Genomic DNA, 72089 nt, shown 5'->3' on the forward strand with positions numbered 1-72089 from the left:
AAAATTATAAATTATTGACTATTCAATGACCAAAACCAATGATGATTGTAGTGCCAAAACCCCATGGGTTGTTATCCCACTAACTAGGGTTACTAACTTCAAACATGAATATCTCTTAAACAATGAAGAATTAAGTGGCGTGCCATATATCAACAGAAACATCTCAACGAGTAGAATTCATCTAGAATATCCTTGACTCAGAATAGAGTAATTTTTCAGGTCAAAGTTCCCATGAAAGATCGGGGTAGCCCCTGGTATTGCTTGGGTTGACATCAATGACAACCACTAATCAACACCCCTGCCATGGGAGCGCAGTGGCGAGTGAGAGAGGGGAAAAATTGATGTCTACCATGAGAAGCAACCAGCCCTAAATTTGTAATCCCTAATAATCGACTAGATTAAGGCCACCAGTACATGAAAGATCATGCCATGATTTGCAAATTTCTGAGCATCTAGCCAAGGAGCAAGACATCTTAATGTGGATCCAGCATAAATGGGCACTGTGAGGGTAGTTTGAGCTTCAACTCTGAGCTAAAGTGTTATTTATAGTCATCTTTGCAGACCTGGAAGTTAGGCAACACATCTTCGAAAATTGGTCATATTTTATGGGAAGTGCAAGGTTTTTCATCAGATACTAGGAGGAATGCTACAAGCCTAACAAGGTAGAATTTATAGCAGCTCTAATTTGGGTGTGCCTCTAATCCCTCCCAGATGACTTATGGGAGTAGGAAATCCTTGAAGGCATTGGTAACTCCATTCAACAATCTGTCAATATCTTTGAAGTTACCAAAAGGCATCGCCATGCAACTTTTCCCGGATCTTTGTGCATATGTACATATCGCAATGTCTACCCGAGTCAATCGAATTAATCTATCATTATACCACTTAGATCTAGCCTTCCGATTATGAACATGTCCATTTCAAGTGCAGAAGATTCCTTGAGTATGGTTATTTATTTAGAGAATTCCCCCTGACTAAGGCGAAGGAAGCCAAATTTTCCGCTCAACATTGAGATGCAGAAGGGTTCCAACAAGTCGTAGGATGTCGTCCTCAGTCAAACCATCCTCCCAAAGGCCTTTTATAGCCTCAAACTGTGTCCTATGAAATGCAACAGTATCAGATGAATTTGGCCACCATGGTCCCAAAACCCCTATTGGTTCCCAGTCCCAACAACCCTTTTTCCGCCCTAGCAAACCTAGATCATAATCAGGAGCAGACGGGGGAGGAGATCCCCTCATCCTCTAAGGAGATCTCCCAGTCCATGGAAGTTGACAAGCAACCCCTCTCCCTAGGGGAAAAGATTGCAGCCAAGTGTAAGATGCCAAAACATTCGGAGGATGCTCGAAGGGTTAAAGATGTCCTTACCTGCACAAGAAATATCTTGGAAGTAGAAGAGAAGAATAAAAGGTTAGGAGTTGAAGAGCAGAAAATGTTGGAGATATTCAAATCTTGGATCAAAGCAGATGCTAAAGACATACCAGGAAGCCAGATGTTGCACTTTGGCCATCTCTACTCCCAATGGGTAGCTAGATCAAGGAAAATGGATCCAGATCTACGGGGTACAAGGAAAGAAAATAACCCTCTAGCCCTCTCCATTGTTGAGCCAGGAGGTTCGGAGAAAGGAAAGAAAGGAAGGAAATCAACCAAAGACCTGATCCGTGAAGCTGGGGAATTGTTGTTGAATTCAAGGAAGATGGGACAATTGATGGATTACTTTCCCAGATCTGCCCCACCTTTCTCATGAATATCATCTCTTGGAACATCAGGGGCCTCAACAGCCCAGGTAAGATTAGATGCAAGAAATAAAAGATAGATAAGCATAAGTCCATTATAGTTTTGATACAAGAAATAAAAGATAGTTAAGCATAAGACCATTATAGTTTTGATACAAGACATAAAAATGAATGATAAGAAACTCACAAAGAACAACCAGAGATGTTGGAGAATAATCAAGTAATGTTAATAGGCGTGATCGGGACTGCGGGTGTTCTGGTTATTCTCTGGGATCCTGAAAAAGTCATGCTCACTAATTGGGTTGGAACCCGATTCTCCATATCAGCAGCCTTCAAAATGGTAGGAACGGATAATTGGATGAGTCTTACAACAGTTTATGGACCTTCCAACCCTCGAGAGAAAGGCCTATTTCTATCTCAGTTGTGAGGATTAGCAAGCTCTTGAGCAAAGGATGATTGGATCATAGTAGGGGATTTCAACGTGATCTGCAATCTCGATGACAAAAGGGGAGGTATGCGGAGGTTGGACCCATCTTCCTTAGAATTTAATGATGCTATTGAAGAGCTACATCTAGTGGAAATTTTGCCAAAGCATAGAGTCCACACATGGAACAATCAGAGAGGAGGGAAGGATAAGGTGTCTAGTCATCTAGATCGCGTCCTCCTATCTATGCACTTCATCCTTCAGGATCCAAATGTAGAAAAAAATATTCTTCCATCCCTCAGCTCGGATCACTGACCGGTCAGTCTGGATATCACTTCCATGATTACTCCTCGACGGAAGACATTCCGCTCTGAAATATCTTAGCTAAGACATCCCAACTTCCTGGAGAAACTAGAAACCCAGTGGACCTATATGGTTAATCCACCAGGAAACAATATGAAATCCTTCCAAAAGAAACTTCAGGCATTGAAGCTCAAAATAAAAACCTGGAACCGGGAAGAGTTTGGGAATAATTTTGTAGAGAAGAACCAACTGGAAGATCTCCTAGGAGACGTAGAGAGGATAATCATTTGGGATATTCGCTCTCTTGAATTGGCTGAAGAAGAGGGGCTTCTAATTTGAGAGCTAGAGGAAAGAAAATCCCAAGAAGAGATCCTATGGTGCCAGAAATAATGGGTCCAGTGGCTCTATGAGGGAGAGCGCAACACCAAGTTCTTTCACAAGTCTATGGTCAATCACCGCCAACGAAATCACATCATGTATTTTCAAGGGTCAATGGGCAGATGCTACGAACGATAGGAAGAAATCGAAAGAGAATTCAGAGCCTATTTTTTAACTCTATTATAAGATGAAGGTTATGGCAGGTTCGAACCAATTCAGATGATCAGCAGCCATATCCCATCCCTGGTCACCCCTGCCCAAAATGAAGGCTTGCTTAGCCCCATCACATTCACTGAGGTGGAAGAAGTAGTTAAAGCCTTGTCAATCAATAAATCCCTAGGGCCAGACGGATTCACTACTGAATTTTTCAAAGTGGGCTAGCCCTTTCTAGGGCAAGAGGTATCGGACCTAGTGGAGGAATCTCGTAACCTTCGTGGTATCTGGTTAGGCTTGAACGCCACCTTCTTCACCCTCATCCCCAAAGACAAAGATACCCTTGCCCCTAATGACTTTAGAACCATTTCCCTCTGCAATGTCATTTATAAAATCCTCTCTACGATCTTGGTTAGACGTATGAAGCCCATCCTCCACCACATAATCAATCAGGAACAATTGGGTTTTGTGGAAAGTTTTCAAATCCTTGATGTCATTATCTTGACACATGAGACCATCCAATCTATGCAATCATATAGAAAAAAAGGCATGCTTCTCGAACTAGATCTGTCAAAAGCTTATGAACGACTGAATTGGGACTATCTAGTAGCAACTCTTAAGGCATTTTGATTTGCACATGATTAGGTTCACTGGATCAGATCCCTGATTTCCACTCCTTTCTTATCCATTTTGATTAACAGCTATCCCTCAACAACCTTTAGACTGTCCTGTGGTATTCATCAAGGTGACCTTATATCCCCCTTCCTCTTCATCATAGCAGCAGAAGGTATGGGAAGGATGATCAAGGCAGAAAAAAAAAAAGAAACTTATTAAGCGACATCCACATTCATGGCACCAATGTCTATATGACTCACCAGCAGTTCGTGGATGATAACCTCCTATTTGGGAAAGTGACTATCTAGGAAGTGGCCTGACTGAACAATATTCTGGTGGACTTCCAAGATGCTTCAGGTATTCTCTTGAATAAGGATAAATCGAGTATTTATTTATTTTGCACTCCTCGGTCAGTCCAAGCTTGTCTCACCTGCGCCCTTGGTTATTCAATTGGTTCTCTCACTTCAAAATATCTGGGGGTCCCCCTCATCTTTAACCCCCTCTACATTTCCCCTGGAAAGACCTCTACACGAAACTCTTCAAGAAGCTATCGACGTGGACCTTTCATGTGCTCAAACTTGTAGGAAGGGCCACCCTTGTGAAATATGTTTTGCAAGCTATGTCGTTATGTCAACTATTCACCCTCCTGGATCCTAAAAGAATCTATGCTGAGTTATCAGCCACATTCAAGAAATTCCTCTGGAGTGGTGAAGCCATGGACTGGAAATGGAGGTTAGCAGCCTAGCGTAAACGTTTTCTCCCAAACACCATGGGAGGGCTCGGTTTGTGAGATTTGGTTGTCTTAAGTGACACACTTGGCGCAAAGCTCTGGTGGAGGTGGCTTCAAGGGGGGGATGAACTCTAGAAGACAATTTGGTCTCATAAATATGGACAAGGAAAATCGCAGGAAGCCCTCCTTCATGAACCTCTTCCAAGCACTGGATCTGCAATATGGAACCAAGCTAATAATAATAGCGATCTGATTCGAGACTACTTCTTTTGGGAAGTAAGAAATGGGAAATCTTCCCTCTTCTGGTAGGACTCTTGGAAGAAACTCCCCCAACTTAACCAAAGATCAATCACTCTCTGACCTGATGCCCCTCTTCCACTCAATCTCGGCCCTTTGTGTGGTGGATTACTGGCTGGAAGGTGTTGATGACCATGGATGGCAGAGATGGAAATTCGGTGTAGAATGGATAGAAGCGATCTTACAGGAGGTCAGCTCATGTCTCGGGGCTCATCTTTCACATTGTTGGGTACATATATCCCAGGAGATATACAAAGTCAGATGGGGCCATTCTACATCGGGAATATTTTCAGTGAAGGAAGTCTATCTCCTCCGGGCTAATGGTTGGGCACAACCGGACCACCCCTTCTAGCGACATATCCGACAGAGAAATATGTGGCCCAAAGTTGCTCACTTCCTTTGGATAGTGGGTCACAAGTGGATACTAACCTAGGATAGACTCTAGAAATGGGGATTTTTTGGCCCATCAATGTGCCCCCTATGCAAGCGCGTGGAAAAATCCCTTTTCCATCTCTTTGGAGGCTGCCCCATAACATGTGAAGTTTGGAATCAAGCTTTCTACCTCTTTGGTCCAATAGCTAGCCAACCAGATGACATCCACGAACTCCTTAAGAACTCGAAAATTAGTTGATTCTCCAATCCAGTGGTGAACCATGCATGGTGGCTCACTTTGGGTCAACTTTTGTGTTACACCTAGAAATAGAGAAATCATGCCCTATTCAATGGAAAAACACCTTCTAGTTTGCACATATGGGGCCAGACGAGGTCAAACATCTGGGAATCTATCCTTTCTGAAAAATGGTCACCTGATGACTAGGACCCTGACCCATTTGAAGCTTGGATTCTAGCCCATATGAACCTCTAATTTTCCTTGATTTACCCTACCATTCCTACCCCGTGACCTACCCCATCCCATTCCCCCTCCTCATTTCTCCCTCCCCCTAATAACGACCTTCAGATTAACTTCAATGGGGCTTCCAAGGGTAATCCCAAACTGGTAGGTTTCGGTGGCATCATTCATGACTCAGTTGGCTCCCCAAGGGTAGCTTACTCAGGCTTCTGTGGTATATCAACAAACAATGTGGTTGAACTGACAGGTTTGGAAATAGGCATGAGCCTAGCCTCCCACCTTCGATATAGAAGAATCAAAATAGTGGGGGACTAGTTCCTCATCATAGACATGGTCCAAAGGATCATCAATGGCTCTCCTCCCCAGAAAGTGGTTAGGAGTTGGAGACTGGAATCTCAACTCTCTCACATCCAGCATGCCCTGACAAACTTTGAACACATTAGCACTAGCCATGTTCTTTAAGAAGGTAACAAAGCCACAGACTGGTTGTCCAACTGTGGGGCGAATCTGCTGCATAAAAATTTTAGGGCACTTGTTTAGAACTTCGCACCAAAGTGGACCTAGATCTTGGGGAAATGCATGATCTCGAAAAATGGATACACAAATATTTAGAAGTCCTTGATGGGGGTATCCAATCATTGCGATAGGTGGCTGCACATTGGAGTGTGGAGCAAGATCGGCCTCCACATGTAGCATGAATGTCATAAAGGTCATTCGTACCTGAGCTCCTCCCACGATCGTTATTTAATGTGCAACAAAGGTAGGAGGGTGGCCATTTGTAGCTGTTGGGCGATGAGGAGGGAGTGTTGGGTGTAGGAGAGCAGTGAGGTATTGGTTTCTTAGCTCAGGCGAAGGATCGAAGTGATAGTACAGGACGCATTCGATGTGGGCAGGTATGTGGGGGACTGGAAACTATAATAACTCTAGCCATGGGATCTGAGAGAGAATTGGAATAGTTGTCGCGACAAGAATTATAGTCCTAGGGTTGGAATGTGTGGGCGGCACGCTCTCGCTTCCCCTACCTCACTCTAGGTCTACTTCAAGAACAAGATTGCTCCTTTGGAGAGGTAGTGTGGTGAAGAATTTGGGTCGTGGTTGTTCGCCTAGAGCAGCTTGTCCACTTTAGATACTGGTAGCGTGCCCCCCAACTCGCCAGCTAACAATGGGGTACAGGAATTAAACCAGGTATACAGTCAACAGTGACATTGGGGAGGTAAGCAATTTATTTTTGTGTTTAGTCCATATTAGGCTTCTATGGTGGGTTGAACAAGGCAACCAGGTTCGTCCCCGTGGTGGTGCAACTGGCGGAAGAGGAGTCAGTTGTATGTCAAAACAGAGAGGTCGCACTTGTAGAGAGGGAGCTGGTCACGGTATGGAAAAAAATCTGTCACGGGATGTGCCCATTTCAGGCTCAAAGTCGACCAAGAGCCACCACTCTGATGCTGAGGTAGCCATGTCCCCGGGTCACTCCCCGAGCTGCATAGAGGGCCCAACCACCCGTGACTCCATTGCGTCACAATTAACAATATCCATCTCAGCATGGAGACTCTGAGGGAACAAGGTTACGATAACAGAATGAAGTGGTGGTCTACATCAACGACCTCCAACACACGTAGAATGAACTCGTGGACTCCATAGATGGCCTTCGGTGATTGCTCCGATGAACAAGTGACCACCTATGTCCATTGGAGACGCGGGTGGAGCATATTGATTACCGCATGCATGAGCGGGCAACGTTCTTTTCAGTGCCGCCACCATTTCCCCCCAACCCACCCCCATAATGTGTAATTCTGGAAAATTATCTTCTTGTGCTACTTTTGGTTCGGAAATAACCAATGACACAGGTTGTATTAGCTTCTTCATAGGTTCAATCTTGTCCAGAGAAGAACTCTTGTTAGCTCTCAAGCTTGTTATTTTTCCTAATGTGGCAGCAATGATGTACTCAGATAATCTGTTGATGTATTTTGTTTTTGAAATTATGATAATATAATGCAAAAAATTTTACCGACAAAAACAAATATATGAAGGAAACAGAGTGAATAAGGTCTACTCTAAATGAAATTCTACCTCAAAGCTACTAGTGTATATACATGCCTAGGCTGAGATTTATGTTCATGGAAATAAGAGATGGATAGTAAATTCAAAAATTAAAGACTAATCGAAAAAATATGATTGAAAGCATGATTGTAAATAAAATATCTACAAGATTTCCAAGAACATCTAAAAGGGATTAATCTAATTATGTGTACATGAAAAGAAAAGAAACCATTTGCAAGATATAAATCGAATAAAGTGTTTCTTTGAGTTTACCCGCAAGTTAATAAAATATGACTAAACAATATGAAATGAGCTTAAAACGACTTGCAACATCCATACACATATCATTAACAACATGTAAGTATGAAGAAGAAAAATGAACAAAATAACTAATAGATTCAAATCGATTAGTATCTCATCCATCAATTTGTGCAAGAAATATGATACACAAAATTATAAGAGCACCTACACAAATAGAAATCAACTTGTCAATTAATAAAAAAATTTAAATAATTAACACTTAATGGAAACTGAGAAGCCTTATATAAACTTCACATTCTTCTTCTAAAAAGCTAACAAGATGTAAAATCCTCCCACCCTTTTTTTTTTTAATTTTATAAAAGAGTGCATTTAATTCATATGGAACACCATGTCAATCAAAATGTATTATAATATACATATTGATATATATTGTATATAATATATATTATATACAATATATATTGTTATATAAAAATAATATATATATATATATATATATATTATAACTTTTATTATTAAAAAAATCGAAAAACATGACATTTGCATACATATTATTATGATATTCATATGAAGGAGGAATACAAATGAATAAAACGTAGAGTTAGCTCCAACATTAGCTCATTATGACAAAATTGTTAAGTGTGAAGCCAAATTCATACAGGATTATAGATCCTTCTACACCGCCACTAGTTTCTAGATCTCCATCTGAATCACATACAGGATTCTAGATCCTTCTTCTGCCTCTATAAATTTGTAATTTCTCTGGCCAAGGTAAGCAAGCCAAGGTCCAGGCTTGTTACGTAATGCAAAGTGATTTATGTTCTCCAGTAATTATTTTATCTATTCCACTGTTTCTGATTGAGTAATCTTGTTGTTTCTCCATTTGTTTGTCTCTGAAATTATTCTTTGCTATTGTCGTCTAAGTCTCTGAGTATAAATATGTTGTGTGTTATGTATGCTCTGATCTAACAACTGGTATCAGAGCTAGGGTTGAATATCCACTGTGCAAGCTGCTTAGTGCCATTGCCTTACTCTGGCAGCGTTCGTTAAAACGTTGGTTGTTCCCTCTGGAGTTGTTGAAGGATCTATTCAGGAAATAGCTGAGGAACGCTGGAACTAAAAGAAAATCGCTGCAAGAAAAACAAGGTCATGTACCTATGTTGAAACGTGTTGTTGGAGTTTGAAACGTGGAGATCTGTGGAGATTGGAGTTGAAACGTGGTATTCGTAAGTTTTTTTTTACATCAATATTGCAAGTATACGTCAAGTTTTTCTCAAACCAACATATGTATGTGTGAAATGTAAAAAGGTTAAAACATTATATATGTTTTTTTATATTTATTATGAAACATATATAATTATATGTTGGAATTTTGAAAAGTATATTTTAAAAGGAGCGGGAATTTTGAAAAGGGTATTTTAAAAGGAGGAAGGTCATTGTTACTAAATTTTAAAGAGTAATAATTAAAGTTTTATTTTTAAGTGGATTTTTTTGTGTTTTGGGGCGTGAATTTGATTGAAAATGAAGACAACAGTTATAGATATGGAGAAGTTGAGCGGGGCTAATTTTTCCCTATGGAAATCACAGATGGAGGATATACTAATTTTAAAGGACCAATATTTTCCAATTGAGGGAACAACAAATAAACCCTCATCGATGACAAATGAAGAGTGGAATAAGCTAGATAGAAAGGAGATTGCAACAATCCACCAATATTTAGCAAAGAATGTTTATTTCAATGTGTCTGGAGAAAAGATGGTAGAAGGATTATGGAGAAGTTCCATGATCTATATGAGAAGAACACAACATCAACAAAGTGTTCTTGATGAAGAAGCTTTATAATCTCAAAATGAAGGAGGGTGCTTAAGTTTCTGAGCACTTGAATGAATTTAATATTATTACTGATCAGCTTGCCTTTGTTAAAATCATTTTAGATGATGAAATTAGAGCTATTTTGCTAATGTGTTCTATGCCAGACAACTAGGAAAATTTAATTGTAGCTATGAGCACTTCAACAACTGTAGGGACCCTGAAGTTTGATGATGTCAGCAATAGTTTAATGAATGAGGAGTTGCAACGCAAGTCAATTGTGGAAAACCAGGGAGGAGAAGCTCTAGCTCTAGCTGATCGTGGTAGAATGGATCGATGTCGGCAAGGACGATCAAGATTGAGAGGCCGATCAAAATCAAGGAGAGGAAGAACCATCTGCATTCATTGTGGCAAACCCGGGCACATGAAGAAAGAATGTCAATTTTGGAAGAAAGGACAAAAGGATCAGAGACCATGTCGATTTTGGAAGAAAGGACAAAAGGATAAAAGACCATCTAATACAAATCACAAGTCATCCAGCACAAATGAAGGTGAAACTACTACTGTAGTCACAGATGGTGATGTTTTGTTTACTATTTCAGTAGAGGATGCATGTGTATATACATCTAGTAGTTGCTTTGCTTGGATCCTTGACTTTGGGGCACCTCACCATGTAACCCCATGCAAAGATAGTTTTGTTTCATATAATCCTGGTGATTATGGTAGAGTGCATTTGGGGAATAATCATTTTGCAGTATTGTTGGAGTGGGATATGTCCAGATCAAGATGAAAGATGGACAAGATATATTGTTGAAACAGGTCAGGCATGTACCAGAAATGCGCATGAGTTTAATCTCTATGGGATGACTAGATGATGAAGGCTATTCCACAAGCTTTGGAAAAGGAGGCTGGAAAATTAGCAAAGGAGAATTGGTCATGGCCAAAGGACCCAAGACAGGAACATTATACACATTGAAGACACTGATAGGAAAATCAGATTTGGCTACTATCACAAAAGAAGGAAATTCAGTAGATCTGTGGCATAAGCGCTTGGGTCACATGAGCGAGAAGGGATTAAAAATCCTTGTTGGTAAAAATTTATTGCTAGGTTTGAAATCCTACAATATTGATCTTTGTGAGCATTGTATATATGGTAGACAAAGAAGGGTTTCATTCCTTAGAGGTGGCCATGACAGAAAGAAAAATGTGTTAGAATTGGTACACTCAGATGTGTTTGGGCCTGTTAACATCAAATCATTAGGAGGAGCATCATATTTTGTAACATTTATAAATTATGCATCCAGGAAGGTTTGGGCATATCCGATGAAAAGTAAAAGTGAAGTGTTTGGAATATTTCAAAATTTCCATGTTGGTGTTGAAAGAGAGACTAACAAATTGCTGAAGTGTTTAAGAATAGATAATGGTGGAGAATATTGCTCAAATGCATTTAAGGAATATTGTAACAGGGCTGGCATAAAGCATGAGAAGACTGTGCTTGGTACTCCTCAAAATAATGGTGTCACAAAAAGGATGAATCGCACCATTATGGAAAAAGTGCAAAGTATGTTGTCCAATTCGAGTTTGGAGAAGAATTTTTGGGCTGAAGCAGTCAGGACCGCTTTCTACCTCATCAATAGATCTCCAACTACAGCCTTGGATGGTGGTATCCATGAAGAAGTTTGGACTGGTGAGAAGTTGAATTATTCTCATTTGAAAATCTTTGGATGTGAAGCATTTGTACATATTCCCAAAGAAAATAGAACTAAGCTAGATGGTAAATCTATGAAATGCATTTTTTTGGGATATGAGGATGAATATTTTGGTTATCGTCTATGGGATCCAGTCAAACATAAAATTATTAGAAGCAGGGATATTATATTTAATGAGTCAGAAATGTTCAAGAGGACTGTAGGTGAGTTGGAGGTCAAGAAGGTTATTGACAGGTTTGAAGAGCAGCAGGGAAACATCCCACCAATACAAGAAAATGAACAACAAATTCAGGAGCATGAAGAAAAACAAGTGGAAAATTATGAACAACAAGAAGAAGGAATCTTGCAGGGACCTTTACAATAGATTCAACCTGATAATGCACCACCATAGTTGGTTTGCAGATCTTCTAGGCCTCATAAGCCTTCACAAAGGTATCCTTATTCAAACTATATTTTGTTGACTAATGAAGGTGAGCCTAATTGTTTTCAAGAAGCCTGTAAAGTTGAGCACAGTGAAGAACGGAAGAAAGCAATGGAAGAAGAAATGAACTCTTTGTTGGAAAATAAAACTTGGGAGTTGGTAAACCTCCCAAAAGGTAGAAAGGCTCTACAAAACAAATGGGTTTACGGGATTAAGCATGAAGGTGACGAAAAGAAGGAGAGGTATAAAGCAAGGCAGGTGGTGAAAGGTTTTGCCCAAAAAGAAGGTATTGACTTCACTGAAATTTTCTCACCTATTGTTAGAATGTCATCCATTAGAGTCATTCTTGGTCTAGTTGCTACTTTAGACTTAGAATGTGAACAGTTAAATGTAAAAGTTGCTTTCCTTCACGGTGAATTGGAGGAAGAAATTTATATGGAGCAGCCAGAAGGATTCATAGAAAAAGGCAAAGAAGGCCTTGTTTGTAGGTTGAAGAAGAGTCTGTATGGGTTGAAACAGGCACCTCGACAATGGCACAAGAAATTTGATTCATTCATGTTGCAACATGGTTTTCAGAGGTTGGAAGTTGACCATTGTGTCTATATCAAGAGGTATAATCTAGGGAAGTATATCATATTATTGTTATATGTGGATGACATGTTGATTTTTGGGCATGATAAGAATAATATCAATAGGTTGAAGAAATATTTGGGTAGCAAATTTTCAATGAAGGATTTGGGACCAATACAACAGATATTGGGCATGCGGATTATGCGTGACAAGGAAAACAAAAGGTTGTGGTTGTCACAAGAAATATATATCAAGAAGGTGCTTGACAGGTTTAATATGAAGGATGCCAAGCCAGTTGGTACACCCCTTGCAGCCCACTTCAAGCTGAGAATTGAATTATGTCCTAGTGATAACAAGGAGAAAGAATAAATGAGCAATATTCTTTGTGCTTTAGTAGTTGGCAGCTTAATGTATGCCATGGTATGCACATGACCAGACATTGCACATTCAGTGGGAGTAGTGAGTAGGTTCCTTGCCAATCCAGGCAAACAACATTGGCAAGTAGTAAAATGGATTTTGAGGTATCTCAAGGGTACTAGTCATTATTGTTTCTGTTTTGGTCATGATGAGACTGTGCTCGAAGGATTTACAGACGCAAATATGGTTGGAGATATGGACACCAGAAATTCCACTACAGGTTATTTGTATACATTTGTAGGTGCAACAGTATCTTGGGTGTCAAAGATACAAAGAATAGTAGCCCTCTCTACAACAGAAGCAGAATACATAGCTGCAACAAAAGCTTGCAAAGAGATGTTGTGGATGCAGTGATTCCTAGGATAGATAGGAATAAAGCAGAATAAGTATGTGTTATATTGTGATAGTCAGAGTGCCATTCACTTGGCTAAAAACCCAGCATTTCAGTCAAAAACCAAGGACATCGATTTAAGGTACCATTGGATCTAGCATGTGTTGGAGGAAGAACAGTTATACTTGGAAAAGATCCATACATATAGGAACCCAGCTGATATGCTCACTAAGATTCTACCACAAAATAAACATGAGTCATGTAGAGGCTGGTAGGACTTGGTGTGACTTGATGACTCTTATTTGGCTTCAAGTGGGAGAACGTTAAGTGTGAAGTCCAATTCATGCAGGATTCTAGATCCTTCTACACCGCTATTAGTTTCTAGATCTCCATCTGAATCACATATAGGATTCTAGATCCTTCTTTTGCCTCTATAAATTTGTAATTTCTCTAGCCAAGGAAAGCAAGCCAAGGTCCAGGCCTGTTACGTAATGCAAAGTGATTTCTATTATCCAGTTATTGTTTTATCTATTCTGTTGTGTCTGATTGAGTAATCTTGTTGTTTCTCCATTTGTCTGTCTCTAAAATTATTCTTTGCTATTGTCGTCTAAGTCTCTGAGTATAAATCTATTGTGTTATGTATGCTCTGTTCTAACAAACATAATCATGAATAAACAGGTATTTGCAAGTATTTGTCAAATATTACCCTTCATCCACTAGCTTCATGCATGTACTAACACATGTTCAACATACATTGTTACAAGTTAAACAAAACCATTTGAGAGCAATCTGAAATTGAAACTCATATCACGGTATGAAAGAAACAAAATAAGATTGATTTTATAGCATACAGAGCGATTTTACCATCAAAATGGCGCAAAGTCACTCCAATAAACATGAAATCAGTCTCTAGTTCAGTGAGCATAAGAAAATACAGGAAACAAAAGTGCCAACTACGCATTCCTCCACACAATTTATGAACCCTTCAATAGAGTTTTTGTTCAGTTAATATAGCCATAGTTTATTCTTTCAACCCGATTCCCTTAAACTAAATGGAACTAATTTTAAATGTGCACTGGGCGCCATTGCAGCTGGAGCGAGATTCGATTGGATTTCCATTGGCTATGCGCGCATTCAGAAAATGAAGAAAGAATGGTAGTTGAACATATTTTTTTTCAAATTTAGATTTTCATAAAAAGAGCATCAAGCCACAAGATTTTCCTGGAAAAATATGTGCTCAATTGGGAGGTATGCACATTAAGTTTCTAGCTGAAAATTTTGTTTTGAATGGAGTTCAAAATTTGTTTTTCATTTTCATTGTTGAAATCCTTCCAAGTCAAGATGATTGGCATCCAAAACACGCCATTAACTATCAACAAAAACTGACGCAACAACCTGGTTAAATTGTGCGAGTATCTCGCTCTTCCGGTGTGTGAATTTAATGTTGGAGGATATGCTAGAACTGGTGATAAAACTCGTATTTCGGATCTCGACTTTAGGCATTCTAAAAAAGGTATAACGCTTGTTGAAACTTGCAATGAACAACAAAAACAAAAATGTTATTCGACTGACGGTATTAAATATTATATTTAATATAAAAAAATCACTAACATTATAATGAAAATAACGTGTTTGACTGACGACTTAACATAACATATTTTTGGAGGCATATCATATTTATGGCATAACGTCATTTGGCATAACAATTATGGAGGTGTGTTTTTTGAAAATGCAATGTGTCGTGCCCAAAAATAAAAATGTGCCAAATTTTGATACGATTCGATGAGCCATCATGGAGTCTTCATGGAAAAGCATGAATTCATCAGGGAAATAAGGTTAACGAGAATAGAATTAAACAAAAGGTTTAAGATTTAACTACTTAGAAACACCTAATACTATTCAGCATGTTTCTAATACTGTTCAGCGTGTATGTTTAAGTACTATACTTTTTTGACTAAGCAATTATTCGCTACTAGCAAGCCTGGATAGTACCCCGACGAAGTTACCTTAGTATCATGTATGCATTTACCCATTCCCAACAAACATCCACAACCCCAATGGGTTTACATACACTTCCCACATAATGAGTGCTTTCAACTTTTATGTTACCACCTTTTTGGTTATTATTATTTTTTTAAAGAATTCCTTTTATTATTTTTGTTTTTTGCAATTAGGTGAGAAAAGCGGGGTGATATAGAAAGTTATGTAAAAAGGGAACAATACATGTAATGGTGTTAAATGTGATGTTTGTTCTATGATATACCTTATTTTTCATTTATTTAGTACTTTATATTTAGTTGAAACAATCTGCAATTTCAGATAAGGGAGAAGTTGGAGAGAATTTACGAATATTTTCTTTGTTGGAAGTAATGCAACACGAATAACTCATTATGATGAAGATTATCATGCATTATAATTATCAACATACTTTTAAAACAATTCTCTTATGAACAAATAAGACCCAAATGAGATATAAAGATGAGCTTGTCACAACTATTATAACTAAAACAACTTTCACACCGAAAATTTTACAAATGATTAATTACATATTTACAAAGGTTATTTTTCATTTTTAAGAAAAGTAATTTTTAATAATTTTCCCATTTACTGGTAAGTTTTCCTCTATTCCATCTAGAGTTTGAAGGATAAAAGTAGATGAGCCTATTTTTTTGGCAATCTGAAATGGTCCAAGCCACAAATTTTGGAATTTTGTGTGTTTTCCTTTGTCTTCATGGGCTTTGTCCCATTTCAGGACTAAGTCTTTGACATTGAAAATTTTGACACTCGTTGTATGATTATCGAACCATTGTTTGACAAGTTTCTAATGATTAATGAAAGTTTGATTAGCTTTGTTTCTATCTTCTTCTAATTTAAATATTTGGGCTTTCCTATGTTGTATTCTAGAACAAGGCTCTTCCCAGATGAATTGGACTAACGATATTGATGGAAAATCAATGTTTGGTGGTAATATACCTTATTTACCATAAGCCAATAAATAAAGAGAAGCTCCTATCGAGGTCTTATGTGTTATCCTATTAGCCCATAAGGCATTAATAAGTGCTTTGTGTCAATTCTTTTGGTTGTCATCAACAATTTTCTTAATGATTTTTAAAAGGTTTTTATTAGTGGATTCTGCAAGACCATTACCTTGTGGGTAATAGTTAGCAGAATATTTAAGTTTTATACCCTTTTGAACTGCAAAAACTGTAAGTGGAGCAAAAGAAAAATAAGTGGCATTATCAAACAACAAAGTGTTAGGAAGACCAAACCTAGTAATAATGTTTTGTTCAATAAATGAAATAACTTGATCAAAAGTAACAGTTTTCAAAGGTACAACTTCCACCCATCTTGTAAATAAATCAGTCATAACAAGAATAAATTTATGTTTCTTTGATGCATTTGGAACAATCTCACCAATGACGTCAAGTCCCATTATTCGAACAATTGATCGATAACCACAGGTTGTAAATGAAGTGTTGGTCTTTTGAGTCTTCCTCTTGATCTGTGACAAACTTTACATTTTCACACATAAGCATGCACATCGTTGAATAAGGTCGGCTAGTAGTAACCTGCATGCAAAATTTTGTGAGAAGTTGTGTCACCTCCAAAGTGACCACCAACAAGTCCATCATGAAGTTCCTGCAAAACAGAATCAAATAACAAAGCAAAGCATAATCATAATTCTTACGAAATAAAACACCATTAATGATCTGATATTGATTAGATTTTAATCTCAAAGCACACTTTTTCTTAGTATCTAAATGTAAAGGTGCAATACCATGACTCAGGTAATATATCAAATCAACATATTAAGAGTAAGAGTTTGAATTTACCTATTGTATTTCTTGCACTTCATGTTCGTCAGAAACATAATGAGAATTAGATTCAATTGTTTGACTCATTAATTTAAATCATCCTTGACCACGCACAATTTTGGCAAGTTTGATTTCAATATCATATTCTTGAAGAGAAGTAACCCAGTGGGCTCTTTTTTCTCCAAGATCTTTCTGTACTAACAAATTTCAAACTACAGGGAATGGAACAATGACTTTTGTGTGAGACTTGATTAAGAAAGGCCTGAAATGTTTGATGGTTTTGAATACAACATAGGCTTGTTTCTCAACATCATAGTATTTCAATTCTGCTCCTTGAAAACTTGAACTATGAAATGCAATTGGTACTTCAGCATTTTGATTGTTTCTTTGAGTTAGTACAACTGCATAAGATAGATCAGATGCGAAAGTGTAAAGAATGAATTCATTTTCATAGTTTGGAGAGAGTAAAGCAGGAGCATTTATGATGGCTTGTTTAATAGAATTGAAAGCATTATTTTCAAGGTTATTCCACTTAAATGAGTTGTTTTTCTTGATCATATTTTGAAGAGGTAGGACAATTTGAGTAAAATTAGGAACAAATCTCCTAACGAAATTAATTTGTCCGAGAAATGATTGCATGGATTTTTTGTTATTAGGTAGTGGAATGTTAGATATCGTTTCAACTCTATTAGGATCAATGGAAATACCTTCTTTTGATACAATGAATCCTAGTAATTTACCTTTGGTGAGTGCAAAAAATGATTTTTTAGGATTCAATGAGATTCCATATTTTTGACATCTTTCAAAAATTTGTTTCAGATTATGCAAGTGATTAGATCGTATTTTTGAGTAAATGGTGATGTCATCCAAGTAAACAACAACATATTTTTTAATCATGCCTCTAAAATCTATGTCCATTTCCCTTTGAAAAGTCGCACCCGCATTGATGAGCCCAAAAGGCATCTTTTGATATGCGTATGTACCCCATTTAGTTCTAAGGGTTGTTTTGAGCCTATTATTTGGGTGAACTAAAATTTGATTGTAACCCCAAAATCCATCAAGAAATGATAGAATTTCAGATCCAGATACGGCTTGAAGAATTTGTTCCATACGAGAAAGTGGGAACTTGTCTTTTTTAGAATCCTTATTCAGGTTCCGGAAATCGATATATAACCGAATGTCACCATTCTTCTTCCTAACGGGAACTAAGTTAGAAACCCATTTAGAGTGTCTTACGGGAAATATTATTTTGGCCATTAATATTTTATTGAGCTCAACCTTCATTTGAGATTCAAGATTTGGAGGGACTCTGCATAACTTTTGTTGAACCAGTTTCAATTGAGCCATGATTGGGATCGTTTGTTGAATAATTGATGTGTCAAAAGTTTTAAGATCATTGTATGACCAAGAAAAAACATATTTATACTGCTTGAGGAGATTTATTAATGCAATTCTCTCTAAAGGTGAACACCCTAATCCAATATTTACATTTTGCAGATTTTGGTCTGTACCTAAGTTGATGATTTCATGGTTCATGGTAGGACTATTTTCTTTAGTTTTTACAAGTTTTTTGAACCTATATTGAAGATCATAAAAGTCCTCTAGCTTAACCACAGACTTGGGAATGAAATTATCAGTTCTAAGATTATCACCTTTGAAAGATTTGTTGATTTCAAGATCATGGGCTTGTTCATCAATGACATGATTTTCATATGTACCTTCAGATGTAAGAAAGTTAATTATGTCATTATCATCATTAAACACATGCAGATTTTTCATCGATGACATGATTTTCGTATGTACCTTCATATGTAACAAAGCTAATTATGTCATTATCATCATAGAACACTCACAGATTAGTGATGTTATCTGGGATGGAAGGATCAAGAATTAACTCTATGGAAAATCGAACATTATTAAAATCTTCGGGGGGAGTCAACTTTGATGCCACATTAGCCAATAAATCAGCACTAACACTTTTTAATCTTGAAATGGCAGTAATATTGAATGAGGAAAAATTACAGATTAGATCTTGGACTAAAGATTGGTAATTTTTCAGATTGTTGGAGACACAGTGAATAACATTTTTTACTTGTTTAATTACAATTTCTGAATCACCAAACACTTTAATATCCTGCACATTCATACTAATAAACTTTTTAAGACCTTGCACTAATGCCTCATACTCAGCTACATTGTTGGTACATTTGAATTCTAACCTGCAAGTTAACATTGTCTTTTCACCATCAGGGCTTACAAGAATGCAACCTGCACTAGCTCTGTCATTTGATTTTGATCCATCAAAGTATAAAGTTCAAAATGGATTACTTACAAAATTATCTACATGACTATCTACAAAATTTGCACAATGTGAAGAGTTGGTTTGAGAAAAATTCTCAATTTCGGAAAGTTGAGAACGTTGTTCGAAAGGAGACATTTGTGCGGAAAAGTTTCCAAAGAATGAATCAAAGGAATAATTACCAACAATGGAATTTTGTGTGACACTTGGTTCAATTTCTTCTCCAAAATCAGTAAAAGTAGATTTCGTATGTCTTTTTCTGTGTACTCTGATTTTATTTGGTTTCATGTTATAAGGAAATAGAAAGTGAGACATATCCTTTTCAAGATATTCATTCAATTGTTGTAACCAATCTAGACTCAAAATTAAACAATAGTTTTCAAGAATGTCAACTACTAGGTTATCTATGATTTGGTGAACTTGAGGATTGGACGATATCCTAATAAGGATATTCGGTAATTCTCCGAAAACCTTAACTTTTGTTCTCTTGTCTAATTGTCCAATCTCAATAGCTGATTGTTGGGGTTGAGCATTGAGTTTTAAACAAACTCTGGCCTAATGTTAGAAGATGCCCCAGAATCAACTAAGAAGTTGTGAAATTTTTGTTGAAAATTTCAAAAGTAAAATCATGCCTCTAAAATCTATGTCCATTGCCCATTGGAAAGTCGCACCCGCATTGATGAGCCCAAAAGGCATCTTTTGATATGTGTATGTACCCCATTTAGTTCTAAAGGTTGTTTTGAGCCTATCATTTGGGTGAACTAAAATTTGATTGTAACCCCAAAATCCATCAAGAAATGATAGAATTTTAGATCTAGATATGGCTTGAAGAATTTGTTCCATAGGAGGAAGTGGGAAGTTGTCTTTTTTAGAAGCCTTATTCAGGTTCCAGAAATTGATACATAACCGAATGTCACCATTCTTCTTCCTAATGGGAACTAAGTTAGAAACCCATTTAGAGTGTCTTACAGGAAATATTATTTTAGCCTTTAATAGTTTATTGAGCTCAACCTTAATTTGAGATTCAAGATTTGGATGGACTTTCCATAACTTTTGTTGAACAGGTTTCAATTGAGGCATGATTGGGATCGTGTGTTGAATAATGGATGTGTCAAAAGTTTTAAGATCATTGTATGACCAAGAAAAAACATCTTTATACTGCTTGAGGAGATTTATTAATGCAATTCTCTCTGAAGGTGAACACCCTAATCCAATATTGACATTTTGCAGATTTTGGTCTGTACCTAAGTTGATGATTTCATGATTCATGGTAGGACTATTTGTTTTAGTATTTACAAGTTTTTTGAACCTATATTGAAGATCATAAAAGTCCTCTAGCTTAACCACAGACTTGGGAATGAAATTTTCAGTTCTAAGATTATCACCTTTGAAAGATTTGTTAATTTCAAGATTGTGGGCTTGTTCATCAATGGCATGATTTTCGTATGTAGCTTTAGATGTAAGAAAGTTAATTACGTCATAATCATCATTGAACACACACAGATTTTTCATCGATGACATGATTTTCATATGTACCTTTAGATGTAATAAAGCTAATTATGTAATTATCATCATTGAACACTCACAGATTAGTGATGTTATCTGGGATGGAAGGATCTAAAATTAACTCTATGGAAAATCGAGCAGGATTAAAATCTTCTGGGGGAGTCAACTTTGATGCCACATTAGCCAATAAATCAGCACTAACATTTTTTAGTCTTGAAATGGCAGTAATGTTTAATGAGGAAAAATTAAAGATTAGATCTTGGACTAAAGATTGGTAATTTTTCAGATTGTTGGAGACAAAGTGAATAACATTTTTTATTTGTTTAATTACAAATTATGAATACTAATAGAATTTTTAAGACCTTGCACTGATGCCACATACTCAGCTACGTTGTTGGTACATTCGAATTCTAATCTACAGGTTCACATTATCTTTTCACCATCAGGGCTTACAAGAAATGCAACTTGCACCAGCACCATCATTTGATTTTGATTCGTCAAATTATAAAGTCCAAAATGGATTACTTACAAAATTATCTACATGAATATCTACAAAATTTACACAGTGCGAAGAGTCGGTCTGAGAAAAATTCTCAATTTCGGAAAGTTGAGAACCTTGTTCGAAAGGAGACATTTGTGCGAAAAAGTTTCCAAAGAATGAATCAAAGGAATAATTACCAACAATGGAATTTGGTGTGACACTTGGTTCAATTTCTTCTCCAAAATCAGTAAAAGTAGATTTCATATGTGTTTCTCTGTGTACTCTGATTTGATATGGTTTCATGTTATAAGGAAACAAAAAGTGAGACATATCTTTTGTGAGATATTCATTCAATTGTTGTAACCAATCTAGACTCAAAATTAAACCATAGTTTTCAGGAATGTAAATGATTAGCATATCTATGATTTGGGGAACTTGAGGATTGGATGAGATCCTAATGAGGATATTCGGTAATTCTCCAAAAACCTTAACTTTTGTTCTCTTGTCTAATTGTCCAATCTTAATAGCTGATTGTTGGGGTTGAGCATTGAGTTTTAAACAAACTAAGGCATAATGTTAGAAGATGCCCCATAATCAACTAAGAAGTTGTGAAATTTTTTGTTGAAAATTTCAAAATTAAAGTCATGCCTCTAAAATCTATGTCCAATGCCCGTTGGAAAGTAGCACCCACATTGATGAGCCCATAAGGCATCTTTTGACATGTGTATGTACCCCATTTAGTTCTAAAGGTTGTTTTGAGCCTATGATTTGGGTGAACTAAAATTTGATTGTAACCCCAAAATCCATCAAGAAATGATAGAATTTCAGATCCAGATATGGTTTGAAGAATTTGTTCCATAGGAGGAAGTGGGAACTTGTCTTTTTTAGAATCCTTATTCAGGTTCCGGAAATCGATATATAACTGAATGTCACCATTCTTCTTCCTAATGGGAACTAAGTTAGAAACCCATTTAGAGTGTCTTACGAGAAATATTATTTTGGCCATTAATATTTATTGAGCTCAACCTTAATTTGAGATTCAAGATTTGGATGGACTTTGCATAACTTTTGTTGAACGGGTTTCAGATGAGGCGTGATTGGGATCGTGTGTTGAGTAATTGATGTGTCAAAAGTTTTAAGATCATTGTATGACCAAGAAAAAAACATATTTATACTGGTTGAGGAGATTTTTTAATGCAATTCTCTCTGAAGGTAAACACCCTAATCAAATATTTACATTTTGCATATTTTGGTCTGTACCTAAGTTGATGATTTCATGGTTCATGGTAGGACTATTTGTTTTAGTTTTTACAAGTTTTTTGAACCTATATTGAAGATCATAAAAGTCCTCTAGCTTAACCATAGACTTGGGAATGAAATTATCAGTTCTAAGAGTATCACCTTTGAATGATTTGTTTGTTTCAAGATCACGTGCTTGTTCATCAATGGCATGATTTTTGTATGTACCTTCAGATGTAAGAAATTTAATTATGTCATTATCATCATTGAACACACGTAGATTGTTCATCGATGAAATGATTTTTGTATGTATCTTCAGATGTAAAAAAGCTAATTATGTCATTATCATCATTGAACACTCGCAAATTAGTGATGTTATCTGGGATGGAAGGATCAAAAATTAACTCTATGGAAAATCGAGCAGGATTAAAATCTTCTGGGGGAGTCAACTTTGATGCCACATTAGCCAATAAATTAGCACTAAAAATTTTTAATCTTGAAATGGTAGTAATATTTAATGAGGAAAAATTAAAGATTAAATCTTGGACTAAAGATTGGTAATTTTTCAAATTGTTGGAGACATAGTGAATAACATTTTTTACTTGTTTAATTACAAATTATGAATCACCAAACACTTTAATATCTTACACATTCATACTAATATAATTTTTAAGACCTTGCACTAATGCCTCATACTCAACTACGTTGTTGGTACATTCGAATTCTAACCTGCAAGTTCACATTCTCTTTTCACCATCAGGGCTTACAAGAATGCAACCTGCACCAGCTCCGTCATTTGATTTTGATCCGTCAAAGTATAAAGTCCAAAATGGATTACTTACAAAATTATCTACATGACTATCTACAAAATTTACACAGTGCAGAAAAGTTTCCAAAGAATGAATCAAAGGAATAATTACCAACAATGGAATTTGGTTTGACACTTGGTTCAATTTCTTCTCCAAAATCAGTAACAGTAGATTTCATATGTCTTTCTCTGTCTACTCTGATTTGATTTGGTTTCCTGTTATAAGGAAGTAGAAAGTGAGACAAATCTTTTGCGAGATATCCATTCAATTGTTGCAACCAATCTCGACTCAAAATTAAACCATAGTGTTCAGGAATGTCAACGACTACGATATCTATGATTTGGTGAACTTGAGGATTGGAGGAGATCCTAATGAGGATATTCGGTAACTCTCCTAAAACCTTAACTTTTGTTCTCTTGTCTAATTGTGCAATCTGAATAGCTGATTGATGGGGTTGAGCATTGAGTTTTAAACAAACTAAGGCATAATGTTAGAAGATGCCCCAGAATCAACTAGGCAGTTGTGAACATTTTTGTTGAAAATTTCAAAAGTAAGGAGGAAGGGAGGTGTATGTGAGTTGGATATATCCCCAATCATTATAGGATCAATATGGCTATCAGAAACAACATTTTGGTTAATAATAGATTTTCCCTTTTTGGCTGATGTGATAGGAGGAAGGGGAGACTTATCAACAGAACCTAGATATTTTAGCAAAATGTTCTTTTGGGATTTAAGTTTGCTCAATTCATATAAATTGATGTTAGCTCTAGTTCTTTTCATGTCCTCCAAAATGTCATATTCAATTTTATCAGGGACAATTAAGGTTTTGGAAGCTATAGTTTCATTATTTGGGGACTGATTTGAAGTAGGTGTTGGTTGAGGGGAAGTAGATTTTTGTTGAAGGGAAGTGGGTGTTTTTTGAGCATTTTTACTTCTAGTTTGTACTGCTAGAACTTCTTCAAATGTACCACTTATATCCTAAAAGGAATTTAAATATAATTCTTCTGCTTGTTCTTCTTCATTTTCTTCCTCATTTGCATATACTTCTTCAGTCTCAGTAGCAAATATTTCATCAACAAGGATTGTTTGTGGATTCTTGTTAACAAAAGGTCTAAATGGTTTCCTAGACGTAGATACTTAAACTAGCTTTTCTTTGACATTGACCATTTCACTAGCTAAAGTTTTCATGACCTTTTGCAAACTCTCCATGTCAAAAGCATCTTTATCTTTATTTTCCTCTTTTACAAGAGTTCTCCTAATGGGTTGAGAGGCTTTAGGTTCTTCAGTTGATGACTTATTTGCAATGCCAGTCATTTCTTTCTCAACCTTTAAGGCTTCTTGCATGGCTTCATTGAGAGTGGATTTTGCGGCACGTTTAACAAACATGGCAATAGACATAGGTAAGGAGGAAGTGTATAAATCTATTTAAATTTCAACTCCTGGTTTAGATTTGTCAGGCATCTTGTTAATAAGCTTGAGGAATCATTGATTAATTTTTGGCCCATTATGATCCTAGACATCTCAACTAATATTGTGGATGAAGTCTTATCGTCTACAAACATTTTAATAAAAAGGTTTTCAAAAGTATCCCAATCGTGAATGTTATTTGGTTGTAGGGAAAAATACCAAGTTGAAGCCTCTCCTTCGAATGTGTAAGGAAAGAGTCGACATACAACATCCTCTTCATCAACTCTTCTTAAATTGAGGGATAACATGAAATTTTTGATATGGTCTTCGGGGAGTTGTTTTGATTCAGGGTCAAACTTAGGAAGCCACTTTTCAGGGTTTTTAGGTAGATCATGTTGATCACCAGGAACATTAACTACTCCCAGTGTTTTCCAAGGGTGAACTCGTTGTGGTTGTTGACCAACCATATTGATGGGTTGATGAGGCAGTTGATGAGGTGGAGGAAGCAGTAAAGATATGGGAGGTGGTGAAGGGGATTGATTTCCACTACCACCAGCAGCAGTGATAGGTCTCTTATGTGGGTGTGCTAGAAATGAAATTTCAAGGGGTTTGATTCCTAGTCTAAGGCTTTGGGATCTAGTAAGAACACCCAGTTGCAGAGAAGAAGAAACAGTAATACCAAAATCAGAAGAGACTCTTGATGATTGTCCTGGACTTTTTAATCCTTCAATTCTTTGTCTAATGGATTGGATGTCTTCAAGGGTAGTTTGATAATATGAAGAGGTTGGTGGGAAATTAAGAGAAGGTGAAATGGTATGTTATTGTTGAATAGGAGATTCTAAAGTTGAATCAATGGAAATGAATTGTGGAGAAGTTGTTTCGAATGAGACAAAGAAAATGGAAGAAATAGGTATGGTAGGAATTTCAAGTTGTAGAGGTGTTGACGAGGGCGAAGGCCGTGACTCCGATTTGCTTGATGCTTGTTGAGACCTACTGGCCATTCATTTCCTGGGGCCCTCCTTCTAGTGCCAAAAGTGTTGAAGTCTGGAAATGTCCTGACTCAACACGGGAGGAATTTCCCGGTCGGAGTTCCGATTAAACTCTTTTTTGTTAATGGAAATCCTTACTAGAATTTTGGGACCATTTCACCCTTCACGAGGTGATGCTTCAACGGATGAAAGAAACACGACGAATAAATCCTACTCTAAATGCAATTCTACCTCTAAGCTATTGATGTATATAAAGGCCTAGGCTTAGATTTATGTTCATGGAAATAAAAGATGGATAGTAAATTAGACAATTGAATATTAATTGAAAAACTAGTACTCAAAGCATGATTGTAAATAAAAGATCGACAATATTTCAAAGAACATCTAAAAGAGATTAATCTAACGATATGTACATGAAAATAAAAAAAGACATTCAAAAGATATAAATCGAACTAAGGATTACTTTGAGTTTTCTTGCAAGTTAATAAAATATGACTAAACAATATGAAATGAGCTTAAAATGACTTGGAACATCCATACACATATCATTAACAACATATGAGTATGAAGAAGAAAAATGAACAAAATAACTAATATATTCAAATCCATTAGTATCTCACCCATCAATTTGTGCAAGGAATATGATACACAAAATTATAACACCACCTACACACATAGAAATCAACTTTCCAATTCGTTAAAAAAGGGTAAAGAATTAACACTTAATAGAAAGTGAGAAAAAGTATAACGATTATTGAACCCTGCAATGAACAACAAAAACAAAAATGTTATTCGACCGATGGTATTAAATATTATATTTAACCAAAAAGACATTTACAAACATTATAATGAAAATAATGTGTTTGACTGACGACTTGACATAACATATTTCTGGAGGCATATCATATTTACGGCATAAAAACATTTGGAATAATAATTATGGAGGTGTGTTTTTTGAAAATGCAATGTGTCATTCCCAAAAACAAAAATGGGCCGAATTTTGATACGATTCGTTCAGCCGTCATGGAGTTGAGTCTTCGTGGAAAAGCATGAAGTCATCGAGGAAATAAGGTTAACGAGAATAGCCATAGTGGAGAGGCTTAACGAGTCAAAGCCATCGTGGGGCCCATCATTACGTTGAGAAATTTAAAAAAAATATTGAACTTTGATAAGATTCCCTTAAATTGGTTTTGAATGTTTTGACATTAAAGTAGCTTTAAATCATTCCCTTCACATTAAGAATTTCTTTTGGCATGACATTTAGAATTATGTAGCATTTTGGTTTATGTTATATACAATATATACATGTTATGTTAAAATGTTTTGTAATAATATATTTATTATTATGTACATGAATACTTACAAATATATTTATTTACATATGATCATATACCTTAACAATCATATATATATGTAAATAAAGATTATGAAATATTAATTAAGAGACCAAAATAAGTCAAAATTAAATAATTTGAAGGGAATTGATGAAGTCAACAAAACCAATGGAATACTTTAAAAGGTCTCAAGGTTTACTTCAGAAACTCAAGTCAATTAAACTGAATATTGGAAGGTTGTTGGAGATCCCACGTTAATGTATGTGATTGAAACGAGTAAAAATTGTCCAAGCAAAGAAAACCAAGAATGACTTTAGCAAAGTTTAGAAGAAGGGTTCCCATTATTATGAAAAGAAAAAACCAAATTGGGGGGTTGTTGCAGCTACAACAGGTTTAAAATATTAATCCTTTTGGTTTTTGGGTTTTTAGTATTAATCCCTTGGATTTATTAGTTCCTTGGGTTTATTGTATTAATCCTTTGAGTTTATTAATCTAATGGTTCATATTCCTCGGGTATAATATTATTCATAGGGTTTATAATTAATCCTAGGGTTTAATATAAATCTTTTGGGTTTATAATATAAATTCATTAAGTTTATAATATTAATCATAGGGATTAAATCATTGTACGAAATAGAAATTTTGATGAAGCTTTGGCAGAAACCGTTAATGGTTGACCTGAGACGTGGTGGCGTCAGAGATTTTTGCAGAAAAATGTTGCATGGAACAAGTGTGGGGCATCCACATGGATGATAGGCCTGGACTGGGGCTAGGCGCCGAGGTAAATGTTCTCTTTTCGAGGTAGGTTTCCATGTTATTTTTGTTTATCTCCCTATTTCGTTTCTCGGTTGTCTGATAGTTTCTTGCCGCTTGGATGACTGGAGGTATCACTGGTTTTCCCCATCTTACCTCCTCCTAATTCGTGATGGTTTCATTCTCTTCGTATTTTTCATCCTGGGCCGCTCCTTTCCTGTGGAGGTTTAGGTCTCGCGGGTTAGTTGGGTGCGAGGGTTCCTGTTTGCTGTTGGGTTCTGCTCGAAGCAGTCACTGGGCTCCCCAATCAATTTCTGGGTTTTTAGTTATTCTTCTTTACATTGTTTGCATGATGGTGAACCCGTCTGACTATGTGGACTTGGACCCAGCTCCGGAGGACATTCTATCGGTTTGGGGGTTGGAACCGACAGAGAAGAATCTGGCGATGGTGAAGGTGGTTATGCCAGCTAAGTCTCCACTTGGAAAAAGTTTGTGTACGGAGCTGGCATGGAATTATGGCAGTGGACTAGGGCTACTGGAGGAGTCAAAACCCCCTTCCTCAAAGGTGGTTTAAAGTTTTCCAGCCTTTGAAATCCATGAAGGTCTGAATGGGGCAGCTCTAGCAAGCCTTTATGTTGAGACATCGGTAGTTTTATAGGTAATCCCAAAATCCCCTCCTGCAGTATTTAGTTTTGGGGTTTTAGTGGGTGGTCTGGAGGATATTGTGAGAAGTGGTAGCTTAAAGAGGTAGGAAGGGTTACAATCATACCTTAATGAGTTACTAGGGGTGGGAAAGCTGGTCAGGGCATGAGCCTGGACAAAACCTTGAACTGTAAAATACATGTTTTGACTTGTGCTATCAACCTATCGCAGTCATTTCGTTTAGAAGTGGAGTTTGTTGTTCCTCGAGAGAAACCTTTCATTGGGTTTCCAGAGGTAAATTTTTCGACGGGTTTGCCTCTTCAGGAAGAATCAAGGAATGTCGAGCTAGGGTTTCATGTTTACCCAAGTAAAGGTTTGGACTTGGTCGGACATCCTGAGGTGGGGTCTTTGGAGGTGAAGGAGGGTGGTCATATTCCCATTCTCGGCACTAGTGGGGAGGATTTGGCCCTTAAAGGCCTGCAGAACTTTATATTTTCACCAAACAATCCCTTGGGAGGTATTCAGGGCTTGGAAAGCCATGGGGATGAAGAAAATGTCTTTGTTGCCCCATCAATAAATGGTTTGTCCTCTGGACAGAAGAGGAAGAAAGGGAAGGTCATAAGAAAGAAGGAGGAGAAACCTAAACTAATATTAGGGGTCGACATTCGGCTGGATGAAGCAATGGATGCATCTGAGCGAATCATTGTGGGACGGGTCAAGGGTAGACAATTTACAACAAAATATATAAAGGAATGGATAAGTAAGGAATGGTCATCAGGGCCGGTTTCTCAGACGAAGGTTATTTTCTTGTCAAGGGGTTGGTTTATGGTTCGCTTCTCAAATGCAGAAGTCATTGATTGGGTTCTGGAGAGAAACTGGGGTTTTGGGAAAGTTCCAATTTTCTTTAAAAGATGGCATCCCCTCTTCGATTCTTAGAGATAAATAATGGGAGAGATCTCGATATGGGTGTGTCATCCATCACTTACTCCACAACTTTAGTTGATGGATGTCTTCATGGCAATCAGGAACATATTGGGAACTATTTTGGAAGTTGATATGTCTTTCAACGCGACTATGGACAGGAAAGTGGTACGTATTCTGGTTAAGTTGGATCTGAGGGAAAGATTTGCTGACATGATGTAGATTCATGTGATTGGCTACTCTTTTAGGCAAATCCTAGACTATGAACAATTTCCTTATCGATGTCACCGCTCCCATAAACATGGCCATTTGGTAAGGGACTGCCCACTGGGGTTCAGATGCAGAAAGAAGAATAGGGTGGAGCCAGTTCAGGAAACTTAGGAGCAGCTTATGGATGCAGTTATGTAGAAGGCAGTTCCATCATGGGAACATCAGGTTGAGGCTCAGGTTCAAAATGAAATCAATGGTGATCAACGGGCATTTCCAGTTGAGGCTGATGGGACTGCTTCTCTTCACAAGCGGGACAAGATGACAGAGGTGGAGGCATCTCTCCTTGCGAGTACTGCCTCTCCCCTTCCTCCCTCTCTTTCTTTTTTGTGTTCGCCCCTTATGGATCCTTGTTTCAGGCCTAGTCCTTCCAGGCCATCTATTGATGCATTATCTTCCCATTGCAATATCTCCTTGGCCCTTGACAGCATCATTATGTTGATTCTGACTTTAAAGCTTTCTGGACCTTCGCTGGTGGGTTCTAGTTTTCCCTCTTCCTCTGTATTTTGCATGAACAAGCCTCATTACAACCTTCGGCCTTGGGATAAAAGACACCATCCAGATGATCCAGTGGGAGGCCTCAGCCTCCTATATGATTTTGTTGGCTCCCCTAAGACTCGGGGAAGAAAATCGAACCTATCTAAAGCTCAATTAAAAGCCAAGCTTGACATAGCTGATGGAAAACAATTATCCCTAAAAGGGTCGCTTAGAGCAGCAATGACCCCCTTGGAAGTTTCCAAATGATCTTTTTGTCTTTCAACTACAGAGGGATTGCCAGTCCCTGGAAAAAGTTGGCTTTAAAACACTTGCTTAAGAATGTGTGTTGTGATGTTATTATGCTCCAAGAGACCTCTGGGTCCTGGGGAGTCTGTAATAAATATTTTTTGAAACATGATGCCTAGTTGGTCCTTTGTGGCTCTGGATGCAAATGGGCATTCAGGGGGGTTGGCATTGGGCATAAAAGATTGAAGTTTAAAACTCTTAAATTCTTCGGGCTTCGATTTGATGCTAGGAGTGGAGGTATACTCATCTGAACTCTGTACAAATTTAACTCTCCTAAATATCTATGGACCCTGTCAGGGTCGTATTCCTTTCTAGAATAATTTGTTCTCAAAATCCTTGCTAAATTGCACAAACCTTGTGGTTGGAGGGGATCTAAATGTCTCCTTAGGGATCTCTAAATCCTGGGGACCAAATGCACAGGTGGACCCTTTGGCTGATTACTTCCTAAACAAGATTTAGATGGGGAGATTTGTTGACGTTGATCTTCTAAAAGAAACTCCTACCTGGAGAAATAAGAGGGTTGGTGAGGCAAGGGTAGCCAAGTGCTTAGATCGCTTTCTGATCAAAGAAGATCTGGTTGCACATATACCTTTTTTTCATCAATGGGTTGGTTCTAGGGGTGACTCGAACCATTTCCCAATTTTTATGGAACTAAAAGGGGCTAGTAGGAAGCTTGGCTCGCCTTTTAAATTCAATTATTCGTGGCTAAAAGATATGTCTTACAATAAATTGGTTCGTGAGATTTTGAGTTCTCAGAATGGATCCTTGGGCTTATCCTTTGCCCAGTCCTTTATGGAGAAACTAAAAAAACTGAAACAAGAAACGATCTCTTGGGAAAAGGAAAAAGATTTAAGGGATGAAGCAGTATTAAAATCTATTGAGTATGATCTGGAGGCATTAGAAAGCCTAGAAGGGGATGGGTATGAGACGGAAGAAAAAAAGAGAAGGATAAAAGGGAGGGGGAAAGGTTCAGGATTCTGAAAGAAATTGAAGAAAAATGGAGGCTAAAAAGTAGAGCCATTTGGCTTGAGGCAGGGGATGAAAACTAAATTTTTTCAAGAACTATGCTAAGGGAAGGAAACACACAAATACGATATGGAATTTTAAAATTAAAGAAGGGGATTTGGCTTCTTCTTTCAACGAGTTTTCAACAATGGGGGTTAGTCATTTCAAAAACCTGTTCAAAGCTCCCCCTAAGGCCACCATTGCCGAAGTCATTCATGTTGCACAAGTTTTCCCTAGCTTTGTGGATGATGATGATAATGATATCCTTATGGCCCCTGTTTCAAAGGGTGAAGTGGAGGGGGTTCTTCACTCTATGCAAAAAGAGAAGAGCTCGGGTCCTTATGGATGGACGGTGGAATTTTTCCAACATTTCTTTGATCTAATTGGGGATGAGATGGCTGGATTGGTGGAGGAATCCAGACACAGGGGATTTTTTCATGACCCATTTAACACAAAATTTCTGGCTTTAATCCCAAATTCTGATGATCCTCAAAGTTTTGATGATTTCAGACCCATATCCTTATGCAATTGCACATACAAAATTATTGCAAAAACTATTGCTCGTCGGTTAAAACCTATTCTCTCAAAAAACATTTCCCCAGAACAATTTGGCTTTCTTGAGGGTAGGAAAATCCATGAAGCTATTGGTGTGGCCTAGGAATCCCTGCACAGTATCAAAAGGAATAATAAAAAAGGAATGATTGTTAAGATTGATCTTTCAAAGGCTTATGATAAGATCAGTTGGATGTATTTACGCCTACTGATGACTCACTTGGGCTTCAATATTGGTTTTATTAATTGGGTCATGAGTTGTATTACCAACGTGAGTTTTGTTGTTCTCATCAATGGGGCAACCTCTCCTTTTTTCCATAGTCATAGGGGCCTTCATCAGGGATGCCCTTTATCTCCCCTTCTATTCCTTTTTGTTGCAGAAGGTTTGAGTCAATTGATTCATTTTTCCATTAGAAGGGGAGAATATAAAGGCATTGAAATCACCATAAATCTCTTCATTACTCATCTTCTTTTTGTGGATGACATATTACTTTTTTGTGATGGGTCTAGGGGAGATCTTGCTAAGCTGCAGTCAATTCTAGATTTATTCCTTAAAGCTACAGGGATGAGTATAAATGCACAAAAATCCTCTATTACTCACAATGGCCTTACTGGGGCAGAGATAAATAGATATGTATCTATTTTTCCCTTTGAAGTTAAATCTCTGATGGAAAGCCTAAAATACCTTGGGTTCTTATTGAAGCCGGACTCCTACAAAAAATTGGACTGGAAATGGTTAGTTACAAAAATTGAAAAAAGAGTCAAGCACTGGAGCTTTAAGTGGCTATCTCAAGCCAGGCACTTGGTTCTTATTAAATCAGTCCTTCAGGCTATTCCAGTTTACTGGATTTCTCTTTCATGGGTTCCAAAAGGCATCTTATCTCAAATCTGGAAAATTTGTGGTCGGTTTCTATGGGCGAGTTCCAAAGTGGATGATGTACTTCCATGGGTGGCCTGGGAGAAAATTGCTTGTCCTAAAGAGAAGGGAGGGTGGGGTATAAAGGATCTCTCCTGTTTCTCTCGCTCTTTGGCAGAAAAATCTGGCTGGAGTCTTCTAACCAAGGACAACTTATGGACTTCGGTGATTAAAAGGAAATACATTGATCCCACAGACTTGATGGTTTGGTTGAGAACTCTGGAGAAGTCTTCTAGAAACTCTTCGGTCATATGGAAGGCAACGATTGACTCTTTTGACATTATTGTTGTTGGGCTATCCTGGCTAGTTGGCAATGGTACTAGTGTTAGAGTGGGAGTGGATCCATGGGTTGGTTGTAACGAGGCTTTCATTCTTCCAAGGGAACTGTGTGAGTCACTTGCTATCAAGGGGATTTTTACACTCAACCAAATCTCCCATGAGGAATCCACTACCATTTGGAATCAGGGTTGGATGTCTGCAGGGCTTTAGAGCTTGAGCCATAGTGGGTTGGGGTCTAGAGGGATTACACGATGGAACTGTAGAGATCAAATGTCTGTTTAAAGGATAGGGTTGATGATCTTCGATGGGTATACTCTCCTAGTGGCTTTTATGCTCTGAAGTTTGGTTACAATTTTCAAATGGAGAGAAGGGTGGGAGGTCTTCGGTACTGGTGGTCAAAGTCTCTGTGGAAACTCAATTGTCCTTCAAAATCTAGACTCTTTTTCTGGTGCATTCTCAGAAACAAAGTCCCAACATGGGATAACCTTCAAAGGAACAAACATGGGCCAGGTTGGTGCGCCTTGTGAAAAATTTCGGAAGAAAGTTCATATCATCTCTTTTTGTCCTGTCCTTTTGCATTAAGAACCTGGGAACTCTTTTTGAAGACAGTTGGTATTGTTTCTCATTGGACTAGGAACACTATGGAGGATGATTGGAAAAATTGGTGGACTCTTTCACCTGATATACATTATAGGAATATTCCCCCGATTATTTGTTGGGGTATTTGGTTGGCTTGAAAAAAATGCATTTTTATAAATCAACCTTTAGACCCTTATAGGCAAGTGAGTGGGATTTATTTCATCCCAAGGAGGCCCAATGCATTTGGGAAAAGCTACGAAAAAAAATGTTGGAAGTTGTGGAGGTGTAGTTGATTATTTGTAAGATGTGGATATAATTTCCCCAAGGGAACCATTAACAAGTCTGGGCAAAACAAAAATGTTGGAAGTTAGCATCACCTTTTAGCCTTTGCATAGCAAGACAATTTTCTCAAGTTGCTCGTCTTCTAAGGAAAGGCTAGAATATGCGTTGTCATCTTCTGCAATGGATATTGCGACAAGAGTGTTTAAAGATTTTATCATTTTCTTATTGTGGACCAATATTTTAGCATTATTTGGAAATAGATGCATGGAATCATATAAAGAATGTATTTCATCTTTTGACAAGAAGGATTTTATTCGTGATATGAGGATGTTATAGTTGTCAATTGTTGGATTTTCATTTCTAATGTTATGGAGGATGTTTCGGAAAGTAACCCGGGCGATGTTGTCGTGTTGTTAATGAAATATTGTGCCTAATGTGATGATTGTGTTGAATGTGTTCCACAATGCGCTTTCATGGCTTGTGCCTGCGTATAGTGGTATTTCTTTGATGAGCCATAACTGGCCATTTTCACCAACTAATATAATGGAAAAACCACTAAACAAAATGTTTCTTTGTAGTGAAAATGTCTCTCAAAGATGCTCGTCAATCTCGTTGAGAAGCTTTGGCCCAATGAAGCTCATTCCATCGATTAGTATGTACCATATATGCTTAAGCTCTTCTTGGAATGTTGCAAGAGCATTGCCGTCTAAGGGTATAAGATCATTTATAGGAAGGTGGAGGGTGGCATGAATTGTCGATTCTTGTATGTTGAAGGTTGCAACGCTTGTAGGGGTGAGGATGATGATCAGTGAAGGTCCTAAGATGGCAAGGGCTATGAACATTTCTATGATGCAATTTATAAGGTGGGATTTTCTAGTACCAGCAGTGCCTTGTATTATCTTTCCTAGAGCAGGAAAAATATCCTTCTTAGAAAAATGATTAGAGATAATATTCAGAGATTTTCTTTGCATTAGAGATAATGAGTTAAGGTTCGTCATGACATGTTTATGTGTTTGAAGAATATGATGGACAAAGAGGTTATTCTCAATGCTTGCATGCCTTTTTATTATATATCTAATGGGATAGTGGTATGAGTCCAGTTATGGTTTTCATCAAAACCATGAAGGCCAAGCATGTCAAGGTCATTTATGAGGAGCTCATTTGTAGGGTGAAATTGGGAGAGTAATTCCCATTCATTTAACTCCATGGTGTCTGGAGGATGGGTTTCATGAATAGTTGAGTTATCATTTGCAACAGGTTCAATATCAGATAGTGTGTGGTGTTGATGCCAAGGTTTGTATAAAGGACGAAAGGTTTGCCAGTTTGTGATGAATTCTTTAGCAGAATCTCCTATATCTCGAGCAATATGATGAAATGGTTTGTATAGCATAAGTTCAACTCGACAAAATTCAACGTAGCAAGGTTCTGTTGTGGATGGTATTGAGGAGTAGCGTGGTATGACACAAACAATTTCTTTTTTAGGTCTAAGTTTCCATTTTTTTGTCTTTCGACGAGGATCATATGACCAAGATCTTTCTAGTTCTATAAGTGATGTGGATTCTAGGGAAGATGGGCATTGGATGTATGTATCTATGATGTGTGGTGATGGAGAAGAGGTGGTGTTATTTTGTGGAAGATGCATATACATTTTTTGGCTTACATTTAAAGAAAAGAAGGATCGACTACGCAATGTCAATGGTAATTTTTGTATCGTATGGTATTTTTCTTGTGCTCCAATGGTACAATCGACAAGCGTTTCTACAAGTAATTTTTGAAATGTAGATGTTTATGGGTCAGCATTAGGTGAAGCGAACACAATTCTACATAATATGTGGTGTAAGCTTGCAAAAAATGTTTCTTCTTTGGATGCATATTTTGCAATATATTTCTATACAACATGGATTGAGAGTACTGGTTAGCAGTCAACACACCAAATAGATAGGATGGTAGGGTTATGGGTATTGAGACGATCATCATTGTGAGCGGGGGTGTATGTATTTTGGCCATTGGAGTCAATGAACAAGGATGATTTTGGATGTAATTCCCAAGGTTCTTTATAACGACATTCGAATGAGGAGCCTTTCTTTCTTAGGCATGTGCTTTCAGTGCATTTTGTGTGTCATTCAATGCAATTGATGAGTTGTTCATAATCATTAAAAGGATTGATTTTGAAAATATCTGGCATGGACAATAGGAAAGGGTATTATAAATTTTCCTTAGTAATGGGTTGGTTTGAAAGTGTAGAAAGGTGAGGGTTCCAAGTTGATATGTATTTGTCGAAGAATTGCTTAGCATTATCAACTGCTTTTGTGTCATCCCAGTTAAGGCTTTCCATATCAGGTGTATTTTCTATCCAAAGGAAACCATGGATGTGTGTGGATCCTCTATGTTGTCATTCATACCTGTGAAGTATGCATTTTTGTTAGACAATTTTACATTAGATGAGGTTTGATGTTTAGATAATTACAAAAGTAATGTGGTAGAGTGTGCACCTGTATGAGTAGTCGTTTTTCTAAAAGTGTTTTTCTAAGATAATTTCATGGAATGTTGTGAATATATAGTGCATATATAGTGAGGTTAAATGGGGGTTAGAGATAATGTTATCATTTCTCCATTTTTTTTTGTTTTGCAACATCAAGAGGTTGACATCCTTGCATGACTGCATGAAGACTAGGCTATTTTGTATCAACTGCACTTATGGTGAGAACACAATTAGGAAACCAAGCTCAGATATCATATATGTTAGTTCATTTTTAGCTTTGTGCCAAAAATATCTTGTGCCACGTAGAGAGAAACCGAATCACATGACTTGTTCTCCCAACTTCTTATTTGGAAATTGTTCTAATCGAATGTTCAGATCGTGGATAGATGTTGGAAAGTTATATACGATGTTTTTTTTCAAAAATGGAGGTTGTTTCTTGATTGCGATGATGCATCATGAGATTGTATATGTAGTAGCGAAATCGTGGGTGCTTTCTGAACCTGTTATCGTGGTAATGTATGAGTCTTGAGATGAAGTGTGTATTCATGCAACTACACTGCTTTCATTCTTGGTTGATTTGACATTACAGCTACTATGGGAAAAAGGGGGGGAAATCCATAGAGAGGAGACCTTTTGTGTTGTATTCATTGATTAGTGATTGGTAAATTGGTGGTCATTCCATTGTAATGTCATAATGGTGGTTATAAGCGTGTAAATATTTTCGTATTTCTTGGATTTATATCTTTGTATTGGGAATAGTGGGTATAAATGATGATGTGTGGTGTGAGTATGGGTTAGAGGAATATTTAGTGGGGTCAAGTGGTGTTTCAGGTGATAGGTGGGAAGTTGGATTTGTGGTATTGGAATGGCAAAGGGAGGAGGAGATATCAGTGGGGAATTTTGGTAAGGATGCTAGTGCGTTGTTATCAATGCGAGCATTCTTATAGTATGCGCCACTTGCTAATTTGTATTCTAATGTGGTGAGCACATGATGTCTACCTACAATGAAATAATAAGCACGATGGTTATTACTATGATGAGTAAGAATTAGAATTTCCAAGTCTTCAACACGTCGTGGCAACATGCTTCTGTTTTTTGTAATGTCTTGTGGAAAAAAAATTGTGTGGCCAATGTATTTATATTGGCCACCACATGTGTGTGTTACTTGGAGTATAGGGTTAACCCTAGAAATGAACATTTCTTCTATTTGTGAAAGAGAAGCAAGGACAGGTGGTTGAGGACCAGGGTCCATGTTGTTTGATAATGAGAAGTGATGACCTTTTGTTTCAGACATGCATTTGGAGAAGCAGTATATTTGGTTGGAATTGTGGATATGTATTCCAGGATATGATTCAAGACAAATGGAGCATGGAAATTTAGGTGCAATTTTATCAATCTTTGCATGGAATTCATGATGTGCATCATTAGTGTGAACATTGTTGAAAGCATGTGCAATGGAGGGGGGGGGGAAATGAGCTATGGATGTATTTGTTTGAGTGGTTTGCTCAAGAGATTGAGAGTCTGAAAATTGCAAAAGAGGATTGCTTTCGGGGTGGGAAGTGTTAAATACGTAGAGGTTTGATGGAAAATGTGAATTTGCATCATATGTTTCGAACGATGAATGTTGGTTTTTCTTTTTCTTTTTGATTTTTTGGGAATCTGTGATGCCTTTTTTAGCATGATAAATCTCACACCGACGTGCATTTATTCGTTCTTTATTTGTTGCATATTATCTTCGGGCACGTTCATCATTACAAGAAGCATACATTTGCACAAGTTAAGGCACCTACAAGAAAGAGAGGGGAAAATAAGAATGTTATTTGGAGAGAAAACAACCATGTTATTGTATAAAAGGAAAAAAAAATTGAATTTTGAATATTTTTATGTTAATTTATGATTAGAACAATGTGTTTGAAAGAACATTTCAGTAATTTGCAACTATACATGAAGATAATTGCATGTGTAATGCATCAAGTTCCCTCATTTGTTAAAAGAAAGAAAGTAAAAACAATGTGAATAAGTGTATGTACACAATGCAATAATAGATACAATGGAGGACACATATTTATTTCAATAATGAATAAGAGAATTTTCCGAGAAGGCATACAATACTATATGGTCTAAAATTGTATTTATAAAGTAAAATAATACAAATTGCCAAAAAGGCAAAAGTACATGTAACGATATCTATCTATGATATCAAGATGTTATCGATTGCTCGAAGGATGTTGTTGCATTCTGTTGTGAATTGCAAGCTTTCTTCTTTCATGATAACACATTTCAAGCATGGTATTCCTCTAAATTTTTATGTCTTCACTGATAGTGTGAAGATGTGATCTGTCTAGAGTGCTTTGGAGACAATTTCCTTGATTAGATCTAGATCTGAGGATAACAAATATAAGTCCTTTGCATTAATCCCAAGAATTGTAGATGTCATGTCTTCGAAAGAAACTGTTGAAACTAACTCACCAGTGTGATATTGTATGTCGATCTTAAGTATTTGTAATCACAATCAGTTACTTCAGCATTGCATTTTGGGCAATACCATGTGCTTGTATTTTTTGGAATAATTTTTTTCATGCATTTTTTTCCATCAATGATAGATGGGCAAGAAAGGTAGTAAAAATTATCCATCCAATTTTTTGTTATTGTGCCCTTCACTTGGTAGAATGAAGGTTTCTCTGAGGAATCGATACTGTAAATATCAACAATTGTTATTTTTTTTTGTTGATGGCCAAAAGAAGGTGAATATCTTGTTGTTAAGGATGTAGAAGTTGTAGTGGAACCTTCTTTTTTAAACCATGACTTTAGTGTGTGGGCCTCTTCAATGTTAGGATCTATAAGAATAATGGATCTTGTTGTAGTGCCGACATTTTTTCCATTAAATTCTCCAACACGAGCAAACTTGATTGCAATGATGGGGTTATTTCCTGCAGCACATAAGGAGGAAATTTCTTTTGATACAACATCAAAATTTCCTCCCCAAAAGATCGCATCCATGTTATATCCAGACATGTCTTGAAGGTGTATTGTTTGTTTAGTAACTTTAGAGCCGTCTTTTCTACGTATAGTGCACAGATTGGAAATGTTAGTAATAATACCAAGAACATCAACAATCGAGTTGATGTTTGTTGTTCTGATATCATTGATTGATTTTATATTGAAATGCACCATTGGGTTGCGTGTTCTTTCATTGGAAACATGCTCTATGGTAGATGTTGCATTTAACAAAATTTCCCAGTCATTGTTTAAGTGGTTGTATTGCTTATTAGCCATTTTCACATTGCCTTTTGAGACAATGTAGACATTTCCAACTTGGATTTTGTCAAAAAAATAATCGGCAACATTGTTGAAAAAAGTAATGTGTATTTCTCCACCTTATGTATCGAAGAGGTCAAATCCAAACACTTTACCAGGTCCGTATTGATTTTGAAATTGTCGAAGAGGTGTTTTTCTTTGAATGTAGCCTTTTATGGACAAGTTTGAATGGTAAGGGTTTAGTGCTCTAATGGGAATATGGATTGGCATGACGGATGGGATTGGAATAGAAGCACAATAGAAGGAAGGGGGCAGTTCATTTTCAATGAAGGCTCTTGGTTTTATAAGGAGGGAGTGTCTTCTTCATAAGTGATCAGAATACTCAAATTTTTTGGATTACCAATTAAGGGTGCAGATGAAAAAGAAATCTCGAAGTCTAGTAGCATTATAGACCTATGCAGTAAATTATCATCATAAGAGTAATTCTTAGACTCGAAAGTAGTATGAAGAAAATATGTAAAGTCTAAATAATAATTTTGTAACAAACATACATTGATGGATGAATAGTTGAAGTAGTCCAACTTTTAACATGTATAATAAAACCCTTTTTCAACAAGATTGTTGTAACGAGGTCATTGAAATATGTTGGAAGCATAAGGCCTTTCATATGTGTGCCATCGGAGATGGTAGTGCGATATCATAGAGTTGAACTTTGCATCGACCGAATAGGGTCAAGTTCAACAATTTGTAATATAAGTTGATCCAAAGAACATTGAGAAAATAACATTCTCGGTAAGTTTTGTTTTCATTTTCTTATAGCAAAGATAATAAAAAAAAGTATTATAGAGAATACAATTCATAAAGGTGGTTTTTTCTTTTAAATTGTTTATATGTGGTTTTTCTCACGTTAGATGTTTACCATTAATAAGATTCCTATAGCACTACATGAAAACTTATGAACTAAGGGACAACAAGCATGTTAATACTATTTCTAATTAAGTGGTTATCTAGACTTGTAAACAGAAAAATGATTTTTCTTATGTTAGTATGAAAATATTGAGGTGTTATTTGCAATCTAAATACATTTAAATAGGACAAATTGTTTGAATATGTAAGAGATAATAACATAGGAAAACTATGAATGCATACTACTAGTGAGTAACATGAACCTCATATAGAAAAATATAAATATGATCCTAAAGTATTAAGAAATGAATTTCAAAATAATAAAAAACTAATATTAAAAAAATATGATAAGAAAATATTATTTATCTAAAAATACACAATTAAAAAAACATGCATTTTTTATCTCAAATTAATTTTTACATTCCTAAAAAAAGTTATCATTAAATTAAATATATTTAAAAGTCAATTTTTGGGTTTAATTATCTATCCTATTGAGTGTTATTCTTGGACATGACCATTTCCTAACTTACATAATAATAATAATAATAATAATAATAATTCTAGAAAAAATCAAAATAGAACTCAGGTTGTTAAATCCAAAACAAAATTATAGGACACCTCACAACATGAAAACCCCATGTTTTAGAAAAACACATTAGACATGACAAACTTGTATAGATCAAATTTTACAAGCTATTTAGTTTATATGGTTGTTTTAATAATTGATAATTAAATTAAAATTGTGAAAACTTAATATAATTTTTAAAATTTATTAATTAAAACAAAGAGAATTTATAATAAAAAATTATAAAATCAAATTCATTTAAAGGTATTCCATAATCCATCCAAAATTTATTAATTATAATGAATTATACATTTAAAAAACTAAAAATTATAATAAAAATTCTAAAATGGTTTTAAAATATTCCATATCACACAACAATCTATCTCAAACTAATTAGCTTCACATATAGTGAATAATTTTAAAATATTCCATATCCAAACAAAAATCAGGCTCAAACTAATGAGCTTCACATATAATAACAATCATCCCTCAGATCAACAAAATCCTAAATTCATAACCAAATTCCAGTAATCTAAAAGCCCCTAAACATTTTTAAAAATCCTATCTCAAACCAAGGAAACGTAATCCAAATTGAAACCATGCGCAATATTGTAAACGATTTTATAAAAAAATTTAAAAAGGTTGTAATTAATCGCAACAACGGAAACCTCGCCCGCTTCTATAACATCGAAGGCATAATCCACAGTGAGCAACGTATTGGCAAGGGTGGAAATTTATCACCTATGGGGACACCCTCTCCCAACCCATCAACTGAATCAAAATAAACATAGGTGATATTTAAAAATCTAAAAATAAAAGTCCTAATTGAATACTAACATACATAAATTAATTGATGAACGCAAACAAAAGTGCGTGACTGAAATGTTTATTCATTTATGCTCTATCTAAATGACTTTGCCCTTGATAATAGAGTGGTTACAATATGGAATCCTTCTCCTAGGTTTGTGCGAGAGAATGTTAAGTCCTTCAGTTAATTTAGAAGTTAGAACAATTCTATCTGTTTTAAATTTTTATTTTTAGAAATTGAGGTTGTCCATAAATTGCAATAAAAAATAAATTGTCTATACATTCAAAACAGAACAGGGTATAGACCCGAATTTAAACACTTTCCATCCATATGACAGGAGAGAAAAATCAATTAGGTGAAAATGACCTGTATACCAAGAATGGAACTCATTGAGGTCACAAGGGTGCCAAGATTGCCTCAATCACAACCAAATAAGTCAAAATCATCCCAAATGGTAATGAAATCACAACTTGTGATGTGATCCAAATACATTGGAAATTAGTAATGTGAAAGGTAAAACTGATTTGAAAACTTTGCAATGAAATCAAAAGCTTGTCCTAATCATCCCAAGATCCCAATCATGTCCTCAGCCATGCAATCTTGAATGAGCCATAACTTTTGTTTGTAGAGAGACATCTAGCATACTCATTGTTTATTTTTTCCCAGGGATTTTGTTATTAATGGTTTTCCTATTCATTTTCCGAGTTGATTGGAATTGGGGAGGATATATTCCTATGGTAATTACTCCATAAGTTAAGTTAAAATAGTGAAAGGTAAAATTATACTCTGATCTGAAGGAGAATAGATTCTCCCTCAAAAGAAGCACAAAAACAAAATCCATTGATATGAAAAGGAAAATGTAACGCAATGGAAACGAGGGGGGTTTCAAAAACAGTTGTCCCTTAAATGTTCTCCATACAAGATGAGCAAGAGTTTAACATATTGAGTAAAAGACTCAACCCCAGGAAGCTCATATGCAAAGATGGTCTGGTCATTAATTGAGGCTATCAAATCACGTTAAAGTTTGATATGGTTCCAGCCTTTCGTCCATTCAAGCCTGTAGAATCCATAACTGTTGTTTGCAGAGAGACATCGAGCATACTGTCTGTTTATTTTTTTTGCCTAGGAATTTTCTTATTAATGGTTTTGATGTTCATTTTTAGAGCTGATTAGAATTGCGGAGGATATATTCCTATGGTAATTACTCCATAAGTTAGGTTAAAGAATTGGAAGGTAAAATTATACTCTGATCTGAAGGAGATACCGAGATTTGGAAGCTACGGTTGAAGAATTTGTTGTTCCATCTCCAAGAAATCCCATTTCATATCTTAGCCTAGTTAGATATCCAACACCACCTATTTATTAGACAGTTACCCATAAGAAAGACTTGCCTTTCAAACAATTTCTTTAATTTTCTTACCAAAATGAAAGAGATATATTGTGACCCCTTCCTTTCCTTCTAAGCTAAATCAAAAAGACTCTATAGACTAGAGCGAAGCTAATCTACATGAAATCAACCTTACCTGCTTGCTATTGATTACACTGTTTACGTGATGATTTATGACACAGTCACTAATTTGAACTATTTGGTGTTTTTTTACAAGTACAAGGAACAATCATGGCATGTTATGAAGCCGTTTTGCATGCATAGAAAATCTCACCTATAAAATTCCTATATTTCCATGACTACTAGAGGCATCAAGGAATCGTAAGCTCAAGAATCATACAAGAAATTATGTAGGAAAAATTGAAGTTTACTACCCAAGACCTGTTGGACATCAATTATCAATTCTACTCTAATACCTTGCTTCCTTCTGCGCTTGTCCCGGGAACTCAACCTCCCTAGTTCGGAGTCAACATGGGGTAACATAATCAATATTGTCTTGTGTCAAAATGAGGAAGGCTAGTGGCAAGGATGGCTAGTTAGGACTTTCGGTTGTCAAATCTTTTTATTTCTTCCCAGAATCGGAGTAGCAAGGGGAGAAGTTCTCAACTAATCGACCATCCATCCAACCATACGAGCAAGAAATATCATCTTTTTTACAGGTTATTTTATAAATATCAATGGGATTACTAAGCTCATAATAGAATTAAGAAAGAATTGTTATCGATGGTAGGGTCAATCCAAAGGACCGCCCCTGCAATTTGACGAAGTGAAGAAGGGAGGGGGGGGGCATCCTATCTTCTTGGATATCCACTGATGGGGGCATTTTCCTCTCTCTATCGTGTATGGATTGAAGTTCTTGTTCAACATGAACTTCTAAGGGGTGTCTTAATTTGGTCAATGATGCTCTTGAATTAGACTCCCTAGGTTATTAAATAATGTGCATTAGGGGAATTTTGAGGTCTAAAACAGACCTCTTAAGGAAATTATAAAATAATAGCGGAAATAATAAAATAAAATAAGATTAGATTACATCATCACATTTTATTGAGAAAAAATAAAATATTATTTTTTCAACACGTATTTTCAACTTATCTCCCTATGGCCTTACTCAAATTCCGAGCAGAAACACTTGTTGGATGCAAAATTTGATTCCTCATCCAAGGATTACCCATGTTGCATACTTTTGATGAACCCTACTACATGAAAAATGAGAAATACATGAAAAACGTGATTGCAATATCGCTTTTTCATGTATTTCTATTTTTCGTGTAGCAAGGTCCATCGAAACTATGAAACATGGGTACTCCTTTGATCAGGAATCACATTTTCCATCCAACAAGTACTCCCGCTCGAAATTTGAGTAAAGCCTTAGGGAGATAAGTTGAAAATACGAGTTGAAAAAATGATATTTTATTTTTTCCCAATAAAATGTGATGATGTAATCTAATCTTATTTTATTTTATTATTTTTTAAACTTTCTACTTAACTCCAAAAATGATGAATCATCCCCCATGGTTGAAATCATCATCTTGAATCCTATTGGTTCTTATAAAGTTTATTTTGGTTGTACACTTCTCTTAGGAGGCCCATTTTAGACCTCAAAATTCCCCTAATAATTTCAATACCCTTTGATAAGTAAGACCAACTGTATTCACTTGTTTTGTCATACTAATATGATTTAGTAGAACCCAAATTATTTAGGTATCATCATTACTCAACTTAATCCAAGTCCCGACCTTTGGAAAAGCCTTGCTTGAGTAGATTGTTAAAGCACTTATTGCTTGCTTGCTTTCTTCAACATCAGGACCAAGTTTCTTGAAATAAGCTTTAGAGACTTGAAAAATTATGATGTTGAGAGAATCACATGGTTTGAAGTGGTAGGAATCGATGTTGAATGGATTATAAGGCATTGTACCAAAAGGAGGATTCACTCACTAGGTTGCATATTTGAGATATTCCTTTAGGGGGCATAGGTGGCAAAGGCCTAGAAAAAGTACGAAACAAGGAAGGGTTTTGGAAGATACCCATACCAACCTAAAAAGATGAAGGCATAGAGCTATCAATAACAATAATTCCACCTATACCATCAATCTATCCAAATATGAGTCACCCAGCTATCTATCCCATCCAGCTTAGGCAAGAAGTTTACTTGGAATGGAAATTCCAAAACCTTCTAATTGGCTCCTACTTGAGTTATCCTACACAGAACACCCCTTTCGAACTAGGTATAACCTGATCCACCTGCAAAGGGATCTAAAGAACATTCAAAACATGACATAGCATAGACCCGAATTCAAACACTTTTCATCCCTATGTTAGGAGAGAAAAATCAATCAGGTGATGATTACCTGTATATCAAGAATGGAACTCACTGAAGTCACAAGGGTACCGACATTGCCTCAATCACAACCAAACTGGTTAAAATCATCCCAAATGGTAATGAAATTGAAGCTTGTGATGTGATCCACATACATTGGAAATTAGTAATGTGAAAGGTAAAACTAAAACCTTGTCCCAATCATCCCAAGATCCCAATAATGTCCTTAGCGATGCAATCTTGTACAAGCCATAACCATTATTTGCAGATAGACATCCACCATACTAATTGTTTATTTTTTGCCTAGAGATTTTGTTATTAATGGTTTGCCTATTCATTTTCCGAGCTAATTGGAATTCGGGAGGATATATTCATATGGTAATTACTCCATAATTTAAGTTAAAAAAATGTAAGCTAAAATTATATTATGATCTGAAGGAGAATAGATTCTTCTGAAAAAGAAGCACAAAAACATAATCCCTTGATATGCAAAGGAAACTGGAAAGTAGTGGGAAAGAGGGGGTTGCAGAAACAGGTGCCCCTTGAATATTCTCCATATAGGATGAGCAAGAGTTCAATGGAATGAGTAAGAGACTTAGGCCCAGGTAGTTCATATGCAAAGATGGTCTGCCCATTAATTAAGGCTATATATCACCTTAAAGTTTGATATGATGCCACCCTTTTAGCCATGCAATCCTATCGAAGAAATAACTATTGTTTGCAAAGAGACATCCAACATACTGACTGTATATTTCTTTCCCATGGATTTTGTTATTAATGGTTTTCCTCTTCATTTTCTGGGCTGAATGGAAACTGGGAGGATATATTCCTATGGTAATTACTCCATAAGTTAAGTTAAAAAATTGGAAGGTAAAATTATACTCTGATATGAAGGAGATACTGAGATCCGGGAGCTACAGTTGAAGAATCCGTTGTTTCATCTCCAAAAAATTCCATTTCATTCCTAAGCACAGTTAGATATACATAACCACCTATTTATTAGACACTTTCCGGTAAGAGGGACTTTCCTTTCAAACACTTGCTTTAATGTTCTTACCAAAAATAAAGAGATAAACCGTGACCCCTTCCTCGCCTTCTAAGCTGAATCAAAGAAATCTATAGACTAGATTGAAGCTAACCTACAAGCACGCAACCTTACCTGCATACCTATTGATTACACTATTTACATGATGATCTATGCCAACGTTACTAATTTGAACTTCTTGGGGTTTTTTAACAAGTAAAAGGAACAGTCGTGGCATGGTATGAAGCCATTTTACAAAGCCTTGCTTGAGAAGATCGTTAAAGCACTTATTTCTGACTTGGTTTGTTCAACATGGGGAGATGGTTTCTTGAAAGAAGCTTTAGAGGCTTGAAAGTTATGGTGTTGAGAGAATCAAATGGTTTCAATTGGTATTAATCCATGGCGAATGGATTATAAGGAACCATACCAAAAGAAGGATTCACTGACTAGGGTGAAAAAATGAGATATTCCTCCAAGGGGCACATGTGGCAGAGTCCTAGAAAAAGTACCAAACAAGGAAGGGTCTTGGAAGTTACCCATACCAACCTCGAAAGATGAATGCATAGATCCAACAATCACAGCAATGCCATGTAGTCCATCCATCTATTGAAAGCTGGCTCACCCAAATATCAATCCCATCCAGCCCAATGAAGAATTTCACTTGGAATGAAATTTCCAAAAACTTCTAATTGGATCCTACTCGAGTTATCCTGCGGAGCATGACCCTTTTGGACCAGGTATATCTTAATCCACCTACCTGATCCACCTGTGAAGGGAGCTAAGGAACTAGTATTGCGACTAAAGGGAGCATGGTTAGTAGATAATAAACATCAAGACACAAAACCTATTGTCATGCAGTATATTGTGCTTGACAGATATGAATTCTTTTCTTTAAACAACTAGGAGCCCAACCAATGAAAGGACTGGCTAGCCACTCAGCACAATGCAGGCGAGAGGTTCCTCAACTCCCGGCTTCCACTCTGAGTTCACCCAGTAATGAACTAGAGACGTATCCAATTACCTTAGAGCACATTCAAAACATGACAAAACATAGAGCCAAATTCAAACGCTTTTCATCCATATGCCAGGAGAGAAAACTCAATTAAGTGAAGATGCCCTGTATATCAAGAATGGAACTCACTACAGTCACAAGGGTGCTGACATTTCCATACCGAGCGAGGTTAAAGAGAGAAAGGAATGGGAATACCTAGAATATTTCTATATGCATCAAGTGTAGCTCGTTACTAGGAAAACAGCTGGAAATTGAAACATAAAACACAGAATATGAAGACAAAAATCAATGCAAAGCTTAAGTTTCAGAATAGAATTGACGAGGAGAAGAATAAAATTTACCAGGAATGAGTTTGTGTATAAAACCATTACATCAGAGTATGTGTAGAACACGGTATCAGTGGGAAAAGATGATTTACCTTACACAACAAATATGAAGACAAGAAAGACCAAGAAATTTGTCAAAAGAAGCAGGCTGGCCTGAAATTGCCAATTGTCAGAGAACAGAATTGCCAATCGTAAATAGAAGCAAGAAACCAACATAGAATAGATGGAAGAAATAAAAAAATCCACCTATTTAAAGCAAATTCTTAAAAACATAGGATGGCCCTAATTAATAACTAGCATGCCCTTATCATAATAGGCTTATTTGGATGAAAAGGTCGCCTTGTTCGGATGCAGGCCAATGTTAGTAAATGAGGACTTCTTGTAGTTGTGTGTCTTGCTGCTGCAAAGGCGGTTGCTGAATGACTACTTGTTCCAGCTGACTGGATTTCATGAATTCCTTCATCGACCAATTCAGTGTGACTTTTGATAACATTACAGTGGAGGCAATCTCTAGATGTCGCTCCTCTCCTTCGATGGAATCGTGATTCTGTTCATGGATGCTTATTGTGGTCAGTCCCATTAAACAGGATTGAAAAGCTAGCCGTGGATACCAGGGCCATAACCCATCTAATCCAGTTGTGGTCAAAACCATAAGCTCTCAGCATTGCCCTGATGTAAGACCAGCTTAGCTTGTCATAAGCTTTCGCTAGGTCAAGCTATATAATCATACCAGCTTGCTTATTGCTCTTAAGAGAGTGTACCATCTCATGAGATTGTATGATGTTATTGAGAATCTATCTTCCTTCCACATAACCAGTTTGCTCCTCTGAGACAAGAGCTGGAAGAACAGGCTTGAGTCTGTTAGCGATCACTTTGGAAATAATCCTGTACACCACATTACATAAATTTATGGGTCTGAATCTGTTTGGTGTCATAGCTTTTTCCTTCTTTGGAATCAAAGCTATGAATGAGGCATTAAGAGCCTTCAAAACCGTTCTGGATCTTCTGGAATCTTCCACTACATCAAGGATGTCTTGTTTGACTGTTTTCCAGCATGCCTTGAAAAAGTCCACATTGAATCCATCCGGGCCAGGATCTTTCCCATTTTGCATCTTATTGATAACTTCACTGAACTCATCTTCAGACATTGGTCTGTTAAGAATATGATTGTCTTCCCTTGTTACAAGCTTGGGAATGTACTTTGTGAAATTGTTAATGAACTGTGACCTGTCTAAGAGAGACTCCTTTGCAATGCTAAGAAAGTGTTGTACTAGGACAAATTCCATTTCTTTGTAGGAGACGAACTCTTTCCCATGAAAATCTCCGAGTTTTGAAATTCTGTTATTTGACCTGTGATCCAAAGTTGATTTATGTAAAAATTTTGTGTTTTTTTCCCCTTCTCTAATCCATTACACTCTCGATTTCTGCCTCCATAAAATCTCCTCTTGGATGCACCTATCTTCCCATTCCTTCTGAAGAGAGTCAGCTTGAGTTTTCCTTTCCTCGGTAAAATGATCTATGATTATGAAATGATTAATCCCCTAGAGTTTCTGTTCAACTTCTCTTTTGGCTTTAAAAATATTACCAAACTCTTTTTTGTTCCAATCTTTGAGTCTGGATTTGATGTGTTTAAGTCTTTGTTGCAGCATAAACATTTTAATGCCTTGAATGGGAAAATCTTCCATCCACCATATGTCAATATTGTTGGTGAATTCAGGGTGAGAGAGCCAGACATATTCAAACCTAAAAGTTTTGTTCCTTGGTGTACCTATAAAGGTGGCTTCAAGCTGGATGGGCTAGTGGTCCGAGCCTCCAAAGGGAAGGATCAGAGCTGTCGTCAAGACCTATGAGAAGGAGGTACTCTGAGATTAATAATCTATCTAGTTTAGAAGCAACTTGAGAAGCCCCTCCTCTCTTGTTGTTCCAGGTGAAAGTGCCATTTATTGTTTCAGCATCCACTAGTCTCATTTTATTTATTAAGTTCTGGAAGGCAATGGAGTCTCTGCCTAGTGTTCTGGTGCCACCTTTTTTCTCTGTAAGAGATTTGATCATGTTGAAATCCCCTACCAGAATCCATGGCATATCAGGATATCTCTCTCTCAGCTCCTCAAGGGAGGTGAGAAGCATGAGTTTGTCTTCTAGTTTTTGAGGACCATAGACATTTGTAATCATGTAAGTCTCCCTATCACCCAAAGGTTGTATCACCAGCGATAGATAGTTCTTGTACGCTTCTGCATTCTTGGAAGAGTGCCCCAGTGTTTCCTCCATTGTTTTCATCCCTCTATTCTCCTAGATTTCACGGTTTATCTTGACTCCAGAACCCTTCGATTGGGATCTCCAGAGGAAGAGCTGTTGAACCCTGTCAAACTCCTCCTTTGGCAGGGAGTCAACCCCTTTGGCAATACCCTGCTCCAGAAACTTTTCTAGATCTAAGTTCTCCCTCTCAAGAATCTCCTGCAGTTCATGGTCCTCTGTTCCCGCCTCACTTGGGGTCATCTCATGGTCCCTACTGAGCTCCACAATGCTTGGTAGATCATCCTTTTGCTGGTTGTTCTCTGGTATATCCTCCATGCTAGCATCCCTATCCTTCTCATTGGTATTAGTCTCCGCTTCCTGGTTTGCCTCGTTGTTTCCATCTTCTTCTTCTAAGATTTTGAAACTATTGTGGCTCGGTTGCCTGTCCTCGTTGATTTTCTTTTGGTACCATTTTCCTCCTTTCCCTTTGCCCCCCACCTTAGTGAAACCCTCAGGATCTTTGCTTGTGGTGGTTTTTGTGTTGCTCTCCAGTTTGTTTGATGGGCAGTCCCTGTATAGGTGCCCGTGTTCATGGCACTTACAACATCTGAATGGGACATGTTCATAGTCCACCGCCTGCACCCATTCTTCATCATACACTTCTAAAATGATCTCATCCGGAAGTGCCCCAGATAAGTCCATTTCCACACAGATCCGGGCGAAAGAAGTGTATTTACCTCTTAGAGTCGCATCCAATATTTTTATAAAATGCCCTAGTTTATTACCAATAGCCTTTAAAGACTCCGGCAACCAATAATATAAAGGAAGGGAGTATAGTCTTATCCATATCGGTACTGAAGTGAACGTTTCTCGTTCTGGGACAAAATTCATCACCCATGGTCACATGTAAAGACCTGCAACAGCGTAAAAATAGGGTCCTCCCTCAAACACTCTGTCTTTATCTTCTAAGCTCGTGAACACCACCGTAAAGAAGCCCTTGGATCCAAGGTGAAGGTTTATTTCCCCCTTTGGTTTCCAGTGGTTCCTTATCCATACGTGTAAGGCCTTTTCTGTCGGCCAAATCCCCATAAATTTGCATATAACCGCGTGTTCCGCCATGTGTTCTCTGTGCACCTGTAGCACTGGGTCACTTAAAATGACCCAAGGAATAATGGTCGACTTGGGTTTACAGACCCCTGTCACACTCATAGGTGCAGCTTTCTGACTGCTACCCTCTTTCCTCTTCTCCCTGCTATCTTCCTCATGATTTTCTTTCTGTCCGTGAGGTTTGATATTTCCTGTGTTAATATCCTCAGTTATCACCTCCGGTGGTTTCTTGAAGTGATGCAGACTAGTTCCCTTGCTTTTATTCGTGGCTATTTGACTGTAGGAGGGAGCAGAACTCCCTCCTCCACGACCCGCCATGGTTACTAGCGACCAAACCCTAACTCAAACCCTAGTTCAGATTGCAAAGCCACCAACCATTTCAGAAAAGCTTTTTCATCATAAATGCAAATATTAATCCTTAATGACTAATTAATAAATTTTTAAATTATAGAAAATTATATTTATAATAATCTTTATAAACGCTAAAAACAATATTATTTATAATAAATAAATAAATAAAAGCCCATTTTACTTTCTTTTTTTTAATAGTAAAACCATGAAATTCATGTCCACCATCTTTGGTGAAATGATATTCTATATATAATAATTTATTTATTAAACTCTGAACACTATGCCATAAACTATAAATTAAAAATTATAACAGAACAAATTTCAAAACAAGGATTTTATTTTTTCGGACCCCTCGTTAAACTTCTTTTAAATTAACCTCCGAAATGAATATCCATAAAATATTTCAAAGAAACCCACGGGATAAGACACGGGGTTTATTAATATTTTAATGCTCCAATGCCTAGTGGTTTATAATGGTTAAGAGCATGTGTTTCCTCCTAAGAGGTCACAGGTTCAAAACCAGAGGGGGGTAGAGTATGTATGCCTTCGTAGACTTAGCAGTCAAATCGCTGCGCGGAGGTGGGTCCCTTGTCCCACAAACAAGGGGGTCTCATACACCAATTTGGTGTCTGGCTTGGCTGTGACCTTAAAAATAGATATTATTATTATTATTATTAATACTTAAATAATGTCGAAAGGTAATAAAAAAATACGAGTATAATATTTTGCGTTTACATATAATATTAATGAACAGAAATTACAAGTTTTGAATTGATAAAAATAAAATTAACTAAAATAAATAAATATAAATAAACTAATTTTATTAAAGTCTTAATCAAAATATAATAATTTTTTCTTTCCGCGCAATATGATTTTGGTTCCATTAGTGTAGTAAAGGAAGATGAAGATGAGCAGGTTGTTACCATTATGAAGTAGTTTTGTAACCATAAATATTTTTTGGTGTAAAACTTTCCTCCGATAGTCTTATCTCTAAATTATTTTTAGAATTTAGTTTTATAGTTCAAGTATTAAATAAACATTCGATGAAAATGAAAATAAACGATAACAATCTTTAGGAATAGGAATAAAGAATAGGAAATAGAAATTAGGAAAGAGGTTGTTTTATTCATGGCTCAGCTTCTGTTTCTGGCTATCGCTCTCATCGGGTCTTTCCATATTCGTCTGCCATTTTTACCACATCCCTGTTTCGCTTTGGTTGCTTGGGGGCTTATCCAGAAACTGTTCTGTACCTGGTTCGCCCACTCTTGGCCCTATTCTGTCTGGTCTTGTTTAATCCCCTTCTCAGGTCTCTCTGTCTTTCTGAAGATGGTGCGACGCCGTGGTGTTTCTCGCCATGGAGGCACCAGTGGTAATCGTGGTCGTGTTTCTCAGCCTGCTCCCCAGAATATCATTCTGCTGGCTTCGGCTTCCCCGTCCTCTGACCATGGCAGGCCCTTCCCGCACAACTCTTTTCGAACCACCTGTTTCAAATTTCACAGTCGGCTCAATAAACCCGTTCTATCAGCCAGCATTACGGTTATCTTGGGTGAGGAGGAAGATAAGCCCAGCAGCTTTGTTCATACCTCATAGTCGCAGTCTCAGGATGACAGTGTGCTCCAGGGAGACGTGGTTGGAACTGTGTTCAATTGTGAAGATTTGTAGGAAGCGGGGAATGTGCCTGAGGCACCTCAGCCTCCAGTTGATTCTGCTCAGCGCAATTTGCCTGCGGTCGAACCGGAGCACCCTTCTGGCGGCAATCTGAATTTGGTAGCTCCTCCAGGTGGCAGCAACATGGGAGATGGGGACAATGCCGTTGACATGTGGATGGGCTCTCCTTGCCGGGTGGAAAAGGATGCTCCGGACTCTCTGAAACATGCTTGATTTTTACGGTACAGCGCCTACTGATGGCAGTCTCCCTTCTGGTCTTTATATCATTTTGCTATGCTTCTCTGGATTATGTCAATTCTGTTCTGTATCAAGTCCTGGCTAGGTATCGATACCAGCCATTATAGTCTAATGTGTTGTATCAGGTCATGGCTCAGAAAGCCATTGTTTTTGCTAAATTTTGTATATGGCTATCAGGGCAGAACGATTATTAGTAACGCCATAGTCCTCGATAGTTTTGCAGTGATGTTCACAACTTTGGTTCACACTTTTGTCTGTAAGGGCTCTGGAAAACATGTCTTGAGTTTTCTCAATCCCGGGATTGTTGTCACAGGGGTATATGTCTATCAAGATATCTAGTTGTGGGATGGCTTCAGCCTCCTCTGAGGTCTTAACCTCTCTGTAAATATTTTTCTCTTTTTAATAGATTTAGCCTTTACGTAGAAAAAAAAAAATTAGGAAAGAGATAATGATTTTTGGCATGTGAAAATTGTGTGTATTTTGTAATAAGTTTAATGGGAAGTATAATTTTCTTACATGAAAAAGTCTTTTTATGAATTCATATCTTATATAATAACAGAACTTTGTTCTTGTCATTATTTATAGTATTAAACTTTCCATTATCCTATCCTTATTCATATTAATGAAATAATTTGTAAGAAGAAATTTTGGTGTAAATCACATTCAGAATATCATTGTCCACGCGTTTCGAACCAACCAGTGTGGTTCATCGTCAGGACAAGTTGAAGAAACAGATCCAGCTTTGCATGTTAAATAGTTTGAGCAGAGCCTCCAACGGCTAACTTGACCAACGACTAATTTTGACTTAGGGACCAAAGTCATAAAATCATTTTTATAATTTAAAGGAAGTTAGTTATATTCGGTGACCATACCTTTAAAATATATATATATAAAATATATAAATATATAAAATAATTTTAATTGGTGTTTAAGTTAATAGTTAGTTAAAAAGGTGTCATTTAATAATTAAAAATTATAAGTTATTGTAATTTAAATGGGATTTAGTGATATGGAAGACCTTTCTTTTAATATAAATATATATAAAGTAATTTTAAGATAATAGTTAGTTAGAATAAATATATATTAGAACGGGAAAATAATAATAAGTTAAAATTAAATAAATAAATAACTATAAAAAAAAAAAAAAAATTAATTAAGAACGTAGCTGGTAAAGGTTAAAGTTAGTTAAAAATAATAATAATAATAATAATAAATAAATAAAAAATAAAATAAAATAAATAAATAGATAAAAATAATAAATAAAATAATATATCCGAATAAAATAATATTCAGTTAAAATAAATAAATAAATAATGATAATAATACAAATATATATATATAAGTATACCTGACGGAATAAACTTAAAAAAATAAATAAATAAAAAAGAAGGCGGGGGTTATTTAACAAAAAAAAAGAATATTAGTTAAGATTTTATTTATTAATATCTATCAGGAAAAAATAAATAGAAAGAGTGACACAAAATAAAAAGAAGGAGAAGGACAGGAAAAAGACCATTAGAAACCCACAGAGCAAGAAGGATAAACCCTAGGAGGAAGGAAAAGACAAGGCTCTAGGGGGAACAACGAAAGCTCGAAAAGGATAAAAAGAGGGGGGGGTGGGGGGAGGAAAAGAAAGACTAGGAAGAAAGGGCAGGGATCCAACAGCTACTGATGTGATATTATTATTTTCTTTATTATTTCTAAGTTTATGTAAAGTGTTAATATGAAACATAAGTGTAGGATTGAAGGAAGTGTAGGATTTAAGGATTTTGTGTTGTAACAATTTTTTTTTCTGGCAAGTTATGTGTTTAAGTCTTCTGATCTTGAATTCAATTTGTGCTCAATTTACGAAATTTAAAGTTTTATGCTGGATTTATTTGGGACTATCATATATTTCAATTTTTCTCATGTTAAACAAATAATAATTTCATCACTCACTATCAAGTCTAACAATATTTTTTCTCTCATCTTCTTCCACACGGGTGGGGGGGAGGAAAAGAAAGACTAGGAAGAAAGGGCAGGGATCCAACAGCTACTGATGTGATATTATTATTTTCTTTATTATTTCTAAGTTTATGTAAAGTGTTAATATGAAACATAAGTGTAGGATTGAAGGAAGTGTAGGATTTAAGGATTTTGTGTTGTAACAAATTTTTTTCTGGCAAGTTATGTGTTTAAGTCTTCTGATCTTGAATTCAATTTGTGCTCAATTTACGAAATTTAAAGTTTTATACTGGATTTATTTGGGACTATCATATATTTCAATTTTGTTCATGTTAAACAAATAATAATTTCGTCGCTCACTATCAAGTCTAACAACATTTTTTCTCTCATCTTCTTCCACATTCGACATATCTAATTTTGTGTTGTGCTTTATAAGAATCCTTTCCCAATGGATATGCCTCTCATATAAAGAGTTCTAATTCTTTTTGCAATCCCGTGCCATTTATACTCGGCCCTATTTCTTATCATTCAAATATGGCTACTCAATTTAATGTTCAAGGTTGTTATTTAGTTATAGTGAGTAATCATTGTTCTTGAATCTATTTAGGTTGCCCCTGCAACCCAACACCCAGTGTACTTTTCAAATACTTTGAGATAGTTGCTAAACAACTCAGAACCATCTTAAAGTACAATACAAGAATTAACACATGTGAAATAACTAAATACCAGCAACATAACACTAACAATTAAATCGTACAAATCATAGCAGAGTCATACACAATGCGTAACAATGCTAGCAATAAAAGATAAATAAAAAAATATTCTCATATCTTGAAAAAACCCATGTTGATGAACCTCACGCTCTCATTTCTTGAAAAACTAGGCGTGATCATGGACCACATTTATGAGAGAGCCACATATTTATTGGCTTTGATAGCATGTTTTTAGTGATTTTCCCACACCAATAATGTTTTTAGTTATCAATTCTACAATCTAATAATACACATAAAAATATCAATATTCTTTTAAATTAATTTGCTTAGTTTAAGAAGGTTGTAAATTTTCTCGGCAAACAATGGAAATTTCTGCATGGTTTTGGTAAAATCCAGTTTTTGTTTTGGAAATCCCAGTTATAGCTATCAAGCTTCAAGATTTTGGGTGCCTCGAGGGTTTTTTATGGTGTTGAATCCATATCCACTATGATAAACAATATTCAAGCATTCCTACTATTAGAATTTTTTTAGGAAAGAAATGGTCGGATTTCAGTGAGTTTTGGTTGTGCGAGAAAATTTGTTTCCTTGATAGAAAATTCCTTAATATAATTTGTTAGCAGTTATTCTTAAGGATGTGGTCCAACTATTAGGTGGAGAAGTTTCGTCGCCATAGGTCTCATTATCCAACTTAACCAAGACTATGTACGCCTAAAAGATGCTCCAAGGACGATTTCTTCAAGTGAAAAAAAAAGATGGTTATCAGTCAATCCCATTCCATTAACCCTTTGATCAAAATTTCCCTCCCACCATTCTTGATATTTTATTTTTGTAAATTTTGTCAATTCATTTCTATTGATAGAAAAAATCCATAAATATTACAAAACATGCCTCATTGGGAACCCTTCATTCCTTCTTCCAACTTGTAGGACTATGTATCCAGTAGGATTACCATGCATATTGTCTAGTCAATTTAACGTCTTAAATTGCTCTACATAAATTATCAATCGAGGTATCGTAAAATGATGAAGTGTGGTGCACCATATGTGCTTAGTTAACCTTTTTCTTACTTCGTTGTTTTACATATTTTATTTTGTTTTGGGGTTTTGTTTTTGTTGGTTTCCTAAAGTGTCTAATGCAAATGGAAATCATATTCTAAGGTCTTAAGAATACTTTTAAAGGACAAGTATGGATACAGATTTCAAGACAAGGCCTATGTCCCTAATGGTAACTTCCAAAACTTAGCACTTCAAAAGATCTTAAAACATGTTATTGATGGAATTAGTACTTAAACAAAAGTGTAAATATGCAGCTACTTCAATCAAAATAGAATGCAATAACCAATCAATGAGCTAGTGACTATGAAACCCTGTATCCTTGCTGCTGTATAAAAAGAAAACTGAAGAAAGTAAAAATTGAACTTAAAGCAACTCAAAGACTGAAAGCAAAGCAACTAATTCACACTATTTCAACTCTTCTGATCCTTTACCCTTCAGCTCAATCTACCTTATGGGAAGCAATCATGAACAAGTTAAGCAATATGATATCTAAATTGCATAAAGGAAACTAATCACACTACTTCAACTCTTCTTATCCTTTACCCTTCAGCTCAATCTACCTTATGGAAAGCAATCATGAACAAGTTAAGCAATATGATATCTAAATTGCATAGAGGAAACTAATCACACTACTTCAACTCTTCTGATCCTTTACCCTTCAGCTCAATCTACCTTATGGGAAGCAATAATGAACAAGTTAAGCAATATGATATCTAAATTGCATAAAGGAAACTAATCACACTACTTCAACTCTTCTGATACTTTACCCTTCAGCTCAATCTACCTTATGGGAAGCAATCATGAACAAGTTGAGTAATATGATATCTAAATTGCATGAAAGTAAATGAGCAAAACAAAACTGAAAGAAATAACAATGCTGGAATTAGAACTCAAAAAAAAAAAATCAGCAGAAGGACAAGATGATTTCGTCATGTCATTAGTCATTAAAAAGCTCTGTGCATTATTAACCTACAATCAACCAGTTGAACACACTTGCATGAATTAAAATTGCATGAATGAAAAATCTAATCTACCAACTTGAAAGCAATTAAATGACATAATGAAATCAAAGCAAAATTACAAAATGAAATCTACTCTACCTTACATTCTAATGTGCTCCATGACATCTACTTCACATCTCCTTCCATGTTGAGAACATCAAAGCTTTATTCAAATTCTTCAAAATTACAAAGTACAACAAAGCTCTCCAAAGCTTTCAAAAGCCATCAAGGAAGAACTACAAACTCACAAGCTAAAAGGACTTAATAACTCCAAATTCTAAGCTAAAGAGGACTAACTAATGAAGGAGAGAGATCTCCTATTTATACAAAAAGATGAAAGCCATCTCATTAATGCGAATCCATGAATCTCTCCCTCTACCTCTAGAGTTCTAATCAAAATAGGAATTGATAAAACACATGTCTTCTTAGAGTTACAATAAAATTAGGAGATGTGACACATATCCTCATGATCCCATGATTCTTTCCACTCAAATTCGAATTTGGCCTTAGAGTGCCACATAAGAGTCTTCTAGAAACCTCCTTTCAACCTACACATGTCAACAATCTCAACCCATTTGTTAGGTATAAGCATATGCACATTATTTTCTAATTTGTAACCACAAATTCACTTAAAAGGCTTAGAATTAATAAAGATTGGAAAAACATAAATGTGGCCCAATGATAATGAAAGTGGGATGAATGTGGTGACATAGTAGTGAAATGGAGGTGATATAATGGACATAATAGTGAAAGTGTAATAGAAATGAATGACATTTTCAAGACTCAACATACCCCCCAATTGAAGCTATTGCATGTCCTCATGCAATATATATTACATTAACTCTTTTGATCCTTGAGCTTTGGCTTAACTTTGCATGATATCATTTGATAACTTCATATTTCTGCAAAGTGTTTCACTTGAATTGCAACATGGTTGGTTCTTGTGTTACAACCATTTTTTTTTTTTTTGTTGCCTTCTATTTTGATCTTTGAACTTTTCATAATGATATTTTGATTATTGTTGCAAAGTATATCTTTATTGGATTGTATGATGGTTGGTTCTTGTGTGACAACCATGATTTTGTTTGTATCCAATTTATCCTTTAAGCACTTTTTTTTTTTTCAAAAGCCATTGTATGCTCATAATAGCAATGTAATAATTAATATATGTTAAAAGTATGTGAGCTCCTGAATATGATATGGACATGGCAAGATATGAATATGAATGTATCCCCCCCCCAACTGATGGTATTGGCAATTTTATGAAATGAGGAAGAGAAATGTTTTTCCAACAATTATCATTCTAGCTTTTTATGGAATTCTATGGTCAAAAGTTAGAAAATGACGTACCTTCACTTACCCTTTGGAATGGATGAGTTGTATGTGTGGTGGCTGAAAAATTCTGATCATATTCTTTTTCAAGTGGCTGAACAAGAGGAGTCATGGATAGAGAGATAAGATGACTTTTTATTGCTTCTACTAAAACTTGCTGAATCTGCTCCAAAATGCTGAAAATAATAGTCTTCATGTCTTCAAAACTCATTGGCACAATTCCTACTATGTGAAAAGATGTTATGATGTCGAACATAGTAGGAAATTGTTGGCTTAGTGGCCATTAATGGATGCCACTAGTCAACACGAGAACTCTCACCATTGATGACAATGAGAGTCAATATGCCCAAACACATCTTGCTAGGTACCAATGAATTTGCTGATGTCAAGTCACCTAGAAGATCTAACGAACAAGGGACATTAATGTATTCCCATTGTTTGTCAGCATGAGGACTTTCCATTAAGGCATGCAAGCCTCAAGGTGTTTTTACAAAGAACTTAGACTCAAAGGACTATGGACTCAATAATTTGCATTGAAGCAGGGCTTATTTGCAGAATGAAAATGACAGGAAATGGAAGATGAAAATGGAAGATGGCAATGGAGAGTAGAAATGACAATGGGCAATAAGCATATGAATGAGCCTCTTGCTTTTATTTGTGGGTTATGAATGGACAAAAAGAGATGGAAAGTGTATGTGAATGTAAATGGAAAATATGGAGTGGAATGAGGTGAATAGTTTATTATGAAGTATGGATGTGATGGAGACAATAGTATCTAAAAGTTTTTTTTTAAGTGTTTGGATCTGATTTTGCATCAGCGTATTTCCTCTTTGTTGTTGATCATCCTCTTATGAAACAAATTGGTCTCTTAGAGAGACACCATTCACTTGTAGTCATTTGTCCTTCCTCCTGGAACCTGCAAAAAAAACTAATACTTCTTCTGCAATGGAATGTAAGATTATCAAAGGAGAGAGATGGCCAATCTTTCTAGTTATGATATTTACACACAAAACTTAAGAATTTGTATTAGTGAAACAAGTTCTCAAAGGAAAAATCAAAAAAATTTATACCTGATTTGGAATTAGTGCCTCAAGTTGATGTTGCTTCTTTTCAGCAATTTATTTCATTATTTGCCATTTCAAATTCAAATGATGGATTTCTCATTGTGTAGATATTGTTGAGATCTTTCCAATGGTACTTAAATCATCAAAATCTGATTTTGTATGAAAAATATAGGCTGATTTGAACAATGAGGTTTTTCTGGCTGCGGAATTAGAGAACAACTGCGGAATTGGACTTTAGCCGCGGAATGTGCACGGTTCTGTAGCTAAAAATCTTGGATACAAAGTTAGCCATTCATCTTTCATCATCAATCCAAAATTAATCAATACCTTCAGAACAGTGAGCAAATAACTTATTCATTTCATTGATTCAAAATTAGTATTTTTTTTCTTGACATGCAGCGACTCAGTGTGGCGACTCAGTGTGGTGACTTAGTGAAAACACGCAACTTTACTTCTCTTTGACCGGAGTCTTTTTCATCAAATTTGACCGAATGAATAGGACACCATCCATGTACTGACATTCCCCCAACTACCCATGTGGCTTGTTTTGCTTGATGACACCTGCAACCTAGAGTTTAACAAAACAGCTGCAGAAAGTTGAGCCAGCTGCGGAAAGTTGGGCCAGCTGCGGAAAGTTGAATCAGCTACGGAAAGTGGCTTGTTTCCGCAGCTAATGAAAACAGAGTGTAGAAAGTACTGTGAGATGGAGTGGTTGTGTGCGTGGAAGAGAAAAAAATGTGGAGGAGTGAAGGCTGCAACAAATTGCTGTCCAACCTCAATAGATACTTCATATCCAACAAGATCTTGCAATCTGAATGGACCTATTAGCATTCCAAAACTTGTGATGACTTTGTCTAAAATATCTACACCACGAATTGCCAACATATGAGTTGATTGAGTGTATGGAAAGAAAATTTGATTGACAGCAAAGTCGGTGCAATTTCCCACCACTCTAGGGACTTTCTTTATATTCTTTCCAACATTTATAAGGTCAACAATAATCTGCGGTGAAGTTTTCTCTGTTTGAACAATTTCAAGGAGTGGCATCACATGTGCAGGACTGAAAAAATGTGCCCCTACTATACGGTCTTGAACATGTATTTTTTCACTAATGAGATTGAGACCAATCTTAGACGTATTAGAGGCCAAGATGCTGTGAAGAGCGGATAGAAAAACAATGCAGAGTTTTTGGCTGAAAATATGATCAAACTGACACGCACGTCATAATAAAATTAAACACGTATACAAAACATGTTAATGAAGACAAGATCCATGAGTATGAGCACTGTGCCGATATTTTAGCAAGTAAAATGCCGAGTCATAGGAATAGCTGTTGGAGAAGTGCCGTATGATTTTTGAACACGTCTTGGTTGTTAAAGCACAGTCACACGTTGCATAGGACTGTTAGTCATTAAAGACATGTAATTAAGCTTGAATAACAGCACATAGTTGATTCCTATTTGGATTTCTCTTCCTCAGGCACGCGGAATTGAATCACGCATCAAACCATCAATTAATTAACTCAAATTCCGTTTTTCTTCACGCGGTGGCAAAAAAGAGGCTCCAAAGAACTGAGGATTTCTCCCAGACCGCCACAAATTTCTTCAAACGGTTTCTGGGTTATCTAATTAACCCAGCTGGCGAAAAAACCCATGTTTTAGTTTTTTTAAATTCGTCTCTGTTTGGGCAAATAGAGCATTTGAAATTTGACGTTTTTCTGCATTTTGCGTTTTTTCTGAGTTTTACTGTTCTGCAGGTGTATTACACAGGTACAATGATAGAGTTGAAGAATTGGGGCGACTGATAGTCACAGGTTTGTTATCTGAAAACAGAATAATGAGCCAATCGTTGATCTATTTTAGTCAATATTTAGAAATGTCAAATGATGACGCCCAACCCACAGGTTGCCAAACAATTGCTGTAGTGGTTGTTTTTAATAATGGTACCTTGGATTTTTAAAACAACGACTAAATAATTTTGTTGAAGCTTGCAGATTAGATCTTTTATATCACAGGTTTTGTAGGTGGTGGAAATCTAAGTGGCAGCAATAATTGTATTGAGCTTATTGATTCATTCTAACTCAGATCAATCTCCAAATAATTATGGTGAATGCTGAACTCATCCCCTGAAGTAGATCTGCAATCTGATGGATATAATGGCAGAGGAACTTGGCTCCAACAGTAAGAGGATTTGACCCCTGAAATAAGATAAAATTCAGCTAACAAATTTTTCCTTCTGTCAGCAGATGTAATCAGCTTACATGCTCTCGCCCTTGGAGAAAAATGACTACTCTGCCCTCAATAATTTAATGGATCACTAGAAGCTACCTTCAAGAATTCAACCCTCTGTTTCTAACTGATAATGTAGTTATCCAAAGGTGAAATCAACTCAGAAATCTGCCACTAAATGATGAATGCCTCCTACATGAATCAACCTCCAAAAATGCACGATTCGTTTCTCAAACAAGGAGCTCAATCCATCTGAACAATAATAAATTTCAGTCTCTAAAAAGAAATGCCGAGGCCCCTTGATGGAGTTATAATGGATTCTTCAAATTTGCATTCACCTCCTCATTGTTACCTAATCATTTTAACATTCGATCCCCTTTTTTCTCACATATACAATGCATTTTTTTATGTTGCAGGTTTATTTTAGGCCAAAGCTTGAACAGGGAGCCAGATTTACTTGCTGAAGCCATAGTGAAAAGCTAGGATTCAAGATGGCCATAATTTTTCTTCTTTTTTTCTTTCTCTGAAATTGTAAATTTTTATAATAAGAATTAATGATTTTCAATTTCAGGCAGCAAAGTCTTAAAGAAAAACATGCTAAAAATAAGACTTTGACTGAGGTCTTAGGCTGGTTTTTCATTGGTCTGAGCTGGGTGACTAGGATAGGATCCATGTCGGGACGATTCTGGAGATGCCCATGTGGTCGGTTTTTTCATTGGACGTTTGTAACCTGCTAAACCTTGAAACAGCTATGGAATTCTCAACTAGCTGCGGAATCAGGGCACTTTCCGTAGCTAAGTTGCAAAACCTTATTAGAACATGATACAGTGTTTTGAAGACCACTACAAACCATAACCAGACAATTTTGGACAATTTGAACCTATCAAAGCAGTTCAGTTTCATTTTTTTTTTTTTTGAATCAATTGAAATGATGAAGTTTATTTTGTCTCCTCTTTTTTCTCTTTTTTTCTTTTTTACATAACAATTCTTTTTCTGATCCTCCAGATCACACAAAGTGCAAGAGGAGAGCATACTCAAGAACTATTAATTTTTTTTTTGACATAACAATCCTTTTTCTGATCCTCCAGATCACACAAAGTGCAGGAGGAGAGCATACTCAAGAATTATTAATTTTTTTTTTTAGATGTAAGAAATAAGGTCTCCTAATTACACTTCCCCGGCAACGGCGCCAAAATGTCTAGTCAATTTAATGTCTTAAATTGCTCTACATAAATAATCAATCTGGGTATCGTAAACTGATGAAGTGTGGTGCACCATATGTGCTTAGTTAACCTTTTTCGTACTTCGTTGTTTTATAGATTTTATTTTGTTTTGGGGTTTTGTTTTTGTTGGTTTCCTAAAGTGTCTAATGCAAATGGAAATCTTATTCTAAGGTCTTAAGAATACTTTTAAAGGACAAGTATGGATATAGATTTCAAGACAAGGCCTATGTCCCTAATGGTAACTTCCAAAACTTAGCACTTCAAAAGATCTTAAAACATGTTATTGATGGAATTAGTACTTAAACAAAAATGTAAATATGCAGCTACTTCAATCAAAATAGAATGCAATAACCAATCAATGAGCTAGTGACTATGAAACCCAGTATCCTTGCTGCTGTATAAAAAGAAAACTGAAGAAAGTGAAAACTGAACTTAAAGCAACTCAAAGACTGAAAGCAAAGCAACTAATTCACACTACTTCAACTCTTCTGATCCTTTACCCTTCAGCTCAATCTACCTTATGGGAAGCAATCATGAACAAGTTAAGCAATATGATATCTAAATTGCATAAAGGAAACTAATCACACTACTTCAACTCTTCTGATCATTTACCCTTCATCTCAATCTACCTTATGGGAAGCAATCATGAACAAGTTAAGCAATATGATATCTAAATTGCATAAAGGAAACTAATCATACTACTTCAACTCTTCTGATCCTTTACCCTTCAGTTCAATCTACCTTATGGGAAGCAATCATGAACAAGTTAAGCAATATGATATCTAAATTGCATAAAGGAAACTAATCACACTACTTCAACTCTTCTGATCCTTTACCCTTCAGCTCAATCTACCTTATGGGAAGCAATCATGAACAAGTTGAGTAATATGATATCTAAATTTCATGAAAGTAAATGAGCAAAACAAAACTGAAAGAAATAACAATGCTGGAATTAGAACTCAAAAAAAAAAAAATCAGCAGAAGCACAAGATGATTCCGTCATGTCATTAGTCATTAAAAATATATGTGCATTATTAACCTACAATCAACCAGTTGAACACACTTGCATGAATTAAAATTGCATGAATGAAAAATCTAATCTACCAACTTGAAAGCAATTAAATGACATAATGAAATCAAAGCAAAATTACAAAATGAAATCTACTCTACCTTACATTCTAATGTGCTCTATGACATCTACTTCACATCTCCTTCCATGTTGAGAACATCAAAACTTTATTCAAATTCTTAAAAATTACAAAGTACAACAAAGCTCTCCAAAGCTTTCAAAAGCCATCAAGGAAGAACTACAAACTCACAAGCTAAAAAGACTTAATAACTCCAAATTCTAAGCTAAAGAGGACTAACTAATGAAGGAGAGAGATCTCCTATTTATACAAAAAGATGAGAGCCATCTCATTAATGAGAATCCATGAATCTCTCCCTCTACCTCTAGAGTCCTAATCAAAATAGGTACTGATAAGACACATGTCTTCTTAGAGTTACAATACAATTAGGAGATGTGACACATATCCTCATGATCCCATGATTCTTTCCACTCAAACTCGAATTTGGCCTTAGAGTGCCACATAAGAGTCTTCTCGAAGCCTCCTTTCAACCTACACATGTCAACAATCTCAACCCATTTGTTAGGTATAAGCATATGCACATTATTTTCTAATTTTTAACCACAAATTCACTTAAAAGGCTTAGAATTAATAAAGATTGGAAAAACATAAATGGGGCCCAATGATAATGAAAGTGGGATAAATGTGATGACATAGTAGTGAAATGGAGGTGATATAATGGACATAATAGTGAAAGTGTAATGGAAATGAATGATATTTTCAAGAATCAACACATATCATGGGAAGTAGCATTATAAAACTTTTACAAAAATTATCGACCTTGCATGAAGACCTTTGAAACCATATGAATTTACGCTGTATATGTAAATGCACGAGAGTAAAGTTACTAGAGTACAGGATATAGGATCTCTTTCAAAGTTTCTTAAACTAACAAGGATGACAAGACTAAAAATAAAACTAAAACACGGCTTGGTAGACATTTTAGTCCAACCAATCAACAGAAGACAAGAAACATTTACTTGGTGGATGTTTTAGTCCAAAATGATGACTGGTTATTGTGAAGGAGAGTTTGCATGGTTGTTTCTCATAGGTATCTCAGTGTTTGCAGGCATGGAGTTGAGAGGTGTAGCATTTATGATTGTTGCTTCTTCTTGGTGATCGTTAGAGTCAGTGTTTGAATCTAAAACCACGAAGCATTCCAAATGATTCAGTCTTACCATGATATCATCAAGATTGTACATGATATCCTACAAGATGCACTTAATATCCTCCTAGCCAACAAAGAGTTTATAGTTGTCCACTCACTTTTCACGGATAACCATACTGAGTAAATTTTCAATTTGACGATGTTGTGTGATAGAGCGTAGAAAATAAAGCCTTCGTTTTCAAAACTTTCTTGGATGAGGTACCCATTTAGTACTACTGCGGCCGATCTCTGAATCTAAGAAATATTTTCGATCCCCAAATTCCTTGACTTCCAAGTTCAAGGTTTGCTTTTGGACTTCCATAGGGGCGGCTTCAAAGTAATTCACAGTCGATTCCCATCCGAAAAGGCGTTTGTGTCTAGAGGTTGAAGCTCTAGAGGCGTATGTGTCAGTAATCTTTGGCGCGGAGCCATATAAAACCTGCAAGGAAAATGTACAACAACAAAGACCAAGACACAAACAAGTTCCTAACAACCAAAGCACAAATACTGCAGTTTCACTAGGGTTATGTGTGTCAGTTTTATTGTAAGATAGGGTGACCAAAATGACAAGAATGGGAGTTAATACTCGACACGAACCCCACTTGGAGCCCATATAAGTAAATATGACTTGCTGAAAGGAAGATTGAGGGATAGTGTAAGAAGTTTCAAAACTAGATAGAAAAGGTACCCATATACCAAAACCCACAGACAAGAACTGGACAATGAAGTAATATCCCCGCAAGCTCAGAAGACTAGAGAAACGTCGAAGGCAGAGCTACGACCAATTCAAAGGACATGACTAGTCTTGTAGTGGTGCAAGAAAAGTATGAAGAACATTGAATCTTAATAACAAGAGAGAAACGACCTTGGTTAGTTCTCACCTCCTTACCACAAAACACCAAAATACACTGTAAAACCCAACCAAAAAGAGAAAGACAACATAAACCTCGATTGCACGAAAAGGAATGTATGATTAAGAACTAAGCTCCAAAAGTTCTGACTTTCCTAGCTTGTGACCACCTTCTTAGAGGAGACACATGAGTCTCATGGCTAAACACAACCTTCCTCACAAAGAGACTTCCACCTTTCCACCACCCTCGGAGCAACATAAAACATATATAAAACATTATAGGCATGATAAGGAAAATATGATTTACTATAATACCATATAGCCTACACGACAATGTCCAAATGTATAGATTAAATTAAAAATCAACCATCCCTATACGTTGTCGCATGATGAGCTCATAAATGAATTTTTCATGATATTCAACCATTCTCGATATTAATCATTCTTTAAAAACGAATACCCGACAAGATGGAGGTGACGTAGATAACTCTAATTCACCTGTTGATATGGATGTTACTTATGATTGTGAATTGAACTTGTCTACAGATTTTGAACCAAATTCCTTCAAAGAAGTTGCTTCTCATGATGAATGGAAAGAAGCGATGCAGAAGGAGTATGATGTCCTCATAAAGAATGGCACTTGGAAGCTGGTTGATCCTCCATTTGGAACCAAACCAATTGGCTGCAAGTGGGTCTACAAGAACAAGTACAAAGCTGATGGCTCACTTGACAAGCACAAAGCTAGGCTTGTGGCAAAAGGTTTTGCACAGAAGGAAGGGGTCGATTATGAGGAAACTTTTGCTCCCACAGCAAAATGGGCCACCATCCGGACACTCTTTGAACTAGCTGCTCAGAACGGTTGGAAAGTCCATCAAATGGATGTAAAAACTGCATTCTTGAATGGAGATCTAAAAGAGAATGTTTTTATGTCCCAGCCTGAAGGATTTGCTATGAAAGGACATGAACACAAAGTATGCAAACTTGTGAAGTCCTTGTATGGCCTCAAACAAGCACCACGAGCTTGGTATGAAAAACTAACTGAGCATCTTCTGAAACTCAACTTCAAACATTTTGATCTTGATGATGCAACTTTATTTGTCAAGAAATTTGGCAAAACAGTTGTATATCTTGTGGTATATGTAGACGATCTTTTAATGACAGGGAACAATGAAAGATATATTGCATCCATAAAGAAAGAATTAGGAAATTTTTTTGAAATGACTGATTTGGGCTATGTTCATTACTATCTTGGCATTGAAGTAACCCAACATCCAAAGTCCATATTCCTTTCTCAAAAGAAATACATTGGAGATTTGTTAAACAGATTTGGCATGACAGAGTGCAATCCCCTTTCTACTCCAATGGAACAAAACTTGAAGCTCACATCTATTGAAGGAAAGGAGTTTGAGGATGCAACAAAGTATAGGCAGCTTGTAGGAAGTCTCATCTACCTCACTACTACCAGACCAGAAATTTCATTTGCTGTTGGAATCCTCTCCAGGTTTATGCAAAAGCCTTGTGAGGGACATTGTTCTGCTGCAAAAAGAGTTCTAAGGTACTTGAAGGGAACTCAAGACCTTGGAATCAAGTATACACAGGTGGACGACTTCAACTTGATTGGATACTCTGATTCAGACTTCGATGGAGACAAAGAAACTGGGGTATCTACTTCAGGATATGCTATGAGTCTTGGATCAGGAGCTGTCTCCTGGAGATCACGCAAACAATCAGTACCAGCAGATTCCACAACAGAAGCAGAATACGTGGCAGCAGCTGAAGCAACGAAAGAAATTGTGTGGCTCAGGAAAATTCTCGAAGATTTGCAAGTAAAACAAATACAATCTACTCCACTCATGATTGATAACACATTTGCAATAAAGTTGGCCAAGAATCCAAAGTTCCATGATCGTACTAAGCACATCAATACTAAATATCATCTGATCCGACATCATGTTGAGGCCAAAACAATCCATCTCCGTCATTGTTCCACAAACGAGCAAATTGCAGACATCTTCACCAAAGCGCTTGGAAGAGAAAAGCTTGAAAGATTCAGAACGATGCTTGGACTCACCAACATTCCTTCAGATTAAGGGGGGGAATGTTGACACCTAATCCGAAACGGATGGGTGAACTGGACAGTCATCTAGAAGATGAACTGATCCGTTTTTATTTTTGTATATAAACATGAGTTACCTAATGAATAATATCAATCAGTTTTGTCTCTTTTTCAATGTGGAGTTACCCTGGCCTGACAGGTAAGTTCCTTAGATAGAAAACCAAAGGACTCTTCTCACAAACAGATCATAGATCAATACATCAGTATTCTTAATGTGGTTAAAACCCTTAAAGAGCGAAACAGTCCACGGCCTGAGCCAATGTGACCACTTCAGGAAATTTATTAATGTAAAAGAAAGAAAAGTTACATAAGCTTCTCTCATGAATGATCACTTAACAAATGATCCTCCATTCTCTTTAAATAGAGATCATGGACCAATCAGGTGTTAAGCCACATATCAAGTGTTGGTAATACTGAGGAGAGAATGAACTGTCAGATCATTTCATGTCTAAAACATATTGTGACCATCAGATTGTAAGTTACAAAAAGTACATACTAAAGAAACACACTTTACCTACCTATACACTAGATCAAGTTGTACTTAATTATTTCCTCTGTGTCGGAATATCCTAACATCCCCCCTTAAGAACAACTTGGAATAGGATTGAAGGATGTACAAAGATGACACAATAGGGTAAGGAAGGATGCATTACAACCTATCCCCCCTTAGTGACAACTTCCTGAACTCCAACCATAAATCAAAGCTTCGTAAACTTCGCCTCTGTGAGAGCCTTTGTAAAGATGTGTACAACTTGATCATAGGTTGAACAATATTTCACTTCAAGAACATGGTCATGAATGAGATTTACAATGAAGTGCATGTGTATTTCAATGTGTTTTCTACCCTAATGTTGGACTTGATCGTTTCATAGTTGAATGGAACTTTGATTATCACACCAAAGTGTAGTCAGATTACTCTGATAGGATCTGACGAAACCACAGGGCTTCCTTACTAGCTTGAACAACACCACAATACTCTGCTTCTTTTGAAGAAAGAGAAATGACACTCCATTCCTTGCAAGCCCATGTAATAGGTCTAGGGCCAAGAGTTAAGACATAATGCACAATAGACTTCCGATCATCAAGGTCACCAGCCCAATGAGAATCAGTGAAACCAACCAATAGAGGAGATGATTTTTCACTGTAATGAATCCCAAACTAAACTGTACCACAAACATAATGAAGTATTATTTTAGCTTCTTTCCAATGACTTTCCTATGGGTTTTTCATAAACCGAGCAACAAGGCCAACAACAAAGGAAGTGCTAGGACGCGTATGGGTCAGATACAAACATTTTCCAACAAGTTGACAATATAAGGTAGCATCAACTTCAGGGGAAGTACAAGTGATTGAAATTTTGGCCCCAGAATGAAAGGGAGAAGGGGTTGGATTACAGTCTTCCATGTCAAAGTGGTGTAGAATAACATAGGCATACTTGGACCGGGAAAGGGAAACACCTTCTTTGGATTGCAAGGCTTGAAGACCAAGAAAATAATGCTAGTGTCCTATGTTTGTCATTTCAAACTTATTTTTAAGGCTAGAATTCACATGGTTTATAAGGTTGGGATCACTAATAGTAAGAATAAGATCATCAACATAAAGAACAAGAATGATAAGAGGCTTACCCACTTTCTTGGTGTAGAGAGTATTTTCAGAATGAAACCTAGAAAAGCTAGTATCCAAGAGAAAGCTATCCATTTTGGCATACCAAGCCTGAGGGGCTTGCTTGAGACCATAAAGGGATTTCTTAAGCCAACATACAAGGCTAGAGTCTTTTTGTGTACAGCGAGGAGGTTTTTCCATATATATTTCTTCATGCCAGTCACCATGCAAGAAGGTGGATTTAACATCCATCTGATGGACATCCCATATGAAAGAGGAAACAAGGGAAAGAATAAGGCTGATAGAGTTCATTTTGGAAACAAGGGAGAAGGTTTCAGTATAGTCAATGCCTTCAACTTGTGAAAAACCCTTAGCAACAAGACGAGCTTTATGTTTATCAACTTTTCCATCTGGTCCAAACTTGGTTTTGTAAACCCATTTGCATCTAACAAGTTTTTGTCCCTTTGGAAGACGAACAAGATCTCATGTACCAATTGCCAATAATGAATGATATTCTTCATTCAAAGTTGCATCCCAATCTGGATGGCCTAAAGCTTCTACAAAGGTGTTAGGATCATAATTCACTGAAGCTTGAGCCAGTAAAGAAGAGGCTCTATCAAACTGAGAACGTGTACGACATTGATTTGTAGGATCACTTGCAAGAGCACCTACTGCATCCCGAGTAGCGCAAACCCATTTTGGAATTTGAGGAGTTGAAGGAGGATCGTAAGAAGGTGGGGGAGGATTTTCATCCCCAATTTCATCATCTGAAGAAGGAATATTTTCAAAATTAAAAGCGATAGAGGGAGGTGGCACATCTGCCGAACTAGGCTCATAGGCTGATATATTTTCACCAAACTTTACATCTCTTCTAATGATAACATTTTTGGTTTTAGGTTGAAAAAGTCTATATCCTTTGACATCTTTATAATATCCAACAAATATAAATTTTTCACTACTAGGTTCTAAGGATATATGTTTCTCATCTGGAATATGGGCCAATGCTTCACTTCCAAAAACACGAAAGTGACTTATATTGGTTTAATTGAGCTCCATGCTTCTTTTGGAGTGATGTTATTTAAAACCTTAGTAGGAGTTTGATTTACTA

This window comes from Pinus tabuliformis, chromosome 7 (genome assembly GCF_031772625.1).
Source record: "Pinus tabuliformis cultivar Carrire ecotype Pingquan chromosome 7, CPIR1, whole genome shotgun sequence".
Lineage (NCBI taxonomy): Eukaryota > Viridiplantae > Streptophyta > Pinopsida > Pinales > Pinaceae > Pinus > Pinus tabuliformis.